This window comes from Cynocephalus volans, chromosome 15, assembly GCF_027409185.1.
Source record: "Cynocephalus volans isolate mCynVol1 chromosome 15, mCynVol1.pri, whole genome shotgun sequence".
Lineage (NCBI taxonomy): Eukaryota > Metazoa > Chordata > Mammalia > Dermoptera > Cynocephalidae > Cynocephalus > Cynocephalus volans.
The window spans coordinates 1445899-1517987 of record NC_084474.1 but is presented as its reverse complement, the minus strand read 5'-3'; the positions used below and the strand labels follow the sequence as shown (position 1 = coordinate 1517987).

Below are 72089 nucleotides of genomic sequence, written 5' to 3'. Positions count from 1 at the left end.
CTCCTCATTGCACTTACCACGATAAATACTTATGTATATGATTTATTTAAAAATTTAGTCTCATTCATTAAGGATTAGGTCTACTTTGTTCATTATTGTATATGTAGTGCCTAACATATATTAGGTTCTAATCAATTAGGTAATAATAAATACTGTGGCCAAATGAATGTCAAAATAAATTAATAAGTAGTAGCTGGCCAGTTAGCTCACTTGTTAGAGTGTGGTGCTGATAACACCAAGGTCAAGGGTTCTGATCCCTACACAGGCCTGCTGAAAAAAAAAGAAATTAGTAAATAAAGGGTAAGCTACTGATTGTCTACTGCTTCTTCCCCAGGAGTCTCGCTTTCTCTCCCACCATGGTTACTTCTGACTCCAGCAACTTGATCCTTACAGTCTAGAACATGTAAACCAGAAATAATCTTATTTTTGTTGTTCTCCTGTCGTGCTTTATCTTAGAGTCAGCATCAATGGAACTCTATAGCTAACAAGGTGTGAATTGCATCACAAAACTGAGAAGATCTACCTGCGGTAAGGTCAGGCTGCGCTATGCTGTAGAGCAGCAGCCCATGCAGGCAGTGCTGCCTCTGCTACGACTACTGCTAATAACAGTAACAATGTTGCCATGTGCTGAGCACTTGCTATATGTTAGTGATATCATATATAACTTTATTTACTTATTTCATTTCGTTCATTTATTTCAACTATGAGTTATTTCAACTATTACGGTTGGTGTTATTATTCTCAATGTCAATATCTAAAAAATGAGTAAAATAATATAGTATCTACCTCCAGATAAGAGAACATTAGAGCAGTGGGTTCCATGCTGGGATTTGAACCCAGAGTAATCTGACTCAAAAACTCACAGCTCTGGACCTTAGGGCCTTCTCCACTATTCTGTTTCCAGGTCCTGCTCCAGCAGCCACAGACCCACAAAATGCATACACACAATCTAAAGCATCTAAAAAATGCTGCAGCAGTAGAAGAAACACTATGCCCTCTGTGGCATGATGTGCCACCCCTGCTGCCATCTGGAATTATGGGGAGGGGAAGGATAACTTAGCAGCCTTCACTCTTCCTCGTCCCGCCCGTCCTCAGAGCCTGAAACTACGAATATCACCACACTGCAGCTACCCTCTTGAAGCAACATGCCATTCAGTGCTCACAAAGGGAATCTTGACAGAATGGGCGTTTGTCTGTTTGAGACTACTGAGGAATATAACTGTTGCATATTTTCTCTCTAACTGCCTGAGCTGATGTTTGGGAATAAAAATTACAAGCCTTCTCCAAACTAATGTCATACGATTGACCCTTCCTGAAATGAAAGGCATTTGAATGTGAGAAGCCACCCGGCTGAGTCACTGATTAGCACTTTCTAAAAGGAAGTGTTTGGTAGACAAGCATCTTTATATGCAGGAGTCATTGTGTTTGTTTTGGAGACCATTTGCTCCAGAAACTTTGAAGAAACTATGCCTGGGACTAAACAGTCTGTAACAACCTGTTACAGTTCCTGGTAGACTCACTTTTGGACTTGGGGCTGTGATTTTGATTTCCATTTTTAATTCTGAAATCTGAATGGAGTGGTTAGGTGTTTTTCTGCTGTGAAGTTATTTTTTGTGAATGGTACCACACCCCTCAATGTGGAGAGTTCAGTTCTCCTTGCCTTCGAGAGTGAGGTTTGACAGCCCTCCAAGAAATCTCATCATCCCTAGGTTGCACCTTTGCAGGATGCCCATCTCCAGTTAAACAACATAGTGTACATGTTGCCATCCAAGCAGGATGGTAAGTACCATCATCTGTGCTGTGCTCCATTCCAATTAATGTGAGAAAGCTTGCAAGATCGTAAGGGAAGGGCTTGATTGGAATATGAGATCGAGACTGTGGGAGAAGTTGGAACACAGACTCCTGGGCCATGGGATGGGGAACTTGTCCTGGCTGAGAAGGACTGAATAGAAGCAAGGCAGCAGCACCTGGGAGCTCTGCTGGGCTGCAGCAGGATGACGGGAGGCATCACCTCTCATGGCTTCCTCTCTGCCCCAGTTCTGAGTCCACAACTAATGAGGAACAGGCACCCCGGGATCCTGAGCCATCCAGACCTGGGGTGCGGCTGCAGCACAGTGCAGGGACCGTTGCATCTGGCAGTGCTTTCTCTGCCCCGGGTGTGGGGAGCACTGGAGTCACGGTGCCCCCCATGCCCCCACTGGCTCAGGCCAGGGGGTTTCCAGCAACTTCACTTATTCTCTTGCTGGCTCACACACTCCAAAATTCAAAATAGCTTACCAACTGCCTATAAGATTAACAACCATCATTTTTATTTTATTTCATTTTACTATTTGTTTGGTGGCTGGCCTGTATGAAGATTAAACCTTTGACGTTGGTGTTATAGCAGTATTATAACATTAGCTGAGCTAACTGGCCAAACTTTAAGACTTTTTTTTTTAAATGAATTTATTTATTCTTTTATTTATTTATTTATTTGTTTTGGTATCTGGCCAGTATGATGATCTGAACACTTGACCTTGGAATAATCACCATTTTTAAAAGATCACTTTTTATGTGCTGAGTTCCTAAAGTACTTGGATATACAACACACTATATAATTACTAATGTGTACAATCATCTGCAAGATTCGTTCTGCTCTCCCCGTTTTAGAGAAGAATGAGCTGAGCCTTAAAGAGATAAAATGATTTACTTAATTTTACACCACTAATAATAAATGGAAGCATTGGAACTGGAACCCAGGTTTTGTTACAGAGCCTGCACTCTTTCCAGTACTTCACTCTGCCTGCTAGGAAAACGGCACTGAAAGGGGCTTTGATGAACACCCACCTCAAAGCAGAGAACGGTATCTACTGCAAGGTTCTACTTATTTTCTAATAAAAAAGAAAATATGTGCATATGGGAAACTGGAAAAACAGCACTGGCAACAGATAAAAAGTTTCAGAATTGAAAGCAGGGACAAATAAGTATTTCTACACTCATGTGCATAGTAGCCTTATTCTCAACAGCCAAGGGACAGAAGCAACCCAAGTGTCCATGTGCAGATGAATGGATAAGCAGAATGTGGTACATGCAAATAATGGAATATTATTCAGCCTTACAAAGGAAGGAAATTCTGACACACGCTGAGCATGGATGAACCTTGAGGACATTATGCTAAGTAAAATAAGTCCATCGCAAAAGAACAAACACTGTATTATTCCACTTATGGAGGGTACCTAAAATGGTCGAATATCATAGAGACAGAAAGAAGACTGGTGGTTACCAAGGAACAGGAGGAGAGGGATGGGGAGTTAGTGTTTAATGGCTACAAAGTTTTACTTTTGTAAATGAAAAGAGTTCTGTGCATGGGCGGTGGTGATGGCTGCACACACAACACTGTGAATGCACTTAAGGCCACTCAACTGTGCACTTAGAAATGGTTAAGATGGGAAATTTTGTGTTATATGTATTTTATTTACCAAAAATTTTAAAAAGTGAGATCTTTCAGGACAACTCAGATATCTCTCCCTCCAGGAAGTTTTTCTTGAGCTCCCCACCTTCACCTCCAAGCCTTGATAATGTGCTTCTGTTTGTGTTGCTGTAGTAGCCAATCACCCTGTAATTCCTCCATCATGGCACTTATTACACTTTATTAAACTTGTCTCCATGTGTGTGTGTTTGTCTATATTCCCCAAAAGGTTTCAATCTCAGTGAGAACAAAAACTTTTCTGGTTTTATTTTCAGGGCCTGACATATAGTAGGTGGGCATCAAATAATATTAGTTGAATAAATAAATCAGTGTATAATAATTTTGAGTTTTATGCAAATATCTACATGACATTTTCTCATTTGTTCTTTTAAAAATTCTGTGAGAGAGATTGAGCAGATCTTAAGGCTTCCATTTCACAGATAGGGAAATTGAGGTCTAAAAAGGTTAAGGCAACAATGTAGGGCCACACAGGTAGAAAGTGGCAGAGTCGTCTCTTGTTATAGCTTTTGTTTTTATCATAATACCTCATATCTTCACTTCCTATTTCATACAAACAAGACTCTTTCTTTGCTATGGGTTAAATGTGCCCACTGAAAGTTCACCTATTAGAAACTTGACCCCCATTGTAACAGTGCTAAGAGTGTGGGAAATCCTATTATGGTATTTGAAGAGTGGGGTTTGTAAGCAGTGATTAGTTTGTGAGGACTGTACCCTTGCGAATAGTTTGATCCATTCATGGAGTAATAGACATTGTTCCAATGGCTTTATAAGGAGAGAGAGTGAGAAGGTTAGCTCTCCTGCTCATTCTGTTCTTGCCATGTGATACCCTGGTCACCATGGGACCTTGTAGAAAGTCACCACTAAAAAGAAGGCTCCCACCAGATGTGTTCCCTGGACTTTAGACTTCCCAACCTCCAACACTGTAAGAAATAAATTTTGTTTATACATTACCCAGTCTCAATTATTCTGTTGTATGCACAAGAAAACAGACTAATACACTCTCCCCAGGTGTCTTCTCACCTGTTTCTCAACATGAAAATGTTGTGAATGTGCTACAGTTTTCTTCTGCTGACTGCAGCAGATGCTACTAGTGCCCCCCTCCCATATTCCCACAGTGTACCTCTGAGTTCACCTGTGGCTGTGGAAGACTGTTCTCAGAATGTTGCAAACTTCCTCCTCCAAACATCTACATTTTTTCCCGCTCTGCCTGAGGTTTTCTTCAGTACTATAGCAGCTTGCTCTCTGCATACTGGTATACTGGTACAATCCAAAAGTGTGTATAGGTAGTTAATCCCCTTGGGGGCAACATCCAATTAATGCAGATGGGAGTCACTGGATAAATAATGCAGCTTCCACACCCTTTGGTGAGACAATTTAATGTATCCCCCATCATGGCTTCTTGGAAGGTCTCCATGGGGATTGAACCCCAGTTGCCTGGAGAAGTTAGCCTGTATAATAATACAATCTTTTATGGCTTTCTCTTTCCTTGAGTCATTGTCAGCACTCTCTCACTTGTGCTTCCAGGAATTACTTCATGAATAAATTACTTTCACCCAAGTCTTTATCTCAGGGTCTTCTTTTGGGGAAAACTAGCATAAGAGATTGAAAAATCTGTAACAAACATTGACCTAAAAGGAACTGAGACAGAACTTATAAAGCATAGGATTTACTGAGCCAATACAACAATTTCAACTGGTCAAATACATAAGTCCGGTGTCCCTGAGAAATGCACTCCGAAAGAGGCCAGTGTTTTATAGTTACAAGAAGAGGAGAAATCAAAGGAGAGAGAAAAAAGGACAGCCCCTTAATCATTACATCAAATTTTCTATTAGCTTGTACATATATATTATATATATATTATATTGTTGCTAGGTTACATCCTACATGTAGGAATCTAGGGTAAGGGTTATAAGAAGCATTCTAGGCTATTTTATCACTTTTTCTGGTTCCTGTTGTGGACGTGACTGCTGGCTTATTCCAGATTTCCCAAGGCACTACAATTTAGCCAACCTTGTCAGAGCAGACTTTTTTCATTATCATGAGCAAGTAAAACAGGGCTTTCCCCCCACTGCTGAGTAAGTGTCTTTGGAGGACACTCCTGGCCATGTTGCTCACCTGCCTCCTCACCAGGTGATCTCTCGAGGCCCCTTTCATCTCTGAGCTGTCACTCACCCCACTCTAAAGTGCTCTTTGCTTGTCAAATGCCAGGCTTGGAGAGGACCGTTCTTCTCAATGCAGTTTTCCTACAGCTGCTCCAGCACCCGCAGGCACTGCCCTGTGGCAGGATGGCAACTGGCACCGAGGGAGCAATTTCCAACCTCCATGCCAGTTCCCTCTGTCCTTTGTTTATCAGAACTGGCTGGAATGACTGACTAGAATCCCTAAGGGGACAACAGAAGTTGCAGACAGCTATGGCTGTCTACACTCCATTAGCCGAGGCGGACAGAGCCCTCAGCACAGTCAAGCATTAACTTCCAGACATGCACATTTAGCTTTAGACAGTCCATGAAAAAGGGTGGGGAGAGCAAGGAAGAAACATACCCACACAGCACAATGCAAACGAGTGGCACACCAAACCCCCTTTGTCTACTATTGCACAACGGGTTTCTGAAACCAGTTTTTCCACGTTGCTGAAACTTTTGTTTGTTCAAAGGGCATTTTTCTGAAATCCAAAGGTCAATCTCATTGATTCTTGTCAGTTCCACCTGCACCATAAACTGTGCCCTTCTGCCATGTGTCCTCCATTCACCTCTCCCCAGGCATAATGGCAGACACCTTGTTGGCACCACCTGGCACCAATGTACCACCTCCTTCCTCCCAGCTACGCCACTCGACCAGGAAGAAATCACAGGTGCAGAGGGGCAGACGTGTTTGTTGGCCATGGTTTATACCACACTTGATCAAACTTTGGGCACCTCAGTAACTTTTGTCTTTTATCTTCACATCCCGTTCCTAAGTAGAGTGTCTGGCATTGACAGATGCTCAGTATGTATTTGCTGAATCTTTGGATACACGAGTGAATTAAGGGGTATATGCGTAATTCTCCCAGCTTTAAGTTTGACGCTTATGCTGTAAATATATTTCCTGAGTAATTAGCTCTTTGCCTAATGAGTGCTCAATAAATGTGAATTAATTAATTAGTAATGTGCCTGAAAGGGTTTTACAAAGAGTAACTCCCTATCACGTACCCCACACTGCTGCTGGTGGAACTGAGCATTGTACCAGACAGATTATACGTAGCTACGTGTAAGTGACTCTCGTGATAATTAGCACTCTTGAGGTTGGTAAGACATCATTTTAGATGGGCTTTCCCTTTCAACATATGCCCTTTTCCCATATCCTGTTTTGTATCAGATTTTTTGAGGCCTTTAGGCAGGGCAAGATAGTGGGGAAGGACCCAGGTTGTAACGGGGTTCCAGAAAGAACCGTTAATTGAATAAGAGTCTGCCTGTGGTCTTGAATCAGGCAATTAGTCCCTGAGGGGAGGTGCCAGCTATGTCACCTGTGATACACTGTGGGCACACAACACATTTTGTTTAAAGCCATAATACGGTAACAAGTACAACTGGTCTAGGTTATCTTGATCCATTCAAGGCTGTTTCAGAGCGCTATATCAAATACAGTTTCTTTTTTTTTACCTTATAATGATAATGTAGAATTAAGACATTTTGTTTTTCTACTCTCATATACATTGAATAGTTCTGGAATGTTGTATAAATAGCATACCTTGAGTCATCATTTCTGATATTCAATAGCAATGATAGTGGGAGTAAGAACAGTAACAGCGGTGACCATTTCTGAGCCTTTACCATGTTCTAGGCTCTGCTAAATGCTTTACACTCAGAGTCTTATTTACTAACTAGATGAGATTTTTGAAGAATTTATTATTATTTTCAACTTACATATGAGAAAACAAAAATTTAGACAGATGAGTAACTTGATCAATATTAAGTAGCTGGTAGGTAGGAAGATTTCACAAATCTGCTTGATTCAAGATCCTTTGCTCTTAGTTGCTTTACTAGCATGCAGGCAGGAGCACTTTGCAGAAGGCTGGAATTAGAGCCATCATTTAAAAAAAGGAGACTTGGAATAACAACAGCTATCAGCAGATGCTGTTTTAAGTGTGTTATATAAATTATCTCATTAAAATACTTAGGCCATGTGCCTTATAAATTACATGCTATTTCCCCTTTATGCAGGTCAGAAAATTTGAGCACCTATAGATCATGCAATTGCTGCAAGTGACCGGCAACTAGGTAGTAGAGCTGGGACTCAAACCAGCTGTCTGACTCACCGCTCTACTGTTTCTATGAAAGTAGAAATTGCCAAAATATCTATAACAAACATTTGTCATTTTTTCTCATCCATCCTTCCTTGATTTTGCATTTTATTTTTTGTGGGGGAAAATTGTTTATAGAGTTGTTGGGATAGTGAATTCATATTTCTACCTTTTACTAAAGAAGCTGAAGGGACCAGATTTTGCCTTCTATCAACTCACGTGAACAAGATGTGAACAGGTCACCTAAACTTGACAACAGGGATACTTGGATCTTGATGGACCGATGCAGCTAGTGGAGACATGATGGGAATGTATCAGTCTCATTTCTTTTCCATCAAATTTTCCTGCTGTTAGATCATTCTATTAGTTCCCAAATCTGTACAGTTTCACTCAGGCATGGCCCCAAAGCATAACAGATAAAGTAAATCTTCCACGGATCAAATTCCAAAGAGCCAATCTCATCAACCTTTGTTTAGGAGGGATCTGAGATAAGATCCCTCTTGGTTGTGGACAGTGGCTCACAGTCTGGTCAATGATAAGGAACGAAGAAGAAGCCTGATTGGGGAATTGTTGACAAGGAAGCTTTGAGGTGAAGTACGTGGCCGGATCTCGAAGAATGGATCCTATATTATTTAGAAATAGTTTCAGCTTACTGCAACAGAAAACCCTCTGTACAGTAACAGTTTTGTTTTCTGTTCTCACATAAGAATCACAGGTAGACATCTGAGACTGATTTAACTGCTCCATGGTCATTGTGATTACTTCATGATCCAAATGTTTGGTCGAACTCCAGTCAATCATGTTCTATGACATCAGAAAGAAGGAAGGGGCAGATAGAAAAAAACAGGAGAACCACCCAGCTGAGTCCACTTCTTCTAAGCAATGTTCCTGAAAATTCCGTTCCATTTTTCCTTGTATGTCTCGTTTAGTTATGTGGCTACACTTAGGTTGAATGGTGGCTGGGAAGTGTGGATTTTTAGCTAGATAGTTTGATACCCTAATAAAATCAGCATTCTAGTCTGTATAAAATTCACCAGTAGTCAGCCACTGCAAAGGGGAACCTTAGTAATCAAGTGGACACGCTTACTCTTCTTGGATGTTAGCACATTCCTTTACTGGTCAACCTGAGTTTGCTCAATGCACTAATGAACAAAGTAGCCACGGGACAGGGATGGAAACAGCACATCAACTCAGTCACAAGGGCATCCCTCACCAGAGCTGATACGCAACTGATCACTGCTGAGCACCTAGCAGACCACCATTGCTGAGCACCCGGCACAGAAGAAACTTTCAGATCACCATCTGCTAGTGTGGGAATCCAGCATCAGCACTGTAAGTTGCTCATATCAGGCCCCTTGTATTATGAAGGGTGCAGAGACATGACTTTATTAGCAAAGACACTCTCTCTAGATTTGTATTTGCTTTCCCTGTCTGTCATGCCTTTGCCAGTGCTAACATCCATGAGCTTTTGGAGCTCTTATCCACCATCACAATTTCTTACCCTTTCACCATATCAAGGACATGACCTCACTGTCAAAGTAGCATAGGCCACTGGCATGAATTGGTCCTATTTTGTCCCATCACTCTGTTGGAACAATGTTGCCACAGCTAAGAGACAAACTCTTGCCAGGTTATGCTGCCATCCTGAAGAGCATAATAAATGCTACGAAGCAGTGACCCGAAATCTGGCGCATTTCACCCACAGGTGGAACACATGGCCCTTAGGACTGAAAGAAGAAGGTAGGTGTGGTGCTCCTTGAGGTTACAACCCGCCATCTATTGCCCTCACGGCTTTCTGTTCTCAGGGCTTGGGATACCTGAGAATTCTAATACTAATTCACTTGGGAATTTGTGCCCCTAGCTGAATAGGTAAAAAAAAAAAATTTTTTTTAAAGGTGTTAAAATTTTAGCTAGAGGGGGAAGTTGGGTTATTCATACACATTGGAGCAGGAAAGAATATGGATAAAACCCAAGTTATTCCCTTTGTGGTTTCTTTGTGCAACTATGCACAAATGTTAATGGAAGGACTGCCAAGGTCTTAGTTCCCTGAGGAAGGCAAAGGTTTTGTTCACCACATTAAGCAATACTCTGACAAACCAGTTGTTTGTAGATGGCAAAGGAACACAGCATGCGTATGGGAGGAGACAGAAATATTAGTTAGTCTTGTGACCAGTTGTAGAGATGTATGCTCCCTATCTTTATACATTTATTGTGTTGTGTCTATACACTCCTGCGTATATTTATAAATTTCCATTAAATTATCTTCTCACTTCTCTTCCTGTCATTTGCTATTAAATGACTATATGGTGTTGTGATTTTGTTACAGAACATAGAGATGAACTTAAGCAGAACTAGTGGAGGAATGGTCATCAGAGCTCTTTGATTCAGAAATGGAAACACAACTCACAAGACTTTGAGTTTTATGGTTTTCACTGTACATGAAATAATTGCATATTAGTGGAGGAAGGTGTCATTGAAAGTTCACCCACGGGGAAAAATGTATGAACGCTGGGCAGCAAAACAGACTGGCCACAGTTCCCGTTTGATAGACAATCTATATGATGAGATCTTCCCAGCATCCATTCCCTTTTTCCAAAAGCACTCTGTTTTCCTTTGTGGAAAATTTGCAATACTGGTAGGACAGGGAATCCAGAAGCCTGATTCAATAATGAAAGCTGTAAGGACTACGGTGACCCTATCACTCACTTCGGTTATGATGAGGTGCAAGGGATGTGCTTTTTTCTTTTGATTTTGGATTTTAATAGTTACAGATTCCTGATATCAATACTGGAATTCTGATTTCCCAGCTGAAATGCTTGGTTTCTTGCCTCTTTCATAGTCTCATTAAAGGGACTTTTGATTCCAGGAAGATAGAAAAGACATAATTTCCCTCTCTCTCCTGTTAAGCACAGCTAAAGAAAACCCTTGACATTATAGTAAAAGAATATAAGAAAACCATGAAAGGTGGAGATAAAAAAGCAGATCAGGGCTGGCTGGTTAGCTTAGTTGGTTACAGCGTGGTGCTGATAACACCAAGGTCCAGGGATTGATTCCTGTACTGGCCAAACACTGGGAAAAAAAAAAAAAAAAAAAAAAGGCAGACCAGCTATGGGCATCAGGACAATAACAAATGACCCTGACTGGGTATCGGAGAAGTTGGGAACCCAGAAGTACCAATAGGTACAGACAAAAACGCCCAACATAAGTTGCTGTCTCTAGCCACAGGAGGAGGAAAGGGGCAGCCTACAGCTCAGAAAACTTCTAGAAACTAACTTCTCTGTTTCAGACAAATGCCACAGAAAAAACTGCTGCCCTAACAGCCAAGGCCATTTGGGAAATTCATGCTCTGATGAGGCCCACTCATCCCTTCACCAGCGTGTTGTCAACAAAAGGCAGAGTGAAGACCCAGGACATGCGTCGCTGGCGGGCGGTAATGGGCCTCCAGGCCACGAGGTGCCGCTGGAGGCACCACTACCCACAGGAATGAACTGCCCTCCAGGTTTTTGCTGCGATCGTATCAGAACAGGAGGATCCCCCCCAAGTAGCGAGGAGGCCCCCCCTCCCCATGATCTCTGTGGGGAGCAATCAGAAGGCCCCACTGCTTCTCCGGACCAGGATAGCATCAGAGAGGTCGAACGCAGATGCTGACCGACCATCCCCGCAGTAACGAGGACCGCCACCGCCTGCAGGGCCGAAGCAGGCCCGGAGCGGAACTTGGGCTTCTTGCCCCACCTGGCGGTAGGAGGTGGTACTGCTTTTCTCTTGGCGAAGTAGCGTCAAAGGAGAAATCTAGAAATCTAAAGTGAAATGAAGTAGAACACCCAAGTGTCCAAGTTTTAATAGCAAACCACTTGTGTCATACAAAGACCAAGTAGATCTCAACTCCAGTGAAGAAAGACAGTCAAGAAACACAAAAAAGGCGATGACAGATGTGTGAGAATTTTATCTGAGCAAGATTTTGGAGTAGCCATCATAGAAGGAATGCTTCAGAAGCAGTTACAAACGTCCTAGAAACAAATGGAAGACAGGAGGTGTTACTCACACCTCCTGGAAATAAAACGTACGAAAAAGAGCCAGCTGGAAAGTTTAGAACCAAAAGATAGAATAACCAAATAAAAAGCTCAACGGGTACGCTCATGAGTAGAACAGAGGAAAACAAAAGAAAGGCTAAGTGAAATTGAAGACAGAATAATAGAAATTACTCAATCTTAAAAAAAAAATCAGACTGAAAAAATAAATAGAGCCTTGGGGATCTGTGGGATAAGAAGAAGAGATTTAATATTTGTATATTAGAGTCTTGGAGGGAAGGAGAAAGAGGTTAAGGCTGAAAAAATACTTAAAGAAATAATGGTTGGAACTTGCCAAATTTGTCGAAAGACACAAACTTACAGATTTACACTGTTCTCATGGATCAGAAGACCCAAATTAGTAAAAATGTCGTCTCTTTAAACTGATATATAGGTTTAACACAGTCCCTGCCAAAATTTCAGCAAGATATTTTGTAGGTACAGACAAGATTATTCTAAAATTTTATGAAAAGAAAAAGAAACTAAAAAAATAATTAGGAATTTGCCTAAAAAAAGGAAACTAGCTGAAACATTTTTGAAACAGAAGTATAAAGTGGTAGAAATAATTCTGCCACATTTCCAGAGTTATTACACACCCATAGCAACACCACATCAGCAGGACGAATGATTTTTGACAAAGGTATAAAAGCAATTTGATGGAGAAGAGAAAGTACTTTTTATAAACAGTGCTGGAATAATTAGATATCCAGAGGCAAAAAAGAAAAAAAGAAAAGAAAAAAGAAAAAGAGCTTCAACCTAAACTTCACACTGCACACAAAAATAACTCAAAATATATCATAATTTAAATGTAAAATACAGAAATATAAATCTTTTCTTAAAAAATACAAGAGAAAATTTGGGGGACCTAGGGCACGATGTAGAGTTCTTATACATGACACCAAAACATAATCCATAAAAGAAAAACATTTAATAAATTGGACTTTCTCAAAATTAAAAACTTTTGCTCTCTGAAAGACCATGATAATGGTAATAATACACAAGCTACAAACAGGGAGAAAATAGTTTCAAACCACATACCCGACAAAGGACTGATACGTAGAACATATAAAGAACTCTTAAAATTTAGCTGTAAAAAATTAAACAATTCAATCAGAAAATGGGCAAAGGCATGAAGAGACATTTCACTCACGAGGATACATGGATGACAAATAAGCATCACTAGCCAGTGGGGAAATTAAGCCACAATGAGCTATCACTACACACTTAACAGAATGACTCAAATTAAAAATTTTGGAAATACCAAATTCTGACGAGGATGCAGAGAAACTGTATCTCTCGTACATTGCTGATGGGAATGTAAAATGATATAGTCACTGCTCTGGGCTGAATTGTGTCCCTCAGAGTTTCATATATTAATCCCACTGTAACCATGTTGAGAATGGGTCATCCTGTTACAGCAATTGAAAGGTGGGGACTTTAGGAGGTGACTAGATTGTGAGGACCGTGCCCTAGTGAATGGATTGATGGTTTAATGGGTGGTAATAGGTGTGGTTCTGATGGCTTTATGAGGAGAGCAAGGGAGCAGGGGGGCTCTTTCCTGTTCAGCTCATTCTCACCATGTGACACCCTGCACCACTGTAGGGCCACCACCAAGAACAAGGCCCTTGCCAGATGCATTCCTTGGACTTTGAACTTCCCAGCCTCCAAAACTGTAAGAAATAAAATCTGTTTCTTTATAAATTAACCAGTTTCAGGTATTCTGTTGTAAGCAACAGAAAATGACCAATACAGTCACTCTGGAAAACAGTTTGACAGCTTCTTAAAAAAACCAAACATACATTTATCTTATGCATTTATCTTACCTAGCAAAACTATGTCCACACAAAAATCTGTACATCTATTTTTCCTAGCAGCTTTATTTTTAATAGCCCAAAACTGGGAACAACTAACATGCCTCACAAGAGGCAAATGGTTAAACAAACTGTGTTAGATCAATATCAGGGAATACTATTGAGCAATCAGAAGAAATGGACTAGGATACATCAGCATCCTTGATGGATCTCAAGGGCATCATCTGGAGTGAAAAAAGCCAATTTCAAAAGGTCACATACGGTGATTCCACTTTGTTGCATTTCAGGGGCAGAGAGTCACTTAGCTGGGACAAGCACCAGGAGAAAGGTTGGGGAATATTTTATTTCTTTCATATTAGCGTGGTTTAGGAAATGGGATTTCCATAGGTATTCCAAAATCAGGGTCTTCAAACTATTTTTCTGAGTCAAGGTGGTTATTCATGGACTTTGTTTGGAGTCTCATAGTGCTCTTCCTTTGGTGTGAGTCAAATATTTGACAGCGCAGATGCTTCTCTCTGTATTTTCTACTTTCACCTGCTTGACCTTGTTTCTCAAGGGGACTGAGTAATGCACTACAAAACATGGCCAGATATCCTTAGAAAGGAATGTGAGCAGAGCAAGAAATAATCAATACCGTAGACATGGCCTTCCTTTAAGGATGCCGGGAAGGCTTCCAATCCCCTTGAGCTGTCGCACTGCTTGAAATTGCATCTGTATTCCTTTTCAGTTAATGCATCCTTGGTTTCAAAATGCAGAAGTATAGCTGGAGTACTGATAAGAATGTACTCCTTCAATGAAGGTATTTTCTTTTCAAAGGCCACCTGATATTCCGAATGAGTGTTCAATGTCAGCTGTGTACATAGGGAGAGTTGCTGTGTGTTTGCAGGCCAAGTGGGAACAGCAAAGAAAACTGGGAATGGGGTGAGGTAGAATGAGAATTTGGTGGTGGGCTTGAATGGCTAGAAATGTGGGAGGATCAAGAGCAAGCCTCTGAAACTTATTTACAAAGCTCAAACAGAGCCAAGGGCATGCCTGGCAGGAGAAGCCTGCATAGCACCAGGGCGAATGTAAAACCTAATCCAGGAATCTATGAGTGTAAGAGTCTGTTAATAACTCTGAGGTCACGTCTGGCAGAGTTAAACAAGGAATCAAGGTAAGGATTCCAGGACAGGTACGCAGTGAGGACAACTAGCTGTGGATAGCAGCTTACTGTGTCTAGGCTACTTTTTCAATACAATTTATTGGCATAGGTAACTCTGCCCTCAGAGCTAGCTTCAGTCCTAGTGATTTGGAAATCTTCTGAGCTTTCTGTGGTCTCTCCCCCTTTTCCTTGCCCTCACCCTCTTGACTCCACTTCCCTGTAAGATGATTTTGTTCTCAGACATGTTCCTTCCACAATCAGCTTCAAGTCTGTCTTTTCATGAAACTGTCTCAGCACCCAGATATCCAGAATCAGGGAAGAGCATGGTAGGCCTGTTTGGGTCACGTGCCTGGCCCTGTGATGTTCACCTTGGCACAGGTGACAGGGAACCTTGTTCAAACATGATCAAGTCATGTGCCCACCTCTGAAGGCAGGAGTGTGAGAACTGGTTCCCCTGGCAGTACGTGAAATGGGGGAACGAACACACCAGCACGGATCCTAAAGTGCTGGTGGGTGTGGGAGGGCCCTGCAGGTTAGACAGAGTCAGGCATGGCGGGGAATTAGGAGTTGGGTATGAAGGCACTGTGGTGTGCAAGAGGGCTGCAGAGAAGGAAACACGGAGAGAGGGGGCACTGCAGACAAACCCCTTTACTTCTGCCAGAAAAGACGTGTGGGAGGAAACCACACCAGGAACAGCTTTGACATACAGACCCCAACTCAGGATATTAATGCAAAAGGCCAGAGAAGGTAAAATAGGAGGTCTGAATTTCCCTATGACCACACTGAGTGGTCTCTGGACTCAACATCGCCCCTGAGGTTACGATGCAGAGTAAAAAGTCTCACACCTCAAGAAATGAAAAACAGGTGCAAAAGACCAACTGCACGTCCTCCTCAAGATCGTGGTAAAGAGAATGAAAACCGTGGACCCTGGAATGGCCTTTAGCTACCCTTGAGACCATGAGTGAAACAGCAAATGAGTAGGTCGAAAAGACAGCTCTTGTAGCAAGTCCTGTTGGAATACTTAGCACTCGGCGTGACTGAATGTTTTGAAGCTTTTTATCTGGCAGCAACAGCAGATGCTAATGTGTCATTTTATGCCTGAGGCTTATGGTCTGTAGGTACTGTGCTAGTTTGTTTCTGTTGCTTATAACAAGTACTTGAAACTGGGTAATTTGTAAAGAATATTTATCGGTTACAGTTTCAGAGACTGGGAAGTCCGAAGTCCAGGGAACACATCTGGTGAGGGCCTTGTTTGGTAGTGACTTCAGTGATGCAGGGTGTCACATTGAGAGAAAGGCAGAAGCAACAGAGAGCTAACTGCCTCACTGACTCTCTTTTTAAAGCCCTCAGAACCATGCCCACGATCACCACTAAACCATCAATGGATTAATCCATTTACTAGAGCAGGGTCCTCACAATCTAATCACCTCTTCAAGGCCCCACCTTTCAATTACCGTGTTTGGACTTCGCACCCTCTTAACATGATCAGTGGAGATTAAGCCTCAATGAGTTTGGGGGGACATCCAGTCCACAGCAGGTACCAAATAAAGCAGTTAGTTCCAGTGTTTGGACATTTGCCCGATAACATCATAAGCCTCACTGTGCATCTGGCTTTCTGGATAGACTAACAGCTCTTTCAGGACATATGTTGAGACCATGTGTTGTCTATGTACAGAATACATATGTAGATGTGTATTATACACATATGTATATATGTGTGTATAATTATCTCGCACCTGGCATATAAAAGGGGCTCCAGAAGTGACCATTTGATGGTCTGGAGACCAACGCTCTGAGGACTAGGCATCTGAAGCATGTCCCTGATTGGGAAGCATGAAAAATGGTCTCTACTGTTTTTACCCCTTTGTAAAACCACTAAATTATTTTATTGTGCTATGTATAAAAGCTTCTACACTGGCATTGATTCAGACCCTTCACTGTAAGTAGCACCCACATTGGGCAGGCTCTTTCACAGTGCTGCTGAGAATTTCAGTCTATGCCTGGACAGTAAACCAAGTCCTCCCTTCTTCTTTGGACAGAAGAACAACCGAGGTGTGTAGTTTGGCAATGTCATTACAGCCTCAGAGATGAGCACTAGAAAAGCATTCAACCAAATCCTTTCCTGTTTTCTCCACCCGGGGAGGGGCTGTGGGAAGCTGGGGCAGACCCTTCCAAGTCCCCATCTGTGGCACTCCACCCGCCGCTGCTGCAGTAGCAGTTTCCAGTAATCCCTGCCTCTGGGTTAACTGAAGAGGGGAGAGGGCAGGCTGCCTGCGTGATGCCTCCTCTCACCGTTGAGGGGTCCTGGATGGGGTGGCGAGGGTGGGGATGCAGGAGACAGTGCTACACGGAGGGTGGTTTCCACTGCGGACAAAGCAAGACCTGTGCTTCCATTTTCCAATTCCTCACTCTCTGTGAGGAATTCCTGCAATTTCTGCTGCCACGGCCTGGCTTTATCTGAAGTAAGCGGAACTGTTGGAGAGAGCAGGACTGAAGCCGTGTTGGACCTGAAACTGCATGGGCTCTAAACCATTTTTAAAAGACACAGTTTTTTTTCATGGCAGGCATTTCTCCGAGTTCCCTCTTTTCCCATGGTTATTGGATAATTTGCCCCAGCTCAGATTCTCTAGCGACAGCAGACTCCTGATCCCCGGTAAGGTGCTCTTTTCCCCTACACCAGAAGTGTGAATGGTGCTTATGCTGCTGACTCTGCCTCACATGGGCTCTCTGCACACCCCTCTCAGCTTTATTCCTCCCTTCATTCCAAGAATTTTTATTAAGTGCTGCCTATGTGAGGCATGGGGGATACTGAGGCAACTTCAGGGTTCTTAAAGGAGCAAGCAACTGTATAAACACAGCAATAGAGGCAAGGCCGAGATGTCTGCTGTGCATAGGCTGGGGTGGCAGGATGGTGATGGCAGGAGGGACCCCCCAGAGCTGATGCCTGAATTAAGTCTTTAGGGATTTAGAGTAGCTTATCAGAAGGTGGCCAAGGGCATTCCAGGCTCCTATGCATGCAACTGATGGACTTAGTTAATAATCATAAATTACAAGGAATTATGATAACACAATTAAAAATAGCAGTAGCTATCCAAATATTCTGAGATATTGCTTGGAAAGGGCAGAAGGCCCTGGTACAGTGAGTGCTTGTTTAGTGGATGGAGCAGGTGGTCATGGGATGGGGCTTTTAGGTAAGGGAGAAAATGTGTTTCTTGGATTTCTTTGTTAAAATGTAATTACATTTTATCTTTATCATTCTACTTGTCATGAATGTTGCTTGTGTTCAGTGCAAACAGGCAGATTCGGTTTGAATGGCAGCGAACTGACCAGGGCTTAGAAGAACTGCCAGCTGATATCATAAATAAAACCAACCCCCTGTGCACTCAGCACGAGAATGCCCCTCGCACACTCGCAGGTGGAGCAGTAACTACTAGAGAAGAGACAGTCCTTAGGGATCACTCAGGCCAGCACGCTTGTCTCACAGATGAGGAAACTGAGGCTCAGGGAGGTGAGGTAGCATGTCTGAGATGAGCAGACAGAGAGGAGGAATACATTTTCCACTAATTTCAGAATCATTTCATAAACACACCAAATGAGTTTCAATTTAAGTCCCAGAACAGTCTTCCTCTGATAAAATGAGTTGGTCAGCACTTGATCTGGGATGTTGCCGTTTTGAGGAATCCACGCATCTCTTCTCCTGCGTCTTTTTGCCCAAGCTTCTTGAATTTGCTCTATGCCATTTATTTAATAATAGTATTGCTTTATCCTGAAATTTGAATTTGTTCTCTGTTTCTGAAATATAGTGTTGAAACTTAATGACATAAGAGAATAATCAAAATAAAATATTTCTCTTTATAATGTATGCAAACATTTCTCTGTGTTTTTTGTTTGTTTGTTTTGGCAGCTGGCAGTAAATTTATGCACATTTTGGACAGAGACAGGTATGTGGACCTTCAGAACAACCCAGGCACTTCATGCTTCGCTTTCAGAAGATCATAAAGAACTTGAGCTTTCCCCTGGAGAAAGCAAAACTCTCATTAAATGTGAGGTGGTGCTCTTGCTAACAAGAAATGGAGGGAAACACCCTATGCCAGTGGTTCTCAAACTTTGGCTTGTAGTGACATCACCTGGGAAATTGTTAGCAGAGCATACTCTCAGGATGACTCAAAACCTGCTGGCTCAGGACCCTTGAGCCTGGCCACAGCAGCTGTATTTGGTCATGCTCTCCAGGCGGTTCTGACACAGGGCGGAAGTTTGAGAACAGCTGCCATAAATGGAGGGACTGCAACCCACTTAGAGAATCTACTCTTGAGTCTGTAAAAACAGTTAGAATTTCTTCCTATCTGAGAGCGGCTGTTACACAGGCAGGATGTTTTCCACGTGAGCGTGCTGCAGGGTGAAGGTCATGTTACCTGTAGCACGATGTGCCTCAGGTGCAGTGTGAGTCGTGCGTGTGCCACGCTGTCACACCCTGTTTCTGTCCAGCACTGCTCCCTTCTTCCCCTGCTCTCTCCCTCGAAATTTCACTAGCAAAGTGTCATAACCTTACCAAGCTTGAGTCCTATTAAAATGCAGATTCTTTAGGTAATGTTCATACTTTTATCCTTTATCAGTCTCTCACACAATGGAGTGATTTTTAGATCCCTTTCAAGGAAAAGTGTTAAGAACATGAAGGCACTGAAGAAAATGGTCTATTGAAGAAAAATGTAATATAAATGGGAAAAAATGTAATATAAAATTGTTTTTTTTTTGCCTGCCTCAGCAGAACCCTATTTTTTGTTGCGTGTGTGGCTGTCCTGTTAAAGGACTGCATTTGCTGGCCTCTAGAAGAGCTAGGCAGACTTGCGAGACCCAGATGCAGTCAGCAGAAAGCAAAAGATATGTACGGGATTTCTCAGAAGTCTCTTCCAAAAGGAGAAGGTCGCTTTCTTTTCCCTGTTCTTCCCATGACCTGCAAGCAGAGACCTTGCACTGAGGCTGATGGCTGTCTTAAGCCATGAGTTGGAAGGAACCTCCTGAGTTTGTCAGCGCAGGAAGAGAGCAACGGGAGCCACCAGCAACGCATGGAGCCTGAGGTCCATCCCTGGATGTGTTAAGACAGGACAGAGAAAGAAACTTCTATCCCTGGGATTATTTTTGATTATATAAAATACAAGTATGACATTGTGTTAACTGAGAAAAGAGATGTCACCAAGTTCAGGGGTTGGCAGCACAAAAAGAGGGGGTTGGAAGTGTGACAGCTAAGCTTCCCATACTTTACAGTTCCACCAGTCCTGCAAGGCAGCGTCACAGGCACACTCGGCACCTGGCTGAGGCTCCCCAAAATTGATACCAAACTCCCAGGTCCAGCTGCCTGTGCCCAGACAAAGCAAACCACTCAAAGTCAAATGCTGGTGAAAACGAGAGTCAGCTTTTGTTCAGGAATACTGGGGACCCGAGGAGGGATGTTAGGCTAGCCCACCTCTCTGGCCAACCTGAAGGAGCACGGTCAGAATAAAGCCATCTCAGAGACTCACGTTTACGGAGGGGTTTTAAAAGAGGGGATTGAGGGCATGGAACGTGGGCAATGAACAGCAGGAGAGAGGGAGACATGAGCTCTGGGCCTTGCATGTAAGAAAGCAAGCTTTCCTTCCACACTGTTCAACAGTGTGTCTAGTAATCCCCAGCAATTAATAGTAGCAATGACTTGTAATAGCAGCAACAAGTTATGTAACATTTGCTCTACACAGACCCTGACCTAAATGCTGTATGTGTATTAACTCATATAATCATTATACCCTGCTTTGTTAGTATATTTATTACCCTAAAATTGACACACAGATATGTTACAAATGTGTCGAATGGAAGAACTGGAATTTGTCCCAAGGGAAATGACATAGGAAGGAAGGCTGTTGTAAGTAGAAGCTTTGTGTGGGCCTCATACTCTGCATTGCGATCACTAATACCAAATTTATGTTTATTATGTGGATTAGGTGATTGAGCAGGGTATAGTCTAGATTTATTGTTTCCACTAGCATCATATGAGAATTTTTAATTCTCTGGTCAGCATCCTTATTAATCACTGGGTATGAATGGACAAGAGAGATAATAAATAAGGACTCTTTAAGTTTGATGTCTTTTATGCTTGTTTTGTATTGTAAAAGAAGATTGGACCTGGTGACAGCAAGCAAAACAGGTAGATATATCCCATTGTCTTAGTCTCTCTAGAGCCTCATCCCATCCATCCCTTCCCTTTCAGAATGTGAATTTAAGTTCAACGATTGCCATAATAGGAAACTTTTAAGTGCACTGTCTATTTGCAGGTGCTGCATATGTCACTGGCCTCTGACAGCAGGTATTCCACAGAGCCACACAGCTCTCCATGCAGCACAGCCAGGGTGGGCTGCAGGCAATGAGCAAGAGATTTATCGTCAATGATGTATTTGTCTTCTCTTGTAGACAAAAACCTAACTAATCTCTTCAAAGCCCAAGGCTGCAATTCGGCTTTTCCTGTTTGACTATTTACTAATCTTCTTTTCAAAATCTGGCTCCATTTAAGCTTCTCTGACAGTAAAGATCCTCAAATAATACTGGTTACTGAGGTAGGATAAAGAATTCCTCTCCAACTTAAGAAAAAAAATTAGCATTTTTCTTTTTAATAAAGAAAAATATAAACAGAAGAGTTCAAATTATCCATAGCTCTTCCACTCAGAATACTCCTATCAACTTTTACCAATTAAGTAAACTATCATTTGTTTTTGGGCCCAGAGAGACCTATCTGTAGAGTTTAATTTAATGTGTTTCTGTCTGGAGGCAGATCACTGGGTGAGGCAATTTCTCAAGGTCCTCCCAGCTCTAATTCACCCACTTATAGTGTAAAATCCAATAATTCTTAGTATCTTCACAGACTTGTTCAACCATCACCACCATCAGTTTTAGAACATTTTCATCACATAAAGAAATTCTGTACCATTTTTCTAAGAACTAGGAAAAGCCTTTGGCTTGTGGTATCAGTCAGCAATCCATATCTTGCTTGTAGCTTGGTGCTAAGTACTGCAGGTTGCTATTGCCGTCTGGTGGTAATTGGCCAGACCTACAAGCAGAGATTAAAGTTTTCAAGAAAAAGACTCAGCTATTACCTGCCCCCTCATGTTTACCAGGGCCTGGGGTAAGAATAACTTCTATGCATATTTAAAGGCTATTAATCAATCTAGCAAACTACCGTCAAAAGAAAAAATTACAACAAATTGAAAGATCTCAATTGCCTTTGTTGTGATCTAGAATCAGGCAACACATCATTCAGTAAAATAGAATAAGTGTTCCAACGAAACGAGCAGAGGAGGTTGGTTTTACAGGAAAAAGCTAAAGAAAGCAGAAACAAAGAACAAAAAGCGGTCATTTCAAAGTTTCTTTACTTGAAAGGTGGGGACAGGGAGAGAGAACAACAGAAAAATAGCTGACCAGTTAACATCGGGCTACTTCAGGCTGTCCTTTTTGTGTAAGGATCAAATCAGAGAAAACTTTATTATCTATTGAAGATTTAAACTGGCCTATTTGGGAAATTGGCTGTTATCTCTCTCACCTGATTTCTTGGAAGATCAGACCACAACCTAGGTGACTTGGAACTTAGCAGGGGTGACTCCATTTTGGTCTGGTCTTTTGGAAGATCAGACCACAACCTAGGTGACTTGGAACTTAGCAGGGGTGACTCCATTTTGGTCTGGTCTTTTGGAAGATCAGACCACAACCTAGGTGACTTGGAACTTAGCAGGGGTGACTCCATTTTGGTCTGGTCTTTTGGGGCCTAGTGCAGGAAATTAGTCCAAAACAATAGCCTCTGATAATTTTATTTAACACTGTTAAAGATGATCTATCATCTTACCTTCACGATGACCTGGAAGCCCATATTCAAATTAAAATTCTCAGTCTCTGTAGAATTCCATGTCAAACAGGGAGACATGGAAACAATTGGCCTCAGGTCTAGCTTCACTCTTCCCAACCGTGCTCCACTGCACACCTCCAAAGCTCCATCATTCATGCAGACACCTCAGTCCACCTGGCTAAGCTCCATTCACACACCTGCAAAGAATCCCCTCCTCCCTACATACTTGCAGGTGAAAAAAGACCAACAGTACAGTCAAGAGCAAACCCCGGGGGGGAGAACTGTGCAGGCTCCAGAAGCAGTCCTGGGACTATTTGTCCTAAGAATTCTGGGGTTCCAAGTATCCAGAGCATGATCTAGAAGGTTAGTGGTGGTGGAGGTGATGTGGCTCTCGGAAGGCAATTAGGGTGACCAACTTGCTTTGCTGAGATCTGTCCTAGTTTTAGCACTGAAAGCCCCATGTCCTGGAAAACCCTTCATCAGGATGCTAAAAGCCCCACTTGTTGATCTGGCATCAAAAGATTAAAGGAGTTGGGCAAAATCTATATGGCAACCAGTAAATAGGGGCTGACAGTAAACACTGTTTTTATATGGTGTGGATTATTCATCCTTCATAGTCATCGTCACCACTTTTCTTCCCTGACTGCTGATGCTGGCAGTTGTGACTTGTGGCTCCCACTGTTGTCTGCAGAGTGACGTGGCTGGAGTGTTCGACTCAAGGGCGCTGCAGCTGTCTTTGACTTCACCTGCGGATGTACCGTTAAGCTGTGCTGAGACAATATGAACTGAATTTCTTAGATTATGAACACTGTGATCTTGTTTTCTGAACTTTTTCAACACGTTTAGATAATTAAAATGAGAACAATTACATGTAATTTAATTAGTCCCACTATCAATTACTACTAATTGTCATTGTTAACTGGCCAATTGTTCTGTTTAAATAAAACATTTATGTAACAGGACTTCTTGCCTTATGGGGAAGAATGTGACCTGCAAAGTCCTCAGGGAAGGTTTCAGGGCTTACTGCAAATGGTTTCCAACACAGAACGCAGGTAAAAATCTCTGAGTGGTACCTTTGGGAAGGAAGAAAATTGTTTACGGACAGTTAAAGGCATATGCATTATAGAGTTTGGTTTGATATCTATGCAGCTGCCACAGAAGCATGTGGTCCAAAAGATTTGTGAGTTTACAGAGGAAATTACTTTGCAAAAAAATTCATTTATTTTTGATGATGCTTACTCCCAAGAACTCAATTTTTTAATGTTAGTGGGAAGCAGATGCTAAACTGCAAAAATTAACCAGCGATTGCATTTCAGAAAGCAATGATACCCGACTTCTTTATTAAGTTTACTGTTAAGTGAACAAAGAAAAAGAAGACTATTTCTTCCATTAGCAAAGCAAATAAGACATCTGTGCACAAAAAAATGCAAGACAAAATTTGGTGGGTGAAATTATTTGTTGTGGAAGGAATGATTGCCTTGTAGGTACAGAAAATTTTATATTCTATGTCTTAAATTGAATAAGTTATCACAGTGTTTACGAATTTCCTTTCCTCCTTCAGCCTTTCTCTCTTTCTCTCTTTCTTCTTTCCCTCTTTTTCTTTTCTTTCTTTGTTTTTGTTAGTTTTATTTTGATTATAACTCTGAATTTCAGACCAACAATGACAGAAAGGAAGCAGTCTAGGAGCCTCACTGTCTTAACGTCACTCTCGTAAACTGAGAGACCTTTGTGTCCCAGTTCGAGGGGTCCTGCCCACCCAGATGTAGCCCATGAATCAGGAGACTATGGTGATATTTCAAAATGTTTGAGGAAAAATATAATTAAAAGATAGCATGAATCTTTCCACGAACTTTTTGAAGACCCCTCCTATGGGGCCTGTGAGCACTACTCAGCAAGCATTACATGTTGGCCAGGTTATCTGGCTGTTATTTCTTTACTGTTCTTTGTTTGGCACGATTAAATTTTTCTGGTTTTCTACCATCAGGTACAATGAGATCTTGAGATAGAAACTAAGTTAATAAAAAGTTACATTTACTTGCACACTAAATATGTGGATTTGCTATTTATTCCCATTGTACTCTTTACTTCCAAAGGGTCAATTAATTCATCTTAGAAACACAGAATTTCAGTATAAGGAGAGAGGATCATTCTTCTAAAAACAAAGAAGGGAATTGAAATAGAATTTGCAAATCTGTGTGCCACGTGGAAAAGCCTCATCCGTTCCCATATCATTAACTCTTCAATTTCACAATGGTGACTTCCAAGTCTTTATTGTCAGCGTCCTCTTCCTCCCACATCTCCACTGCTGCGTTCCCGACCTCCTGCCAGCAAATTCAAAACATTCAGGGAGAAAAGGGCTGATCTGGGCCCGCAGAAATCCCTGTTCTAATCCCTGAGCCAGTACTCAGTAGGAACGTAATGAATATTTAAGCGAATTTGTTTATTAAAGAGATCAACAAGGTAATCTGTCCACAGGCAATTTTATTCAGTTTTCAAAATTTAGATTTTCTCTGACGTGGCAAAGAGAATGTGATATCCTCGCACCTCTGGGGTTCTGAATGGGATGTGTTCACAGCTGCTTGCTACTAGGGCGACGTGGTGGGGAAGGCATGCTTTTGGCCATGCGAACTCTCCTCTGTGAAGACGTACACTCTCCACAAAGGTGAACGTGGTGTTCTGTGGAGCAGAAACAGGAAGGGGGCGGCAGTCCCTCGGGTCATCGCAGGTGGAACCTGCGCCCTCACTCTACAGGCCCACCTGTCCCGGAGGGAGGCTCTGCACGGCTGGGCGGCTGGGCGAGGGCAGTCTCCTAACCACGTGGGTGTAGGATTGCCTCTAAGGTCTTGTCCCTCACACTCTTTAGGAAGCTTAAAGCTGCAGTCCCGCCTGTGCCTGTGAATTCTAAAGCCTGAGGTGGCCCTGGGAGACGGTTTGGCCTCCTGCCTTTTGCCTTGGCTGCCGCTGTGATGAGATATTTGGTCACCACAGTGACGTGATAGCTGCGCAGTGCTGCCAGGGCCTCCAGACATTGGTTATAGGCTGTCAGAAGGTAGCCGTGTCCGCAGGACAGGACGTAATCCCTCAGAGAGGGAGCTGCGTGGATTTCTTCTATGAAGGCCTTATGGCAGGGAGGCATGTAGTCCCTCATTCTGTACAGAAAGTCGGCTGAAAGAAACAATCCAGAGCAATGTCATAGCTCCAAAGGGACACAGAGGGGAGGGAGCCTGCCTGCTTCTCCAGACACGAGCGCACCAGCAACTATTGCAGGTATCCTAGCTCAAGCACCTTTGTGGGCTCCTCAGCTTGTAGACTTCCAATGCTCAAATGCACATTTCTGACTGTTGACAGGAGAGGGGGAGAGAAACAGAAGAGCACACAGCTCTGATAACTGAGCTGAACTAGAGCTACCAGCCAGTGTGCAAATGTTTACCGTTTCCCACAAGTGAGCAAAGTGTCTCGTTGTGAGATACCACAAGGGACATCCACTTGTAAGAAACAAACCCCCCTTTTTATTGAAATGTGTTGATTATACATATCTGTGGGGCACAGAGTCATATTTCAATAAATGTACACAATATGTGCTGATCAAGTCAGGGTAATTAGCATGTCCATCATTACAAAATGTAATCAATTCTTTGTGATGAAGACATTCGCTCTCTTCTAGCTGTGATAACATGCAGTAAATTATTGTTAATTATACATGCCTAGCTCAACTGCACACCAACAGAACTTATTTTGCCTGTCAAGACACAAACCCTTAAACTGATTAGCTAAATACTCTGGTGAATTTTGTTTCCTCGGTGCCTGGTTTTGGAAGGAGTGCTAGCAAAGATGAAAGTTATAGAGGGTACAAGGGCAAAAGGATAAACAATGAGCAACTGTTTCAGTGATAGCCTTTGAAGCCGAGTTGTTTAAAAAGCAAATCAATAGCTATTTATAGGAAATTCATTATGATCTTAATATTATGCATGGTAAGTCAACTATTGACATCACCAAGTGCAAAAATCAATGAAAAATTATCACATTTCTAGAAAACGGACTTTTGTGGATGAGTCTGGACTCCACGATGCTAAGTTCTACTCAATTTTTTTTCTAATCCAAGCTGAAAATATGAAGTGCCTTTCTGAAGTTGTTAAACACTTAGCTGGATGTTGGCAGGAGAGGAAATGAGCAATTTCAAGCCTCCCAAGTGATAGGCCCTGCTCCTGGTCCAGATAGATTTGGCTGGAGGTTGTACCATTGTCTGTGGAAGGGCTTTAGTGGAAGAGCTCAGACCTTTCTTGACTCATCAACCTAATGGCACAGCCTTCAACTTCAGATCTCACCTGAGTTTTAGAAAAAGGAAGTTACTGCCTGCGGATCCAAATCCAAATTACAGTGAATAGCTGAATATACAGCAATGTTTTAAGATTTGGAAATGACACCCAAGATCCTGCTGAGATCTGCTTGGCACAGTAACATACGGCAGGCATGCAGTTTCCTGGTTGATTTAGAGAAGTATAAATTTAATGCCATTTTAATTTATTTGTAGTTTTATCGCTTGGTAGAAACACCTCCGTTCTTCCTTCCTCTTCTCTTAAAGAAAAGAAAGAAGAAAAATGTCTCACTCACCACTCCCCTTGCTGTGACGAACGCCTAAGAGCGCGTCAAAGGCGTGAAGCACCGTGCTCTGAGCTGCGCTGCCCCCGGAGTATTTCAGGGGCTCTGTGCAGACTCCCTCGTATATCAGCCCCACAGGCATTGCCGGGTTATCCTTCCATCTGAGCAAGAGTAAAGTCAGAGGGAAGAAGGGGTGCAGGAGTTAACAGTGTATTTTCTGCTATGGAAAGCGAGAGCCAGCAAGAAGGTGAACTCGGTCTTCACTTTCAGTGGTACCCTTAGGACAAGAGATCGGGTGTCTTTGTGGGATAAGTACTGAAGCATCTTGACCTGCCCCAGCTTAATAACAGGCCATAAAATCACAGCCCTTCTCTTCCTCATTTAAAGGACTCTTCCAGAGAAGTAGACGCTCTTCAAGGAGGAATCTTTGGCCTTGGTCTCTTGACATAGTCACTGAAAAAATTCGGTTATAAAGATGCCACCAGTGCTGATCAACAAGAAAACCTTCCTCACTTCCTCACTAACCTCAGCCTTGATGACCTGGTACTGCAACTCCACGGGCAGAGCTGCTCACACACGCGTGCAAACACGCGTGTGCACACACCTGTGCCCTTCTCTGAAACAACGGTAACCACACAGTGTCACATTAAACTGTCAGCTCTAGATGTTACCTGACCCTGAGGATGCCTTCACCGGATACTTTGTTGACGGCAGGTGTTACCACGATGAGGGCAGAAACGAGGAGAGCACAGTGCAGCCCTGCGGCTACCAGAGGCTGAAGTCGGGGGCATGCAGGAGGCCGGGCCGGGGCTCTCAGCCGTGCTCTGGTGAAGGGGGCTTTCCTCTGCTCCCGCCTGCCCTCCCCTCTTCTCTGCTCTCCATCTCACTGACCCCCTTTCTTCACAGTTTTCTCCGAGCCCCTTTCTGCCTCCACCTATGTCACTCATTTCCTGTGTCCGATTTTTCCTAGGCTTGAACAATCACATCGTGTATGTGGTGACGTCCCAGTGAGAGCACATGTAACAACAGGAGCACACTCCATGTGCAGCTGCAGGCTTTACAGTTCGTGAAGCATCTCCATGGTCATTTCCCACGTGACCTCCTGTGAGTAGATCAGGGCTGGTATTTTTTATGTCTTTTACAGATAAGGAAACAAAGGCTCAGAGCAGTGACGTTTCCAGTGTCACATAGTTTAGGAATGATGGAGCCAGAACTTGAATCAGAAACCTGTAATTCTCTGTTTTGATTTTCCCAACAACCCCATACATGGATTTCTATTTCTACTAAGGAAAGTAGTCATTTCCTTCTATGGCCAGGAACAAGCTGCCTTCCCCGTTACGACAGTTTAAATAAGAGATTCGCACTGATGTCCCAGCTTCTTCCTATAATTCCAAAAGTCATTTTGCTCAGACACACACACCACAAACACATGCACAAGCCACAGGCACACCATCCTGCTTGATCTTTGTGACCTCTTTCAAATATTGCCCCGAGGCTGGAAATGCCACAAGGAGTGAGGCTGTTTTCTTCGGGGGCTGTTTGTGTTGGCTGGTCTCTGGTTTTCACTGGGTGAACAGCAGATGGGTCCCGGAGAGAGACGAAGCACAGACAGCAGGGCAGGGGTGCGTGGGAAGAGCCATGAAAAGGTCCTGGTGTAAGACTGCACGGCTGCAGCTGTTGGAAGCAAGGGCTCTTATTGCAGCAGACATGGAATTTAATCTTAGCTTTGCTATTAATCGTGACCTTGGCGTAGTTAACTAACCTCAGTGAGCCTCAGTTTTCTCATCTGCGTAATACCAGTATCTACCTTATTGGGTTACTGTGAGAACTAACTGAAATAATACCTACCCAGTGCCCAGAACATATTAAGCATTCAATAAATATTAGCCATTTGGTCACATTATTTACAGTGAGTTGGAATCCCTGCTCCCCTTTCATCATTTTGAAACTTTGTATAAACCATTCTGAGCCTTGGTTTCCCCAAATTGTAGCTGCTTACTACTGCTGTTGGAAGAATTAGATGGGCTCCAGAGAGGTTTTGTGACCTGTCAGATATCAGGACAACGGTGCAATAATGTTGCTGAACAACATTTTATAGGAAGATATACTGAAGATGTGGCTGCTACTGGTGACAAATGAGCCCAGCACACACAGGCACTTTTGTCCAGGTTCTTCTTGGCACTATGTATTCTGAAATCTTCATGATTAGATGGGCAACAAAGGGTCAGTGAAACATTTTATCTGTGATCTACGTAAGAACCTCCCCCATGTAGTTAAGGGACAGCACTAAATCCTAAATTCATTGGAATTACGTATGGATGGCCCAAACATCTGGATTACTGAGAATTTCCAATAGAGTAGCCTTGAAAAATGTAAATTTGCTCTTTTGTTCTTGATCTGCTCCATGTTGGTTTATTTTTATTTTTTTTACTTTTCAGAAAATGTTTTTCTTTGGGAGAGCTGAGGGAGTTTATCTGTAGAAGAAACATATTCCCTCTAGCTCCCACTAACATTACACTTCTCAGGAAACAGCCCCTGTGAAAAAAAGTCATTCCAATTTTTTTCTATTTAAACTTCCCCTTTTCTTGGGGTTGCTAGAAATACACTACAAGAAAGGCTAAAAATAAACTTGCCTACAGAGATCTGAAACAGAAATAGCTTCTTTCCTTCACAAACAGCAGCTTGGACTTGAGAGCTCATGGGAGCAATCCTCGGCTGCTCAGAGAAAACCAATTTCCCTTCCTCAGCCTAATCTCATCACAGCTGGAGAACATGGGTTTTGAAAGTAGATGCGCTTCTTTTATTTTTGTGGACTTTCATGCTGACTTTTCTTCATCACCTTCAGTGTGGCTTCAACATATCCTCTACAGGCTGTGGCACTAAAAGGAGATGGATTGACATCTGTCTCTTGGCCGTTTGAGACATCCGATGGCTCTTTAAGCTGGCCAGGTCCTTTCAAGAAATACATTGGGCCTACACATATTCTGGACATATAATCCATACTTACAGAATTCTATTTTTTAATTTACTCATTTATTACATATTTAGTGAGTGCTCACCACCTGCTAGGCCCAGTTCCAGGTGCTAGGAAGAGTAAAAAAAAACAACTTCATCTTTGTGGAGCTTACGTTTTAGCAATGCAGGACTGTATTAGTCTCTTGCATTGCTTATACCAGAATACCTGAAACTGGGTAATTCATAAGAAAATGAAATTTATTTCTTACAGTTTTGGAGGCTCGGAAGTCCAAAGTCCAGAGAACACATCTGGTGAGGAACTTCTTCCGGGTTGGAACTCTCTACAGTGTCCCAGTCTGTTTCTGTATCTAGCATCAGCTTGCAATGTGGTAGCATGAACTTTAAAAAACTGGCTCTTTTTTCTCTTGCCTAATTCTAACAACGGTATACAGGGAAAGCCTAAATTCTGAGACACACTCTCAACTCCATTTCCACACCCTTCCTCCACACCCTTCCGTATTTTATTATTATTATTTTTTTTTTTTTGCATAAACCTTGTGCTCATTATTCCCAAGTTACTCTCTGGAAACTCTTTTCCTACTGTCGATCTCCTGCAATGAGGATTCTCCACCCAGGCTGGATTCCTCTTAAAGTGTGTCACACTCCAGAACTACCCAATCTGGAGAAAATGCTTAGCACGTGCTGCCACTCCATTCTTGCAGCATTGGAGTAATCGGTAATGTGTTTTAGCATTTGGAGTGTCTCTTGCTATATCCAGGCACAGCTTACAATTCTTTCTATTGATAGCACTTCAGATGTCTCCTAGTTAATGAGATGGCACACTAGAAAATATCTATTTCACATTTTTTACCTCATCCATCTACTGCCTCCACCTTTCACTTTTCATCATTTAAAAACTACAAAACAAAACAAAACAAAAGCCTTAACTTCCCTCAGTTAATGTGATTAAAACATGTCGAGGTAGAAATGACTAATGTGTTTAAGGGAATAAGTGTATCTAAGGGTAGAATTCTCTGCCTGGGGAAATTCTAAGCATGTGACAGAAGAAGAGCACCCAGGAGCATGAAAAACATGGTTTGGGGCAGTGCTTCAGTCTGTTCCTGCTGCTATAACAAAATATATTAGACAAGGTAATTTATAAATGACAGAGCTGTGTCTATCCTACTTCTGGAGGCTGGGAAGTCAAAGATCAAAGTACTGGCAGGTTCAGTTTCTGGTGAGGGTCCTGTCTCTGCTTCTAAAACAGCACCTTGAATGCTCTCTCCTCAATGACAGGAGGGACAGAGGGCAACAGGGGGAAAAGGGCCTGGATACTTCCCTCCAACCCTTTCATAAGGGCATCAATCCCATCTAAGAGGGTGAGGCCTCAACTACTAATACCATTGTGTTGGTGATTAGGTTTCCTCATAAGAATTCTGGAGGGCCACATACATTCAAACCACAGCAGGCAGCTCTTCCAGGAATGTTAGAAGAAGTCTTTTATGCTATAGTCTACCCCTGCACCTGCCTTGATAACAAGGGGAAAGAATGAATGTAAGAGATAGAGCTGTATGGGTAGCATCCTGGGCTTTTTCATTTTCTTTTTTTCTGTCATCAAGGTGGGATTCTAAGAAAAGTGAGTACAAAGGGATCTCAATGGCCTAAGGACAATCACTGTGAACTTAATATGCAGCCCTCAATGTCATTTGTCATGCAGATGGTGTCCTACTTCTTTGACCCAACAGTGGATCCAGGTGGTTACTTTGCTAGCGAGGGTCACCTGGTCTGTTTCTTACTCTAGGAAGCTTCTCCCCTCATAAATCTGGAAAACGCTACAGAGACCTCATGCAGAAAACAATTGAACCATACTTACCCTGACAGAAAGATACGGATGACTGCATAAAATATGTCTGGATCTACATAATCTGGAGAAGCAATCAAAATGTGAACTTTACTACAGGCAAAAAAAGCAATTGGTTTCACGTGCATGGGCCCCACCGCCCTCCTGGGGCTGCCTCTTCCATCTGATCTGCACAGAGACATGGAATGAAAGGAGCAGCAGAGGAGCTGGAATGTTCTCTTCTGTGGCCCCCTCACAGCGCCTGCAGAGCTTGTAAACTATTCCATATGCCTCCCTTTCTATCTGTGTACTTCCATTTCCTGTACTTAGTACAGAAAACAGCAACAAAAAAGACAAGGCCTTCTTTAAAAATTTAATATTTTAAACCGACGATATTTGAACAAATGTGGGAAGTGAAGAAAAGAAAAGCAGAGAAAACCACCTCTCTCAAGTCTTCCACAAGAGAAAAAGAGTAAATTCGTCAATTCACAAGTGAGGGTCTGAGTAGGTAACACAGAACACAGGAGTGGAGCCCTCTTGCCCAGAAACTGCCCAACCAAATTGACAGCTCCACATTCCGCTGCCCTCATTAACACGGGCAGCTGCTTTTGAATCTATGCCCATGCTCGGGGATAATTGATTCTACCCATTTATTAACTTACATATAAGGAAGCATTTTCTCTTATTTGTACTAAATTTCTGTTTATTAACTTTTGGAGGTTATTCTCTCTCCTTCATGTAATGGGGTCCCTCTAAATTCTGTGACCTGGTGTATGTTCATCCTTCCCAGATCCCTGTCTGTGTCTCTTTGCTTCTGAGAGAAAACAAAATATCCCTTTGATGAGGACTGTGCGTTAACATCCCCATCCCACCCACTTCCCTTTTCCACACCACATGTGGTCTCTGCGGCCCGTGGGCCCAGGTGACTCCTGTCTTCCTTCAGCCTCCTGCTGTCCAGTGCTCCTTGGGAGCATCATGTACTCTCTGCTCATATGTGACAATGCTCCATGTAATGGACTTTTCTCTGGGCCCTACTTCTTGGACTTTCCCATTTGGTCCTTGGCTCCTGCTGAAACTGCTGAGTACTTTAATATGTTAAAAGTATGCTAAAAGTATGTTAGAAGTATGTTAAAAGTATGCTGAACTGCTCAGTACTTTAATATGTTAAGTTAGGTAAAATATTAAATATTTTATTAAATATTAAAGTATTGCCAGTCATTACCACTTCAGCCAAAAATAAGCTTTTGTATGTAGCTTTTGGCTGAAGTGGTAATGACTGGCAATACTTTAGTATTTTACCCAACTTAACATATTAAAGTACAAAAAGTCAAATGCTCATTTTAATGGATGTAAAATATTTTTGATGTAAAATAACTTCAATAGATGTAAAAAAAAATCCACTTTGATTAAAACAAACAAACAAAAAAAAACTTCACTTAATTAGAAATAAGAGGGAACATACTTGAACTGACACAAAGAATCCACAGAAAGCCCATAGTACATATTATACTTAATGGCAAAATATTAAAAACCATTCTTTTAAAATGTGGAACTAAACAAGGATCAGCTCTTCTACTCAATACCGTGTTAGAGGTCCTATCCAGAAGAATAAGAGATAAATAATAAAACTAAATAAAAGTTATGAGTATTATAAATGAGGGAAGAAAACACTCTTCTCGAATAATACTATTTATACATAGAAAACCCAGATAATCTACAGAGAATTATTCGAATCAATAATAGTATTTACCAAGGGGCTAGACTCAAGGCTAATATTCAAATATCAGTTTTATTCTACAAACCAACAATGAATAGTTAGGAGGTAATTCAATTAAAAAATACCATATTCAATAGAAACAAAATACCAAGTAATTATAAATAAATCAGAAGAGGGGCAAGCTGCTTACCTTAAAAGAAATTAAATAAAAAGTAGTAAATGAAAAGATATACACTTATATACCATGTTCATGGACAAGAAAATTCAGTATCAATATCTAAAAGAAGAAATGTGTCAAAGAGAAGAGCTCTCTGTCTGGGTATATTTCAGACCGTGGAACAAGAAGAATGTCCAGCAGTAGGAACATGTGCTTTGGGATAGTTCATTTAAGAACCTTATTTAATATTTTATGCTATTCTCTGCCTCTCTATCCACCTTGTTCACAAGACAGAAAGACTGACTATAACATCAAAAGTATGTCATTTCCTCCAAATTAATATACGTATTCAGTGAAATTTGAGCAAAATTCCCAACAGAGATTTTTAAAAATGGAACTTGAACAGCTGGGTCTAACAGTCTGTGGGAAGGCAAAGGGTCAGGAAAGCACAGGGCTCCTGCAGAAGAGAGGCAATGTGAGGGGCTCGTACTGCTTGAAAGTGCGGAGGACTACAATGCTATAGGCCCAGGGAAAAGACAAACAGTGAGAAAGAATAGAGAGTTTGGGACAGATCCACTAATTCAAGAAAAAGAAAGAAGAGAGTCTAGGGCCCAGGTTAGTATGGTTATGTGGCCATTCATGGAGTCAGAGCTAGAACCCAGTCTTCTGATTCGATCACCAGCTGATTCATCTGGGACAATTTCAAGCAAACAAGTAGGGAATATATTCTGGGGGCTGACTCTCAACACTGTTCTGAGAAAACCAAGTAGAGAACTTCCTCTTTTACAGACATGGAACTGGTACCAGAATTATGAGGTACAGATTACTAAACAACCATACTTACTATGCTTAAGAAAACTAATAGCAAGCTTGAAAATATCTATAGAAAACAGAAAATTACAAAATAATAAAATGACCTAAAAAACTAGAAAATAATCAAATAAAATTTTGGCAATGAAAAATAAAATAATCTACTCAATGTATGTATTCAGCAGCAGATTGGAAGCAGATGAAGAGAAAATTAATGAATTAGATCAGAAGAATTAATCTAGAATGCAGCACAGAGAGACAAAGAGACAGAAAATACAGCAAGACTAAGAGAATGGCAGATAGGGCAGGAAGGTCTGACTTTCTCAAAGTTCCAGTGGCAGAGGAGAAAAGAATGAGAAATAGGCAATTCGTGAAGACTTGGGCATCACGAAGCCTAAGTATAATAAACGGAACAACACACAAGGTTGACAGATACAGAGAAACTCCTACAAGCAGTCAGGGGTAAAAGATAAACTGACAACCAATGTGTCAACAGTGACAATGGAAACCAGAAGACATTGTACTGATTCATTCAACATCTAAAAGAATATAGGTGCCAGAAAAACACCCTTCAGGGCCGGCCCCGTAGCTCACTTGGGAGAGTGCAGCGCTGGTAGCACCAAGGCCGCAGGTTTGGATCCTATATAGGGATGGCTGGTGAGCTCACTGGCTGAGCATGGTGCGGACCACACCAAGCCAAGGGTTGTGATCCCCTTACTGGTCAAAAAAAAAGAAAAACACCCTTCAGGAATTGGAGTGAAATAGGGCAATCCTTAGTTAGGAGAGTTTGCCACCAGCAGACACTCACTAGAAGGAATCTAAAAGGATGCACTCCAGGCAAAAGAAATGTGTATAAAAGAGTGAAGAGCAAAGTTTATGAACATGTGTGTAAGTCAAAGTGAACTGTAGCCATGTGAAACCATAATAAATTTTAGAGTTTATCATTGATGAATGATAAATAGTTGAAGTTCTTATATCCCTAAGAAATATTCTGTAAAGATTTACAAAAATCTTCAATGTTTTGAGCTGGTTTTTGTGGGCATGTGTGTATATGATTCCATATTTGACATATAGACACGATAAAATTTCATTTAAGTTAAGCAATAGTAGCTCAAATGGCTTGAATATATTCAGATTGCTATGTATAACTAATCCACGACTGAAGATAAACTTTAGAAATATTGTCATGATTTTATTATCATGTGGAATTTCACAGAGAAGAATTCCAGTGTTAATTATTTTCCAATTGAGTTTAGACAAAATAAGTTCACAAGTTAAGATGAAAAATTCCTTTAACAAAACTAAGTGAAATAATCAGAAAAGAACAGCAGCAGAAACTCGGACTGCAGTTTAGCCCCAACTTGCTCATTAAGAAACCTGATTCAAACACATGTACCAATCATTAGAAGAAGACATTGTGACTCCTCTTTACAATTAAAAGAAAAATTCTTATAGCTGCCATTCAGTCAAGCAGAAGCTGGAAACTCTGTGGATTCAGAAGGAAGTAAAGGCAAAAATTTCCATGGCTTTTTGGAGAGAAAATATCCTCCAGCTTTTCCAAAAAGAAAATTAATTATTAGAGAACAGGAGCCACCAAGAAACTTGCCAGGGCTGGCTAGTGAGCTCAGCTGGTTAGAACACAGTGTTGTAACATCAAGGTCAAGGTTTGGATTCCTGTAGCAATCAACTGCCAAAAAAAAAAAAAAAAGAAACCTGGAAAAAACATGTCTGTCAATAATCCAAATGCCTGAAAATCTGAAAATGGTTTAGCCTTCTATTGGATCACAAAGCTCAGACCTGGTTGAGCTCTGTGTAAACCACCAGTTTAAGAGGAGAGTTGGATCATACTACCCAACGTGATCTGCAGGTTCGATGCAATCCCTGTCTACAACACCAATGACATTCTTCACACAAACAGAAAAAACAATCCTAACATTTATATGGAAAAACGAAAGACCTTGAATAGCCAAAGCAATCCTGAGCAAAAAAACCCAAAAAACAAAAAACAAAAAAGGAAATAAAGCTGGAGGCACAAAATTACCTGACTTCAAACTATAGTACAAAGCTATAATAACCAAAAACAGGATGGTTCTTTTATAAAAACAGACACTCAGACCAATGGAACACAATAGAGAACCCAGAAATCAATCCACAGACTTACAGCCAACTGATCTTTGATGAAGGCGACAAGAACATACATTGAGAAAAGACGGCCTCTTCAATAAATGGTGCTGGGAAAACTGGGCATCCATACGTAGAAGAGTGAAACTAGATCCATACTTCTCACTGCCTATCAAAATCAACTCAAAATGGATCAAAGACTGGATATAAGACTGGAAACTATAAATCTCCTAAAAGAAAACATTAGGGAAACACTTCAGGATGTAGAACTGGGCAAATACTTTATGAATAAGGCCCAAAAGCACAGGCAACAAAGGAAAAAATAAACAAAAGTATTCTGTACAGCATAGGAAACAATCAACAGAGCAAAAAGACAACGTACAGCATGGAAGAAAATATTTGCAAACTATGCATCCAACAAGGGATTCATATCCAGAATACACAAAGAACTCAAACAACTCAGCAGTAAAATAAAGTAACACCACTGAAAAATGGGCAAAAGAGCCAGTAGACATTTCTCAAAGGAAGATACACAAATGGCCAACAGATACATGAAAAAATGCTCAACTCAGAACTCATGACTAGTAGTACAACTCTCAAAACAAATATGTCAGTGTGGGAAAATCTGCCCTTTGGGAATGAAGGGAGGTGGTGCTAGGACCTCCCCAGACCATCAGCTCCTGAAGAGGATGCTCAGGGCAGCAGAGGGGCCATGCTGGGCTTCAGAGGTGACCCTGAAGATCAGCCCTGGGAAACCTGGTGAGCCATCTCACTGCAACACGCACTGCGACACGGTGCAGCATCTCACAACCTTCCAAACTGCCCCCTCGTGCTCCTCTGTGTGATCTGAAGACACTCGTGCTGTTTCTCCAGTCGTCTTGATATCCTTAGTCATGAACTCAGGTGTCTTGGCAAAGCTAAAATACATCTCATCTCACTTTAGCTTGGCAAAGCCAAAATACTCAAAATACTCCTGTTTGGCAAGAGACCTATTGATGCGATCACAAGGGCCTCAAAGGCAAAATTCCAGAAAACGGAAACAGTGCAAATATAAAATGTAACCCAGGAAAGTTATAGAATGAAAATTACCCATAATCCTGTGATTGCAGGTGGATTTCTACTAGTGCAGAGAGTCTGGAATGACAAGTGATTTTACTCTTTTGATACAAGGCATTGAAGTTCGACACCGCCTAGTTTCCTTTTCCCTCCCTCCTGTCCAGTTTCCTGTAAACACTCTTTTTCCAGAATCTCTCTTTCTTTCAGTGAAGCAGGATTCCGAGAAACAGATACTTAAACTCTGCTTTCCTCTTGTTAGTGGGTCACGTCCCTCTCCCACCCTTTCTTTAAACACATGTCATCACATTTTTTAGATTCCTCTGATAAAGGAAGTTGAAGAGCCTCCCAGACATGGTAGACTGAATGTAGTAACCATAAAAGTGTGTCACTGATCCAGGAAGTGTGGGCCCCGTAACTGGACACACCTATGATGGTTTGTGCCTGCACTAGCCCCAGCAAAGGAGCAAGGTCAGTCATCTCAGGAACCAACCGAGAGAACAGAATAAGTCGGCATCTGAGAGCGAGAAGAGGAACTCCACCTCACAGTTCCACCATGGGGTAGCCTACATCGCTGCATGGAGCCCACATGAACCCATCCCCTCCTTCCAAACTTCAGGCAAGACCTCAACACGCCATAAGAAATACCTGGCTACTGAAGACAGAAAACTATCCTAATCACAAGACAATATAAAGAAGGACAAAACTGCAAAACTATCTCTACAAACTGAGAAATTAATCTCTGACAGTATAAACAGAAGATTTTCCCCCTAAAAACAAAGGTAATACACCAGCACCATCTGGTGGAAAAATATATCATCAGCCATTTAGGATGTGCCCGACTTTGTGGGCCCTTTCCCCAAGCAGAGCCCTGGACCTCCGCGGGTCCTTTGGGAGCATCCGGAGCCTCTTACCGTGCATTTGTCCTAAGGTCCTGGTGATGTCCTCAATGGAGAGTCTCAGCTGCTGCAGGGCCTGCAGCAGGGTGTCCTGGCTGGTCTGCAAGATGGCATTCACTGCCTGAGCAAGTGCCTGGGGATGAGAGTTCTTTCTCAGTTCAGGAGCATTCCCTTCATGTCCACTGAGGGGAGCAAGCCTCACAGCTGTGGGAACCCAGTCGGGGCACCCCTCTGAGTGCTGGACTGTTTCAAAGCTCCCTGGGAACGCTCCTAAGCTAGACCTACGGTGGGGTCTGCTGAGGGCCAGAGACCCTCTGAGCGCCTCCCAGACAGAACCCTGGTTAGGCTTCTCGGGATCTTTCCACTTGCTGCTACCTCTTGGACCTCTCAAGGGCCTGACCTCTATTATTTTGTTTCTTTTTTTCTGGATTTATTGGACATCATGATCATTTCTACTTCTGCACCCCCAGCTAAGTCATCCTCAGTCCGAAGCTCTGTCTTACCGAACATCAGACAGGTTCTACAGAGGGCCCAGCTCTGCTGTGAGGCCGTCCTTGTCTTGCAGTGTCTCCACCTTATTCAAACTGTATTTGGAAGGCCAACACTTTATTCTGTACCTTCCAGGAGACTAGAAGCATGAATGAGAACTAAAGTAACCATATACTTTCACTTTCGAGAGGAAAGAAGGTGCTGTAATAATTTGCCGGCACTGGTCACACTCCTGAGGACACGGTAGGCACTCAGCATGTGCTTGCCAGGGGAGGTGGTGAGGGAAGGCACGAATGCTCTAGCTGATCACAGCACCCTTCACTGCCTTTGTGTTATATCCGGCCTTTCTGGTGCCTGTCCGACCCCTAAAAAATTCAAATTTGCCACTCCCAGGGCTAGATCATCTCAGGGATGCCTTCCAGCTCCTAGTACTTTCCATTCTCCTCCGTCAGCAGAGCAGTTTTCTCTGCCAAAAATATGTTTCTCCTCTCTCTCTCTCTCTCTCTCTCTCTCTCTCTCTGTCTGTCTCTCTCTTACACATCATTCAGCGTTTAATGTAGCTGTAATTTCCCTGGGGAAGCTTTGCCTGAACCTTCAAATCTGGATTAGGTTCTAGCTGTCTTTTCATGAAACGTGGCATTTTTTCCTTGTCACTCTATATTCATCCAGCGTCTCCCACTGTCAGGGCTGGGTCAATGCCTGTCTTGTTTGCCTTCATTTCCCATTGCCTAGAACAATGCCTGTTTGTTGAACAGACAAACCATCAATTCCAAGTTTCACCGGAGTTGATAAAATGCACTGACCACTGTGGGCTAGAACCGAGATCTCTCCTCTGGGCCTGTGTTCACCTCCATTGAGTGGAAAGTAAAGCTCAGACTGATTTCTCATTTAAAAGAAAAAAGTTCTGTGAAGTGAGCAGGTACCTTAATCCCAGGAACTGCTGCTGCCTCTACCAAAGCAGTCACCAGTATGAAGCCACGCAGGCTCTCTCCCCCAGGAAATGAGATGATGGTCTCCAGGTTCCTTGAGGAGGAGATGATCACACAGTTAGCGGTTTGGAGATGGTACTGCCCACAGGTCCCCACTGAGTTAGATAACTGCTACGTGGAACCAGTGAGCAACCTTTTCCTCTCCATGGAACAGCCCTGAGGGTAAGCTTCCACCTTCAGCAACACCGAGGGAGAAAAGAGAACACATCCATTCAAGACCAAGTTCACCTGACCTGAGGACTCTCAAAGTCCAGAATGTCCCTGGTGGTCCTAGACCATCCCCCAGTGAAAAAGCCAGCTGGAAGGTGGTGGGCAGTTCTCAGCAAAGGTGTATGTGGTTTTTCACCTGGCTGACTCTGTGGCCTGTCATTTCATTCCTGCCAAAGCCATAGCGTCTCAGAGCTGGAGTGGCCATGTGGAACAGCTGATTCCATGTTCCCTTCTTACAGATATGAAACAATGGCCCAGAGAGCAAAAGAGCTTGCTCAAGGTCGCAGTCACAGGACCAAGTCAGGAATAGTTTTATAACTCAGGCCAGTGTTCCTCCTAATCCGTGGCTTTTTTTTTTTCTTTTTTAAACAAAATGTTGACTAATAGAGTGGGAGCTGAAAGACTGTTACAGAGGTATTAAATGACTTGTCATTTAAATGCATTCACATATTCCAGATGTAGGTCTGGTCTTCAAAACCTAAAAATGTAACTGTATATATCACTTCTACTCCTAACATTTGAAGCATGAAAAAAGACAAAAAACAAACTCTCCCGAAAACAAAAACCAAAAATAAGGCAGGACTAATAGTGTTCCAGCAATTACATCCCCCCATCTCTTGATCAACAGCATTTACACTGGACACTGTCACTGAGCTAAGGTTTAGTGGTGTGAGAGGCAGCACTGGCCTGGAGGCTACCTGTGCTCTGCAGGGACAGTGGAGCCTCAGGATGTCTGGGCCAGACCCCCACGAGCTCCAGTCCATGTATAACAGGATATTTCAAACATATTCTTCTGTTGCTGTAGCAACCACTGCCTGCAGTTTGGCTTTTTATAGAAGTTATAGTAAGATGAGAAATCTTTTTCAGCCCAATAGACTATAGACAGAGATTAGGTGAAGTCTTATTTGTTTTTCCTTGCATGGCTCTTTTTTATTAGGTATAGATCAAAAAATACAATAAAGAAAATTAATCCCCAAATTGCTACAAGGCAGAGGCAACCACTGTTAACTTTTGGACTGTTAATTTTTGGCACATTTCCTTATAGTTTTTTCCATGCGTTTTTCTATAGTTGGTATACTATACATAAAATTTGGTTTGCTTTCCTCGTCTTATTGTAAGCTTTTAAAGTTAGCATGGGTTCTAAAGTGAGAAAAGGATTTCTGAGACTCACCCAATTTCCAGGGGTCTAGTCGAATTTCAGTTATTGGCAGTCACAGAGAGAAAAAGAAAATAAAAGAACAATTAAGTTTGTAAACCAGATGTACCTTCTTGGGTCACAGGTGCACAGCACGCATGCTCACGTGTCACAGACATGCAGACACATGCGCATCCACGTGCTTAGGATGTCACGGGTTGTGACTAGCCTACCGGCCGCTGCACGAAAGGGAGTGAGCCCATCTCAGCGCACATATGAACCTGAGTGTTTGGCCTGTGGCCATCCTGATAAATTATTTTACTTCTCATATTTTAGTGATTATCACAAGCTCACATTTTACTACAGCTGTCCTGCTTATCTTTTAGGACCTGCCTTAGATTACGTTCTGCCTCCTCACCAAGCTTTTTCCTGAATTTTAGACAGATTGAAGTCTGGCTTGAGGAAGTAACCGCTTGAGCTAAAGCAGACCTGTTTCCTGAATTTTAAAGCCAGTGTTGACGTGGTTTCTCTGAAACCCCGAAGGACATGTTGTCTGCAGCATTCCTGGACAGTCGTCATGTGCTGCTGTCTTGTTACGCACCCACTTCACTTGCATTCCTTCATTTCTCCACAGCACTCAGCTCTGTGCTGCGCATCTTCAAAGAACGCAGAAGCTCATTACCAAGAAGAGTAGCTGGCAAGACCCAGCACCGGGTCTGCATCTCGGGGATGAGCCCGCACCCCACTTAGGAGGAAACTAGCTTCTTGCTGTTGTATTTTTTACTTTACCGTCCCAGCGTTTTCCCTTCAAGTTTCCCTTCTCCTCTCCCTCGCTCTGAATCGTAAACCCAGCTTTTCAGTAGTCAGTGCCTTGACAAGCATAACTTATGCACATATATTTAGTGTTTTTTCCCACCCAAATTCTGAGCTAGATTTAGCAGCTTTCAACGGGCACTCATTTCATTACTGAAGCAGAATTGGTCAAAGATCCTAATTAATAATTACAGAAAACGTAAAATCACAGGGCTCAGGGGTCCTCAGAGAGATGAGATGGTCCAATCTCACTTCTTCCAAGGGGCCCATAACTTAGTCCCAAAGGCTAAGCTATATATTAAATGTTTCATCCTTTACAGTCCCATCACCTTCTCTGGCAATCCCGTGGCTGCTCACAACCCTTGCGCTGAAAAAGTCCTTCCTCACATCCACCCTCTATTCCCTTCAGCTGTTTTAATCAATCACAAAAGCAAGTGCTCTCTCTCCCATCTGCAGCCTGAAATAAATTTGGCCGTGAAAACGAGTTCAAAAGGAAACTGACACTTTACCTCTTCCACACCATTCTATTTATTGGACTCCTCGTTTGTTAAAATCTCATGCTATTTTTTCTATAGGCAAATGCCCCATTCCCAGCCCAACTGTCAGAAGAATGACGTAAGCGAGGTGGAATAGACGACATTGTTAATCAAGCTCGCAATCCAACACATCTAGAGCATCTGCTCTTAATTTATCCATAAGCATTCATTTATGATCACTGTGTAATGACTGTTCACTGAAGCCCCTGGTCCTAACTTGACTCGAATGAAGGGAATATTAGGGAATAAACAATTTGGTGAGAAAGAATGAGTGACGTCTGATTATGCAGGAGCTTGAAGTTCAGGCTGAGAAATTCAGAAGTGATGGGAAAGCAAAAAAAAAAAAAAAAAAAAAAAAAGTAATCTGGGTGGATGTATCCAGTGTGTATTGAAAAGGAACTTCTGGGGCCTGTGATTTTTGATCTTGTGTTCAAGTTCACCCTATATTTGCAACAATAAAGCAGACGACAACAAATGTGCACATCCCCAGTCACTGAGTAGCTGAAAAGCCTGGGTCTTTCCCGCAGGAGGAGTTAAAGCCATAAGACTGCTCCTTTCTCTGTTGAAACTCAAAGCATTCTCTCCCTCTCTTACCCTTCTGCATTCTTTTTCGTCCAGTTTGTCAGCACCAGGTCTGAGTGGACCAGGATAGGAGGAAGCCCCAAGTTCCTGGAGACTTCCACAAAAGGAAGGGCAAGATTTCTCGGCAGAACCTTTCAAATATAAATCCGGACAATTAGCATATTCTAGAAAGAAGGCGGCCGAGGAAATAACCGTGATTGTCTTTTATTCCAGCAATCCTGTGGAAGAGAATGACATGGGTCTAAACGCGACTTACCAGAGTGATCCTCTTTCACTCACCTCACACACATGTCCTTTCTGTTAACGACCCAGTGGTGATATCCTTTATGAGGACACACTGCTGCATTCGAGGGCACTTCACAAAGTTCGTGGAAAAATAGACTTCAAAGAGAATATGAGTCTTTCCATGAACTTTTTGAAGTACCGTCGTAAATAAATATAGATATTTGGATAGGTGAAGATATATAGATATAGATATCTGTATAAGTATAGATATTGGTAGAGATATGCGTATAGGTGTAGGTATAGATGTAGATACAGGTACAGGTGTAGATACGATAGAGGTACTAGTAGATAAAGACACAGTGCACATAGAGGTACAGGTGTACATGTAGGTGATAGAGGTACTAGTAGATATAGACACAGTGCACACAGAGGTACAGGTGTACATGTAGGTGATAGAGGTATTAGTAGATATAGACACAGTGCACACAGAGGTACAGGTGTACATGTAGATGATAGAGGTACTAGTAGATATAGACACAGTGCACACAGAGGTACAGGTGTACATGTAGATGATAGAGGTACTAGTAGATATAGACACAGTGCACACAGAGGTACAGGTGTACATGTAGATGATAGAGGTACGGGTACAGGTATAGGTATAGATGTAGATACAGGTACAGGTGTAGATATGATAGAAGTACTAGTAGATATAGACACAGTGCACACAGAGGTACAGGTGTACATGTAGGTGATAGAGGTACTAGTAGATATAGACACAGTGCACACAGAGGTACAGGTGTACTTGTAGGTGATAGAGGTACTAGTAGATATAGACACAGTGCACACAGAGGTACAGGTGTACGTGTAGGTGACAGAGGTACTAGCAGATATAGACAGTGCACACAGAGGTACAGGTGTACGTGTAGGTGATAGAGGTACTAGTAGATATAGACACAGTGCACACAGAGGTACAGGTGTACGTGTAGGTGATAGAGGTACTAGTAGATATAGACACAGTGCACACAGAGGTACAGGTGTACGTGTAGGTGATAGAGGTACTAGTAGATATAGACACAGTGCACACAGAGGTACAGGTGTACGTGTAGGTGATAGAGGTACTAGTAGATATAGACACAGTGCACACAGAGGTACAGGTGTACGTGTAGGTGATAGAGGTACTAGTAGATATAGACACAGTGCACACAGAGGTACAGGTGTACATGTAGGTGATAGAGGTACTAGTAGATAAAGACACAGTGCACACAGAGGTACAGGTGTACATGTAGATGATAGAGGTATGGGTACAGGTATAGGTATAGATGTAGATACAGGTACAGGTGTAGATATGATAGAAGTACTAGTAGATATAGACACAGTGCACACAGAGGTACAGGTGTACGTGTAGGTGATAGAGGTACTAGTAGATATAGACACAGTGCACACAGAGGTACAGGTGTACGTGTAGGTGATAGAGGTACTAGTAGATATAGACACAGTGCACGCAGAGGTACAGGTGTACGTGTAGGTGATAGAGGTACTAGTAGATATAGACACAGTGCACGCAGAGGTACAGGTGTACGTGTAGGTGACAGAGGTACTAGTAGATATAGACACAGTGCACGCAGAGGTACAGGTGTACATGTAGGTGACAGAGGTACTAGTAGATATAGACACAGTGCACGCAGAGGTACAGGTGTACATGTAGGTGACAGAGGTACTAGTAGATATAGACACAGTGCACACAGAGGTACAGGTGTACATGTAGATGATAGAGGTATGGGTACAGGTATAGGTATGGAAGTAGATACATACGTGTATGTGTTTATGTGCCAGTCAGGGAGACCACAGCACCTTACAGAGGAATGAGGAGGATAGAAGGCCTCAGCCTGTGTGGAAGCTGACTCTGCTGGTCCCTTTACAAGTCAAACCCCCAAACAAGCACAAGACAGCCACCGCGAGACAGACCCATTCATCTCCTTTAATCTGAGGAGCACTCTCTTGACCCTTATCAGCCCACAAGTCCAGGAAAGCTCCTCAGAGCCACGGGGGTCTCTATCTGTGGAAAAGTCTAGATTAGTCCAGATTCAGAAAGCATTCTTATGCTCTCCACGCCTTCCTCCATTTCCATGTCCCCTTGAGATAGAAATACCTACTAAAGAAGCCCTGCTTCTGCCTTCATTTTCTCCTAGATTTTTAGACATATTTGGGACAGAATTGTTTCTTAGGTAGAAAACAGTAAAGAGCTTTAAAGACTTTTGAATTCGAACCTCAGGTAAAATGTCCTCAGAAGGCAGGGGATGGGGAGGATGCTGGGGAAGGGATGTGCTCACTCAGCTGAACATCAAGAAAGGAGTGCAGTCAAAGGCAGAGACGATCTGAGGCTGGGGGCCCTTGTGCTCGCCTGGAGCTACCTGGGCACTGCTGGGAGCTGGAGACTTCCTCTCCCATCACCCAGTTTATGATGGCATAGGGGGACTCACTGGGTTGTTCTGTTGTGTTCCTGGGTTTAAAACGTTTCAACATCAAACATAGGATTATTTGCTTACTTATTTCCTTATTTAGTCAGTTTTTGTTTTTGGCAGCTGGCCAGTAAGGGGATCCCAACCCTTGACATTGGTGTTATCAGCACCGCATTTTAATGGAGTGACCTAGCCCTTAAAATGAGACATACTAACACACAAAATATCTGAAGCAGCTCTGCACCTGCCTTCTTGTTCAGTTGCACGTGTCCACCTGAGAGAGAAGAGGTGGGATAAAACAGGCAAAAGAAACGGGTAGGAGCTGCACACTCAACTGTGCGGTTCTACAACAAGGCTACTCCCCGATTTCCGGGAAAGATTCACTTATGAAAAAATGAAAAGAAATAATAATTACACTATGTCCTGAAGTTCAGGTTGAAACTACAAAGAGTTACACAAAGATTCAGAAGAGATTTAGAAGAATTATCAAGAGATGGACTAATAATTGGCTAGACAGAAAGCAGTATTAAAAAAAAAAAATAAAGATTGGTGTAAGTGTCAGTGTGTCCCCCCAGGGAAAGAAGCCTTCTTGACATCAGAAGATCTGGGTTCTGGCTCTGGTCTTCCCACTAATTTGCTGTTTGACCTCGAGCAAGGAATTTAACTTCTAAGCCCCTCGGTTGTCTGTAAAATGGGCATAGTGTGGTCCTATTTACTTTATGTGACTGTGAAAAGCAACCAAAATAACTGATATATACAAGTATAAAATGCTGTACTTCTTGTTTTTTAATGAGTTCTCAGAATCCGTGTTCCAATGCAGCTCTTCAAACATTCTTGGAAGTGAGTGCCAGAGAAAATAGATTCAAAAGCTAATAAAAGGGAGGAATGGCCATCAGTTTTTCAAAAAAATATATCTTCCTAGTCAGGATTTTAAAAATCCTTCGTTTAAAAGGGCCCTTCATCCTTCACTCAACCGATACCCAACAAAAAGAACAAGAAAGAACCCATTTTCCAGGAAAACAGTGTAGTAGCAGGCAGAGAGCATTATGCCAAGCGCAGAAGGCCTGCCGGGTCACAGGACGGGTGACAGGATGGCCCCTTACCTCTTCAGGCTGGGTGTCCCCCTCCTGCCAGACATACCCCATGGTGATGAAGCTCAGGACCAAGTGGGCCAGGCGCTGCTCGCGGTAACTCTTGAGGAACCGGCAGCTCAGGAGGGGCATCTGTTCAGAAGAAGTTCCAAGACCGTCAGTGGAGGGGCTGGGGCGGGGGTAAGGGCTCTGCGACTTGAGGAGCCCCTCGAGGGTGAGGAAACCGGTTCCGTTTCAGGGAAGGGACTCAGAGCCCTGCCGCGTATCTGCGCGTCCCCTGGTCCTCGGACCCCGCGGGGCAGGAGGGGTCCACGTGGCACTGCTCGGGAACTGCCTAACCGCGCCACCGGGGCCCCCAACTTGTCCCCATGGTTGGGCCAGACGCTCCTCTCCATCATGGTTAGAGTAACTCCAGATTCGAGATAATTAATTTATTTCATATGCGTCTCCCATGGCAGCTTTTTTTTTCTTTTTGGCGTCCGGTAGGTGAGGGGACCCGAACCCCTGGCCTCGGTGCTGGAGCACGCGCTCAGGCCCTTCCTTCCCACTGACCGGCCAGCCCCGCACGGACGGCGACGCTTACAGTCCTGGCTCGTCGAGGCGCGTCTCCTAACCCGGTACCACCTGGCCCTGCGACAGCGCTGCGGAGGGGGCGTCACTCTGTCCACTGAACACTTGAGTCAAGTGACGGATGTGGCCAAATCCCCGCAAGAAGGGGTCGGAGCCGGGCCGGGTCGTCGCTGTGTCCGGACACCGCCGGCGACTCCGCCGGGTCCCCCGCCCCATGTGCCACCCGCACGCCCCACGCCCGTTTCCTCCCCGTCGCATGAGTGACTGCAGCGTCATCGGAGGCGTGAAGGCGGTGTCGTTGGAAGCAGCGCCCGCCTCGCTTGTTCTCAGTGACAGCCCCCCAAGCTCTCAGTTCTGCCGCGCGGCCACACCAGCCCCTGGAGCTCCGGCTTCCAGGCACCCCCGGCTCCCCTGCCCCCCGTCCCCGACTCTAGACCGACACCGGTCTGGAGCTCCCCGGCCCGCACGGGGGACGGCGGCGGGGCGCGTTCTCGGTGGCCTCGCGGACCCTGGCGCCCAGGACAGGCCGGCAGGGCTCGAGCGCCGCCCGGCAGCTGCTGGGCCGGGCTCTCCCTCCTGTCCCCCTGGGCTGGGCTCTGTCCCCGCTGTCCCCCTGGGCCGGGCTCTCCCTCCTGTCCCCCTGGGCCGGGCTCCCCTCTGCGCCACCGCGCGGATCCGTCGCCCAAGTCACAGCCGGCGGCGCCCACAGCCACAGACGTTTATGAAGCACTCATTGCAGGGCTGTTACTAACGAGTGTCCAAGCGCAATGCTACAAGCCTCCGGCGCAAGACTGTATTGTATTCCGTCAGAGGACAGAACCGAGACTCACGCAGGTTAGCGTGTTTGTCCCGGGCCGCAGAGCCGGGGGCTGAGCCCGGTCTCCCAGTCACGGTCCTGACCTCCCCTCGCGTCAGCACTGCCCACGGAAACGTGCGAGCCACGTGCTTCGTTTTAAATTCTCCAGCAGCCACACACACACACACACACACACACACACACACAGACACACACAGACACACACACACACACACACACACACACACACACACACACACACACACACACACACACACACACACCCGTAAGAAAGAAACATGTGAGATTAGTTCCAACAATATAACTTTCCTAAGCCAATATATAAATACTATTATCGACATGTAATCAATGTAAAAATATTGAAATATTTTTCAGTTGATCTTTTTTTTTTTTCGAAGCCTTCAAAATCCCGTGTCTGTCTTCTTAATTTGTCCCAGCCACATTTCAAGTGCTCAGTTGCCACAGCTACCTCAGGGCAGCCGCAGGTAAAGGAATAAGGTCCAAGCTGAAAAATGTTTTTCTGGAAGCTTTCTGCACATTCCGGAGGCCCCAGCCTGGCCCCTCCAAGCAGACATACAAATAATAAACAAAGGGATTAAAAGGAAAAAACAGAAACAAAAAAACAGACACACCTCTGCGGTGGGACCTTTTTCCTCCTACAAGCAAAGGTGAAAAGGTTAGGGACAGAGTGAGTCATGCACTTAATATCTCCTCTGATTAAGGTGACGAACTTGATTCCACATTTCTGTTTTATTATAAGATGGAAAGTAAGTACTTAGCAGAAAGAGTTTAGCTTCATTTCTTCTTAAAACATTTTAAATAAATATTTATAGATATAATATGTACATTTTATATAATTATGCACATAATATAGATTTATATACATTAAAGATATAGGTACTGTTATACACCTTTTTCCAGTAAACTATATAGCAAAGATATACATTGAGAGAGGGCACAGAGAGACATACACATACATTGTCATTTAATAGCTGCATAATTTTCATTTATTTAATAAATCTACTTATTAATGAAAATTCAGGTGATTTTTTATATTTTTTCTTTTTTATTTAGCTATTATTATGCTGAAATAAATACTATTCTTTTTCATCTTTGCCCTGTTAAACAAGTATTTCTGTAAAATAAATGCATAAAAATGGAATGGATGGATCAAAATTTATTGGATGTTGTGAAATTGCTTGCCAGAAAGATTGCACCTGTTTGCTCTCCTGCTTTCAACATGCTTTTGTCCCTCCACATCTGGACTAGCACTATGCTAACTTTTTAAAAAATTGTTGTCAGTATAATAGCCCAAAACAGATATTTTGTTGTTTTCACTTGAATTTTTGGTTTATTCTTGGGATTGAACATTTTTGCATGTTTATTATCAATTTGAAAGCTTCTTTCTATAACTTAATTATTTATATTCTTTGCTATTTTTTCCTATTGATCATTCACCTCATTGATTTGGTGGAACACATTTTGTGTTATGGATCTTAATCTATCTCTGGCAGAAATGTTCTAAATGTTTCTGTATTTTATCATTTGCTTTTTGACATTTATTTTGAACATCATCTAAACATTATTTATATTATAGTGAGACGCATTGAAAAGATATATTATTAAAGAATTACTATTAATACTTTTTCCACAGGTGATTAAAAATATTAATTATATTTTATTTCTAAACCAATTTGTTCTGAATCATAAATGACTTTGGGGACATGAGCAGGTAATTACTCATCTCTTGTGACAAGGCGTTTGACAGGTGTGGGTACTCACTGACTGAACCTTGTCTTTCTTGATGATTACTCCACTAACATTTTGACAGCTCTGTGTATGGTTTTAGAAACTATCACATTTGTTCCTCCCTAGTGATTTCTAACTGACTCAGTCTCAGCCTTTGGTGGTGAAACCTGAACGTGGTTTTATCTAGTTAGATGTTTTATAAGTAATTACAAGTAGGAAGAGAGGCCAACAGTGTTGTATTAGTTCCCTGTGGCTGCCATCATAAATTACCACAAACTGGGTGACTTAAAACAGAAATTTACTTTCTCACAGTTACGGAAGATAGAAGTTCAAAAATAAGGTTACAGCAGGGCTGATTTCTTCTGGAGGCTCTGAGAGAGAATCTTTACATGTTTCTCATTAAGCATCTGGTGGTTGTGCCAACAGCCCTTGCTGTAGCTTGGCTTGCAGATACATCACTCCAATCTCTGCCCCCACCTTCACGTGGGGTTCCCCCCTGTGTGTCTATGTCTCTGTGTCCACATTTTCCTCTTTTTGTAAGGGCAACAGTCATACTGGATCTAGGGTGTACCTGAATATAGTATGACCTCTTCTTAACTTGTTTACATCTGCAAAGACCCTATTTCCAAATAAGGCCGCTTCCACAAGTTCTGCATGGACAGAAATTCTGCAGTGGCACTATTGAACCAGTACAAATGTTAAGGGATTGATTTCAATGCTGTGCTATGAGGAGTCCCAAATTAAGAATTCTTTTTCTTCATTTAAAGTAGTTCAGTCAAATACAGCCTGAGGAGACGCTAGTGCGAGGGCCCCAGAGTTCCCTAATGGGCTTCTATTTTGTCCTTCTGCCAACTGTCCCAGATGCCCCCTTGCTTTGATTTTGTGCTATTGTGAGGGGGCGAAGAGGGACTCGAGGGGTGTCGTCTTTCACTTTGGTTGAATGCTTTGCATGGTATATAAACTCATTCGTTTATCTGACCCACAACTTTCTTAATATGGTCTAAAAATCCTTAAAGTTTTTATTCTGTTATTGGCACTTTCCCCTGTTTTCCTGGACTTAGAGATATTTTCTTTTTCTTTCTTTTTTCTATATTTCTTTGGTCATGTCAATGAAACTTTTTATACATCAAGCAAAGAAATTACTAGTTTGCTGTCTTCAAAGACATTGTAGACAGTTTCTCATTCATCTTTCACAGGGTTCTTAATCTGGTGCCTTGCACACAGTGGGCATGCAATAAGTATTTTTAAATGAATTTGTAATTATGCATATTAAATATGAATATATCATCAAAGGAGAATTTTGGAGGGGGAAAAAAACCTTTCTTGTACTTCTGAAATTATGTGGCACTCCACATTACTGTTATATAGCAAGAACTATGAAAGGGACACCCAAAGTCATTTAGTCCTCACGGCAGTACTATGAGAGCAGAATTTCTCCCGTTTTATAAATAAAGAAGTGGGATCACAGAGTTAAATAACTTTCTGAAGGTTACATGGCTACTAAACCAAGATTCAAACCCAGGTCTTCCTAAATCAGAATCCATGTTCTGTTCTTCCTATGACACTTTCTTATCATTCTATGTGGGGTGATGTCAGTTTTTATGAAACCAAGAGGTTTCATTGTTTCTCACCTACTCTTACAAAAAGTTGCTCATTTTACCATGTGTTGCTCATCAGGTACATAAGTATATGCAAATGCTTCTATGGTATTTACAGATTGATCAGTGATTTCTGCAGAACCCGTGGCCAGCCCTGATTTGTAAGTCAGAAATTCAACCATTCTGTGATTCCACCACAACAAAATCAGGGTAGACCCAGGATTGAGGACCCCGAGAATTTCCAGGTTTGTCTTTCCCAGGCTGCCTCTTCTCGAGTGGCTTGTTTACAATTCCCAGCCAGCTTCTTTAAGCAGACATTTGGTGAGTGCTTAATACACACCCGGCATTATTTTATGCAGGCTCTGGAAGCTTTACAGAAACTTCCGTGTTGTGTCAAGAACGTGTTCTTCTGTCATTCAGGAAGGACGAGGCAGCTTTGGTGACAACCGCAATGGCAGTGAACGGTTGCCCAGGTCAATTGGCTCATTTTCACAAGGCCGAGAAAAGAAACTTCGTACGAGGATCAAAACAAGATGGTGAAGAGAAGGGGATGAAGAGAAGAGTATAAAGAGGCTACCTTGGTCACATGAGCGCGAAGCTGGTGACTCTCAATCAGGTGAGGAAGGTCGTTGGCAATTTCCATCCAAGGCCTGTAAGGATCTGGAAGTTCTTTCTGCATTGAAAACAGAAGCATGTCAATAATTTAGACCTCTCTGGAAAGCACCTTCTGGGAGTAGCTGCTTTTGGATTTCAGTCTTCAGGAGAATTCAAGTCAGTTCAGTTCCATGAACACTGGGAGTTCACTATATGCTAGGCCCAGAGCAGATACACAGGTGACTAAAATACAGTTCTTGTCATTAAGGAGCATATGGTCTAGTAAGGGAGAAGAAATGTAGTTAGATAATACTGATGCAGGCGTAAGCCTAAGAACCTGCAAAGAAGAAGAGGTTAATTCTGTCAGCTCTTGTGTGGAACCAAAGGAAATTATGCAGAGAAATATGACAGCTGAGCCTAGTTTTGACTGAGAAAAGGAAGTGACTTTTCTCAGTGGAAATTCGAAGGAACGGTAAGAGAAGCAGAGAGACAGAAATGTGTGCTTTTTGGAACTACAAATGACTTGGTGCTGCTAGAATGCTCAAGAGAAAGGATGAGAGATAAGTCTAAAAAGTTAGGTCAGATGTGCTTTGTGTAGAATATATGGGAGTTTTTTCTTTATGTAAGTTGGTGATGTTGGTTTGATTTGAATTTTAGGAAGATAATTTTGTCAGTAGTCTTTTGAGACTCACAGTCAGATTAGGAAGCCTTTGAAATACTGTTCAAGGGCTAAACTTAGGCAATGACAGTGAAGTTAGAAAGGAGAAGGTATATATTCAAGATATATTTGAAAAATAAAATTGAAACAATGTGAGGATTAAATTTGGGGGAGGGAGCTTAAGGCAAGAGATCCTTAGCCCACATAGCACCATTTGCGTGTCCATTCTGGACCTGTGTTTTAGCCAAGTAGGACATAGTCTGGGTTTCAGTTCCCCCAGCTCTAACCCAGGGGATGGCATATTATGTTTATTTTTGTGAATTTTTATTGGAACCCAGCCACTCTCATCTGTTTGCACATTGTCTATGGCTGCTTTCTCATTACAGCAGTACAGTTGGCAGGTTGCAAAGCTTAAATGACTTACTATTTGGCCTTTTAGAAAAAGTTTGCCAACCCTGATTTATCCCCACGATCTAGGCCTTTTGTGTGTATGTGTATGTGTGTCTGTGTTTAACCTGCACAACTGAATGTTGTGTCTCTGGGTTAAGAAGAAGAGGAACTGAGGGTGACTTCCATGTTTGTGAATTAGGTGATCTAATTAGTGGACAGGAACACAGACTGAAACAGAGATGATGGTCAAAGTTAAAGAGTGAGCATAAAAACAGTGAATTTATTTTCAAATATATTGAGCTTAAAATACCTGTGGAATCTAAAAATATGACTGTGCACTGAGCAGTTAGATATATTGTTCGAAGTTCAGGAGAAAAGTCATATTAGAAATATCAGGAAGCATAACTTCAGTAAAAACTCCACCTTGTGGTTAAAACTACGGGAGCATGTAACTCATTCAGGAGAATGTGTGAAGCAAACTTTAAAGGAAGCCTGGATTAGCACCCTGGGGAACGCTCACAGGTGGGTAGGGGAACCAAATTCAGCAGTGCGGTAAGAGAGTCTTAGAACTCTCTTAGAGCTAAATGCATGAGAGACGGATACATTAACTACCCTGACCGATTACTATACAACATGCATATGTACCAGAATATCAGATTATACTCCACAAGTATGTACCATTACAACGTGTAAGTTGAAATTTATATATTTTTAAATTATAGGACTTTTGAGCCAGAATAGAATGGCCCTATAGCTGTCAAGACATTGGAGGATTTCATGGAAGTGGGAAATCATCAGAAGTTCAAACGCTTCATTAGAAAGTTGAAGTAAAATTTCTCCCTTTAAAAAACAAAACGAAACTAGGAAGTCACAAATATATTCTCTCTATATTCATGGCACAGATATTTAGGTCAGGGTCATAGAAGCAGAGTTCAAATTTTAGTGCTTTGAGGAAATAACAAAATAGAAAAATATATAGGTTACTTTTTAAAGACAGTGCTAAGGCATTAGCAAAGGGGACGCTTGTGTTGGAGAGTGATCTGTTAAGAGCGAGAAACTCGGGCAGTTGATAATCCGCTATTGCAAGGGGGAGAGATTGAAGGTAAAGGAGAGGGAGGAATCACAGGCAGAAGATGGTGAGGGGGGCAAGGAGAGCAGGAGCTCGACAGAGTGTCTGGCCTTGAAGGAGCAGAGGAAGGTGTGAGGAGGTGGAGAGAGCCGGAGTTTGAAGCAGCTCAGTCTTAATGAATTTAACTTCTCAGCAAATGGGAGTGAAGATCAGGTTGTAGGTAGGACAGGCGTAGGTGTTAAATTAATTACAAAGGGGAAAGGAACGGCCAACTAAACCTAAACAAATACAAATGATATTGAAGCTACTGTGGTCACCAAAGCAGGGAAGGGGATGGGGAGGGGGGTGGGGAGAGGCTGGTTAGTGGACACAAAGCAGATGCACAGGGACAAAGTTCTGCTGGTGAACAGTCAAGCCAGGGGTCTGTAACTGATAACAATTTGCTGCATGCTATCAAATCGCTAGGAGAGATCAAATGATCACACAGAAATGATTAAGTTTCGTAATGATGAATATGCTGATTACTCTGATTTGATCATCACATATTGTATACATGTATTAAAATATAACTCTGTACCCAGAAAATATCTATTATCAATACATTTTAATAAAAACAAAAGAAAAAAATCAAAAAAAGAAGCTACACTGAGAACCCACAGAAGTGTGAAAACTATAAATTTGGAAAGGTATAGATCTATCAGTTACCCATAGTCTCTTGTTGGAGGACCTCTAGCCCTCAGTATCTAAGATAAACCCGGATTCAGAATCCTAGTTAATTCATAACCTTGGCAAATCCAACATGCCATTCACAATCTCTGAAAATTAGACTTACCTTAATTGTCATCTTTCTATCTTTGACCCCGAATCAGTTCAGGACAAACTGGGCACATTTTATTAGCTTTAACAACAAATAAGACTACACCAAATATAATTTTTGTACAGTGCTACAGATTTGGGTGTTCATAGAAAGTATTGGGATGCATAAAGCTGTTACCCCAAAATATGGTGCTTTGACATGCTGGAATAAAGACACAGCCTCAAGGTCTGACTCCCCCATACCCCCTCCTGTCCCTCAATCCTCTGTCACACTCCATAGCACAGGATGAAGCTGGTCCCTCACCTGCCTAAAGTCCAGACCCACCAAGGAAGATGACAGTGACCTAAGGTCCTTTCCCTGAGTTCTCACTAACCTAACTCACATCACAGGAAGGAAGACGAGTCCATGCACACACCTGGACTAACTTTTTACCCAGACCACTGCCTTCTATTTCTGCCCATTCAGTATTTTGAAGAGAATCATTTATCAGTCACTATCTGCTCTGTGGCCAGATAGACTTTGTCCAGGCCATTGTATGTGCTCCAGGCCCATTGCATCCCCTAAGAATCATTGAATCCTACACCCCTATCTCCCCTTCCCTATGGAGATGGTGATGGAGTTTGGATATATTGTCCTCCCAGAACTCGTGGAAATCGGATCCCCAATGTGGCAGTGTTGGAAACTCATTGAGTCATGGGGGCGGATCCCTCATGAATGGATTAATGCTCTCCCTGGGGGAGGGGGGATTAATGAGTGAGATCTCGCTCTATTAGTTCCCACGCGAGCTGGTTGTTTAAAAGACCCTGGCACCTTCCCTCTCTCTCTCTCTCTCTTTCTTTCTTCTCCTCTCACCATGTTATCTGTTGTACCTGCCAGCTGCCTGCCACTTTCCACCATGAGTAGAAGCAGCCTGAGGCCTGTGCCAGATGCAGCTGTCCCAGAATCGTAAGCCAAATAAACCTCTTTTCCTTATAAATTACTCTGTCTCAGAGTAGTTTCTATTATAAATTTCTATTATAGCAACACAAAACGGACTAACACAGATGGGTAAAATATCTGTACCTCAGTGGAAAATTGGGACATTACTTGTGATTCCCCCATACATTCTCCCCCCCCCCAGCAAGTTACATAATAAAACTTGTTATGCCTTTTCTTCATATTGATCTAAATTTGTCAGTGATCTTTATTAACGAAACTTCAGGGGTGAAGAGGAGCTTTTCCCTTGGCCCCACTAGGACAAACTGGCACCTTTACTAGCTCTCGCAACAAATACAATTACACCAAAGTTTTGTATCTTTACTGGACCGGGCTATCCATACGGAGGAAACTGCATTGTGCTCTCTCCTCGTGTGATCCTCACACAGTGTCTCGGCTTCTGGCACGTAGAGTCCACTCTGCTCCCCGGGCTTCTTCCCCAGGCAGGAAAATGTTTATAAGCCTGATGGTGTAATTTTCTCCAGCAAAACTCAGTGTAGGTGCAGAGTCGAAGAAAGCTAATGAGAGAATTGCTACAAGTTTGGGAATCTACAGAGGGGAGGCAGGGAGAGAAGGCCGGCAGGAGTGAAGGCAGAGGGATTCGTGGTGAACAGACCAAGACCAGTGGCCTGCTTTTCATCTCGTCTGTACCATGCACATGCTGCATGAGCAAAAACTGAATGCAGTTACAGAAATGATAGAGTAGAATATTTGAAATTAATTCTGTAACAGAAAATCAAAGATGCAGAGTCACTGTAGTATTAAGGGGGCCCCTTTAAAGTGGGTTTTAAGAAAAAGAGCTATAACTAAATTATCACTTGTCTTTCCTTCTCTCATGCCTAGATAAGGAATCACATTCTGAGAGCTAGAGCATCCTGGACTTTTGCTTCCTGGCTTGCATGGAAATTCCTACATGCTTTGTTTTGTCTCAATCTAAGCTGCACTCTATTTTTAAATATTTACAATATCTACTTTTTCTTTTCCTTTAGATCCTAGAGGAAAGCCCCCCTCCCCCCCTTTTTTTCATCCAATCCTTTTCAAAGATGTTCTAGTGCTTGGACTTCTGAATCACCCCACAAACACAGGAAAACCATGAGCTTGCCAGCATCACTTGGGAACTTTTTAGAAATGCAAAGTCTTGGCCCACCCTCCCCCTAAAGATCTACTGAATCAGAAACTGCAGGTAGGGCCTAGCTGGGTGTTTTAACAAGCCCTCCAGATGATTCAGGCGCACGCTGAAGCTGAAAGTCCGTGACAGGAAGACAAACCTTGCAAGTAATCAAGAAGGGAAGAAAGGATTGTAAAGATATTTTATAATCTACTGAAAATGTGCTCTGCTTTTTGGCTTTTCCTCTACAAATTGAAGAGAGTATTAATTTATCTTAAATACTTTTATTTACTTATTTTATTCAAAATATTTTAACATTTACTTGTACATATTTGTGGGGTACAGTATATTGTTTCAATTCATGCATATACTGCACAATGATTCACTTAGGGTAGACAGCAGGGTTCTGTACCCGTTAGTCCACCCCTTCTCCTACCCACCCCCATCCCATCCCGGCCTCTGGTAACCTTTATTCTACTCCCTTCTTCTAATGAGAACCACTTTTTTTTTTTTTTTTTTTTTTTAGATTCCGTATATGAGTTATATCATGCAGTATTTGTCTTTTTGTGTGCCTGACTTACCTCACTTAACATGATGGTCTCCAGTTTTTGTTGTCAGAATTTTCATTAAGTTGCAGTGCTGGAGGCAGGATTAGCTGATAAGTTTCTCACTAAACAACATCCCTTTTGGTGTCAGTTCATACAGATCTATCATATCTGTTTTCAACCTTACCTAGTATTCCAATAGTCTATTGATGGATATTACTAATTGCTTATAATTTTGTACAATTATTAACAAATCTGTAACAGTCATCCTGACACATGTATTTTAAACATTTTCTGATTATTTCTGGTTTGGAGATTACGCACATTTAAAGGTTGAAAACTACTTCTTGAATTCCCTACAGAAAAATTTTATAATGACGCAATCCATGCATAGGGCAAAAGCATGAAGTTTATAAAATAGAAAATACGAGTATCTGAATTCTCATCCCCCATCTAGCAGTGATGACTTTTCAAAGTTTCTTGTGCGGTTTTTAAGACATTTTATATTGTGTCTATACCACCTGCATCATTTTTAATTTGCCACCATTCTATTCTTCACATTTATATTTCTGTGATAGAGCTTGGAAATCTTTTCATGTGCTTAGATCATTGTTTCTCTGTGTGTGTGTGTGTTTTTGAAACAGCCATTCCTAACAGAGTAGTGAAATGGACCAAATTTTATTCCAGCTTCTGGGTTTCAAATCATGCTTAGAAAACTCTTCTCATCCCAGCATTATTTTTTAAAAGTATTTCTAGTTTTATTGTTGATGCTTAAATCCTTGTCATATCTGCATTTGTGTTGTGTATGTTATGAGTTAGGACGTATTGCGTCATTATTTCCATCTTGAAATAGAGAAGGTTAGAGCCCAGAGAGGTCATGTGACTGTCCTGCAGTTACACATTTGGTCCGCAGCCAGGCCAAACCGCCTGTGACTCAAAGGTCAGTGCACTGTCCAACACCTCCTCAGAGCAAGCACACGGAGACTGAGGCTGGCGTGCACGGGGGGACGGGGGCTTGGGCAAGACGACAGAAAACTGAAAACACTTTAGAAGTTTTCTTTCCCTCATTCCCAAAATGAAAAGACCCAGAAAGGGGATGGACAGAAATAATAAAATCTTCAGTTTTCCTTTCTTTATAAAAACAAATGACCTGTTTTATGTTTATTCTTTTTTCTAGACTTTCATCTCAAAGTATACTTTTCAAAAAGTTAAAGAAAATGACTCTTACAAGCATAGAATGTGTCAAAAATATATTTTGCTCACTTATGACAAAATCGTCAGGATGGTAAAGTTGGTTCAAAGGGGACTTGATAACTGAGTGTTCACAGAGTTTTGAGAAAAGAATGTTGAAATAAAATTTCTAGAATTTAGTTATAGATGCGAACCACAGATTGTAAGAATCATAAGGGGCTTTACCAATAGCAATATCTAATCTTTATCGACTCCTTACCTTCATAATCCTATCCAATCCTCGTAGCATGCCTATGAAGTATTATCTTCACATAAGGGAAGTAAGGTTCAAAGAGATTAAATATAACTTGTTAGTTTTAAAACTGATGAGAAGCTTAGCTAGAAATCAAACTCAAATCCGTATGACTATCATAGAATCTGACTATGCCATTAATTAATCTGGTCATATCTACGATCTACAGCTTCTTGACTAATGCAATATACAGAATCATCTTAAAGGAAAATTTCTCACGAATCCCATAGAATAGTGTCCCAAGGATTCACAGACCTCAGTTGGAAAAACAGAAAAAAAAAAAGAAAAACCTAAAGTTTTATTTTATAAAAATGTCTTTCAATTGCAAGCTACTACTGCGTCATAAAATTTTTGTTTTTATATATTGTCAAAGAATAAAAAGGCAGAATTAAGTTTCTTAGTTTTACGTACTCTCAAGAATATGTCTTTGCTCCTCTTTTTTCTCCCCACTTCACGGGCCTCAGTTTCAGAAACATGATTCTAGTCTATCCTTTTAAATGTATGCAGGGCAGAAAACCACTTTCTCATGTAACTATGGTCACATTATTACTTACAAGTGAAGCTGGAGCTGGGGCTCAAGTGGGCCTGATCTTTGGCATATGATATTTTCTCCTGTTTTGGCTTTCCTCTGATCTTAGAGCTACAATTTCTTGCACACGGGTGATTTTTCTGCAGGATATCCAGGTCATGCTGCTATACACGAGTGAGCATCAGACTAACAAAGGTGATCACTGACAATTGGCTGTGCCCATGTCTCCCTGTGCATTTTTCATTTTGCATTCTCACTTCGCATTGTCTTTTTCCTTCTCACGCCTTTAGGGTCACATTGGGGAATCTCAGGTCAAGACAATTCTTTCAGCCGCTGTCGCTGAGGTTCCTCCACTCCTCAGTCTGTGGCTTTTCTCCTCACTTCCTGTAGTGGGGTGAGTAGTGCCCCAGCGTGTCCACTTGGACACTGCAAATGTGGCCTTATTTGGAGGAAGCATCTTTGCTGATGTGATCATCCTGGATTGGAGCGGGCTCTAAATCTAGTGCTAAGAGAAGACACAGAAGGGAAGGCAACAGACCCAGACCCAGAGGAGACCGTGTAAAGACGGGGGGCTCGTGCTGGGGTTAATGCTACCACAAGCCAAGGAGCTCCTGGAGCCCCGGGAGATGGACAAAGCAAGGAAGATCCTCCCCAGAGCCCCAGGGGGAAGGGGGGGGGAAGGTGGCCCTGAGGACATCTTGATTCCAGACTTCTGAGAGAATAAATTTCTGTTTGTTTTAGCCACCAAGTTTGTGGTCATCGTTATGGCTGCTCCAGGAAGCCAGGGCACTCCCTGAACCTCACTGACTAAAGCATCAGATATGTGTTTTCCAATGTCCCACTTTTGCACCCTTTCTTAGGATCTAGCAGTTCCCCTCTGCCTGTGTTTCTTTACAGCTCAGATGTCCTACATGAGAAAGCTTTTAAGTGGCTTCTTTGTTTAAAATTCCAGTTTGCAGAGGACTGTCTCAGCTGTCCCTGCTCCAACTTCCGTGTCTCGGTGTGTTTTCTCTAAATTTTCTCCTTTTCTTTGTTCTTGCATTTAAACTACTTTCAAGCCCTTCTCAGTGTTTCTTCGAGCCCTGGCACCTTTATCTCCACCGCCGGCCTCTCAAGCGTGGCCCTCGTCCGGCGCCTGTACTGGGCGGTAGCCTCCGCCCTGTGCTCCAGTGAACCTGGCTTTCAAGTGCACGGGCCACCCAGCTTAGAGATTCTGAATGAACTGTTCTGGGTGGGCTCTGGCATCAGTATTTTTTAAAACTCCCCAACTAATTTTGGTGTGAGGACCCTATTCAAATGTCAGTTGCATCAGGTCCTGTAACAGACGTGTCAAATCAAATTCCAGAGCCCAGCATTTCAGGTTTCTCAGCTGTGCTCCACTCTCATCTCTGCTCTACTCTACCTTGGCCCCTCCTTCCCTGCCCAGCTAATTTCCTTGTGTTCTTTATGTCTAAAGAGCAATTATGCCCCCTCCCCAACACACACACATAATCTGGCAAAGAACTTTGTGATATCTTTACGGATATGAGTTTGTGAGGCATAAATTTTCCAGACTGAAATGGTGGAAATGTTTGATATTTTTCAGAAACAATGGGATAGAATATTTGAAAATGAGTCATTTTCCTCCCCCAAAGCCAGAGTGTTTTCTTATTCATTAGCTTGACCATGTTTTCTTCAGAGAGACTTTCATGTAACCATTTACAGTAAGAAAACAAGAGTATCTGAAAGAGGTGCCGAAAGGACATCTTTGAGACTGGTGGACATGAAAGAATGTAGAAAGGAGGCTGGCTCCTCTTCCAACACCTGCACTGAACTACAGGAAAGCCAGCCTGGCTGTGCCTTGGAGAAGAGCAGCTGACAATGACTTCCCAGGACATGATCAGCTGCTGCACTGAGGCTGAGTCAGTCACATGATGACCAGGTCTCTCCCCATCTGTGGAGTAACCTGGGCAGATTCTGATGAAAACTTTCTTCCCCTACCTCTTCCCAGAAAGGGAGATGTTTAAAACTTTCACACAGATGAGGGAAAATCAAAACTGAAACAAGGAAGTCCATTTCCAGAGGTTAGTAACTGTGACTGTAACAGAGCAGGGCCAGTTTGCCAGGAAAGTTTTTAGGTGAGCTCAGGGACGGGAATTTCTTCTAAGGGTGTCCGTCACCCAGACCACAGCACAGATGCTCAGAATGTCACAAGAACTTGCTGCTGTTATTGTCTCTCATCTGGTTGTTGTATTTACAGAAAAGGAAGCAACAAAGACAAGAACCCTGCAGTTGTGACGCCACCTGACGCCGACCCGCCGACCCACTCTGCTCTCTGCAAGGTTTCTGCTCCTGCTCGGTGTGGCCTCCACTCCCGGTCACGGCGCGTCTGCCTGGGAGGCTTCCTTCTTCGTGCTCCAGGCAGGATGGCACTATTCCTACATCAAGTTATACACACAGAATGGACTTTCCTAAAACATTATTTTACCTATTTGTTTTTAATTTCTGTGGGATTTTATTCTTCTACAGAATGGCGTTTTTAACAAGCACTGGACTGTGGGTGTGGAAGAATAGCTTCCAGTACCTATACTGGATTTATCAAAGTGCTTTCACTTTCGTGCCCTATTGAAATTACATGGGGATAGCACTAGATTTCCAGGCAACAGATGTGAAATCTGAGAGTCAGGGATGTTTGAGATTCACTCAAGGTCACATGTGCTAGTAAGTGCAAATCAGTGACTCACTCTGGTTTGCCCAAGACTTTCTCGGGTTAGCACCAGAAGTCCCGCACCTCAGGAATCTGTTCAGTACCCAGTAAATGGGGGTGGTTGGTCATCCTAGCATCAGTGTCCGGTAATCCACGTTACAGCCCTACTTTACATAACACACTGTCGTCATCACTTCCAATGCCCAAGTTACTTGCAGATCTGTGACTTGGTCTCACCAATGACAGCTCTTCACAGAGAACTTTTGAGAGCAGTGAATCGTTGTTATTTGGTTTATATCTCTCCAATACCTCTCAGAAGTTAACAAGCATCAAAATAGGTGTTCAATAAAAGCTCATTGAATTCCAGACCCTTCTCTAATCATACTGGAGTGGCAAGTTAGGCTGCTGTGGGAAAGTTTGTTCTAATACATTTTTGCAATGACTACAACATTGAATCCCTAAATTTTTAATTTTTTTAAACAAATAAAACAAGAATTTATGCAGCCAAATGAGCATTGTGCCTTTGTTAATCCCTAGATTTTAACTAAATGTTCTTAGCTCTTATTTATGATGTAATAGAAAAAAGATGGAAAGAGTCCTGAGTATTAATTCTGCTTTTGCCACTAATAGGACTTCGGGCGAGTCACTTCCTCAGAATTCAGCTAGTCCAAATGTGAAAACAAGTGGTTGGGACCAGATGGTTTGTAAGGACTCTTACAGTTTTAGTATTGTAAGCTTCAGACCACATTCACTGAGAAAAACAGTGTTGATAAGGGCTAGCTGACAAAACAGGCTGAGACCTAAGCAGAATTAAGAAATAGGTACTGTTTGTTCTCAGGGGTCCTTTCCTCCTTGGAAATTCCCGCCACCATCTGAAAAAGCACCCAAGTTCCCTCATGTTCTCTTTTTTCTCCCATTAACAGGTCAACATAAATTAATTCACATCAAGACAGTAGTTGTGATTACTCAGAGAAGTTTACATAAACCCTCCTGGGGGAATCCATGTTATAAATATGTGTCCAGTGCAAATGATTGAATCTGCAGTTGAGAAATTCCACTAATTCTCTTTTGGAGGAGCTTACACCTTGCTAGTACCTTACACCATGTGGTGGGATATACCTGGGAAATGCTGTGCCACTGCTGCTGAGGCTCTGGTCTGTCCATATAGTTAATGTCTAAATTCTGTCTTTTTCTTGATAGCTACAAATTTGCTTATGATTTTCCTGGCCTAACTGACAATCTATTAAAATAAACCATGACAAACAAGAGCTGTCCTCTGAGGAAGATGCCACTTTTATTGTGTTGGTAATTACACTTAGGTTAGTGGTTTTCGTATCTATATTGCATTTCTCTTAATAACCACTTACATTATTTCTTTTAAAAATGTGCGAGTAAACTAGCATCCAAGGAAACCTATTCTGACCTGGCCCAAGGCTCTATTCTTACCAGAGGACTTGGAAGAAGAAAGCCGTACTCTTCAGAAATGTGGAATCTTCCCAGAGACAATGGTAGCATTGCCTTCACAGTCTGTCTTTGAGGCTCCATGGTTTAGTTGTAAGTATCTGCACCAAAGCAGCAACTGCTCCAAACACATCAAAGACCCCAGTTAAGCAAGCTTCAAACTCCAGATTGACTGTGGCTCATCATGCGGTTTCTCAACCACAGGGAGAACCTTGCCCTGAGGTTGGATTCCAGACTGTCCTGGACTTTCTCTGAGACAAACCTGAGTAAGCAATGGGAGATTGCTGATCAAACAGACAGGCAGACAAAACCAGCTCAAACACAAGCTTTGCTTTCCTCACACACACGTGCAACATGAGAAGGTAGGTTTCAACCCAGAGATGAATCTGTTCCACTACAGAAAAAAGGAAATGAACCACACATTTGGTCATGGCTGATCACACCTGTACCCGGACAGGAATCTGGTCCATGATGGACTTTGACAACTGGGTTAAAGTTTCTCCAAAAGGGGTAAACTATTAAAATGAGAGGTTACATTCAGACCATTATTTTGTGATTGGTGGTGAGCAGGGTGGGGCAGGAGGCTTCTAAGGACATATCAGAACTTCAGAAAGGCTTTGTATGTAGTTTGAACAACATAGTCTAAGACTGTGGTTGTTTTATTTTAAGAAATAATATTTAATAAGTTTTTGAAACCTTTGATCACTTTGAAGGAGGATATGTATTTGTAAATTTAACAAATGAGGTAATGAATACTAACAAATTTGAAAATAGCCTGAACAGATCATTTGTTTCAATCCTCTACTTTTCTCAAACAACTTTACCACCAAGAAGTTACCCCTAAGATAGGTGATTTCATTTATGAAGTAAGTCCTATGAGTTTTCACAATCAGTAAACTGAGGCACACATAGTGTCACTCCACTAATTATTAACAGAGCAAGAACTGGAGCTAAGGTATCTTGGTTTCAGAGCCATTGCCCTGGTCACTAGGTCAGGCATCCAGGCTGTCTGTTGAAGGTGCCGTCACATTCTGAACTCACTTTCACATGGAGCCCAGCATAATCATTTTCTTTCTTTTTTTTTCTTCCTGGTTCAGATTGAGTTTAATTCATTGAAATGCAGGAGCCTAAATTGCACCTTTCATCTACCTTGCTGACATTCTTGTTTTAAATGTATGTGATAAAGCCCTTGAAAGCCAGAATTGGAAACTGGTAGAGAAGTATCAGCATAAAACTTAAACATAAGGTAATGACACATCATTTCTAGTTCATAATTTAGTTTGTCATAGAAATGAAGAGGCTGAAAGTGCATCTAATTTTCAGCTCACAGTTCTGTACTGTGGAAATTCTGAAAGTTCTGCCTTTTGCTCAATGGACCCTGAACTTAGGTCATAAGGTTGTAAACAATGTTATTTGGAAGCTAATTTATCCGTACGCATCTCCCCTTCCTCCCTTTCTCCAAGGTAAGTATAAAAGCCATGAGCAGAAAGCACTTTGGTAATGTTTGACACTTCCCACGTAGGTTTCGCTTTTAAAGGCTGTGTGCCAAAAGTGCCCCACTGACCTATGGCTCATTGTGAGACACCCAAGAGCCAGTTTCAATGATCCTCTTCCCCTCAACTCAACATCCAGCCAGTTTTTAAAATTTTTTAAAAAATTTTATTTATTTATTTATTTATTTATTTATTTATTATTTTTTAAATTTTATTTTGTCAATATACATTGTGGCTGATTATTGTTGCCCCTCACCAAAACCTCCCTCCCTCCTCCCGCACCCCCTCCCCACACCGATGTCCCCTCTGTTTGCTTGTCGTATCAACTTCAAGGAATTGTAATTGTTATATCTTCTTCCCCCCCCCCGTTTTTTTTTTTTTTTTTGTGTGTGTGTGTGTGAATTTATATATTAATTTTTAGCTCCCACCAATAAGTGAGAACATGTGGTATTTCTCTTTCTGTGCCTGACTCGTTTCACTTAATATAATTCTCTCAAGGTCCATCCATGTTGATGCAAATGGCAGTATTTCATTCTTTTTTATAGCTGAGTAGTATTCCATTGTGTAGATATACCACATTTTCCGTATCCACTCATCTGATGATGGACATTTGGGCTGGTTCCCACTCTTAGTTATTGTAAAGAGTGCTGCGATGAACATTGGGGAACAGGTATACCTTTGACTTGATGATTTCCATTCCTCTGGGTATATTCCCAACAGTGGGATAGCTGGGTCATATGGTAGATCTATCTGCAATTGTTTGAGGAACCTCCATACCATTTTCCATAGAGGCTGCACCATTTTGCAGTCCCACCAACAATGTATGAGAGTTCTTTTTTCTCCGCAACCTCACCAGCATTTATCGTTCAGAATCTTTTGGATTTTAGCCATCCTAACTGGGGTGATATGGTATCTCAGTGTGGCTTTGATTTGCATTTCCCGGATGCTGAGTGATGTTGAGCATTTTTTCTGTTGGCCATTTGTATATCTTCCTTAGAGAAATGCCTACTTAGCTCTTTTGCCCATTTTTTAATTGGGTTGCTTGTTTTTTTCTTGTAAAGTTGTTTGAGTTCCTTATATATTCTGGATATTAATCCTTTGTCAGATGTATATTTTGCAAATATTTTCTCCCACTCTGTTGGTTGTCTTTTAACTCTGTTAATTGTTTCTTTTGCTGTGCAGAAGCTTTTTAGTTTGATATAATCCCATTTGTTTATTTTTCCTTTGGTTGCCCGTACTTTTGGGGTCGTATTCGTGAAGTCTGTGTCCAGTCCTATTCCCTGAAGTGTTTCTCCTATGTTTTCTTTAAGAAGTTTTATTGTTTCAAGGTGTATATTTAAATCCTTAATCCATTTTGAGTTGATTTTAGTATGTGGTGAGAGATATGGATCTAGTTTCATTCTCCTGCATATGGATATCCAGTTATCCCAGCACCATTTGCTGAAGAGGCAGTCCCTTCCCCAGTGAATAGGCTTGGTGCCTTTGTCAAAGATCAGATGGCAGTAAGTGTGTGGGTTGATTTCTGGATTCTCTATTCATTTGCTGAAGAGGCGGTCCCTTCACCAGTGAATAGGCTTGGTGCCTTTGTCAAAGATCAGATGGCAGTAAGTGTGTGGGTTGATTTCTGGATTCTCTATTCTATTCCATTGATCAGTGTGTCTGTTTTTATGCCAGTACCATACTGTTTTGGTTATTATAGCTTTGTAGTATAGCTTAAAGTCAGGTAGTGTTATGCCTCCAGCTTTATTTTTTTTGCTCAGCATTGCTTTGGCTATGTGTGGTCTTATCCAGCCAGTTTTGACGCTCAGTGTCTCATGCCCCCAAATGCAATGTCTCAGGCTTTGTATGTTTCATCTTCCTCTTGTTCTCTCCTTTGCTCTCTGATGAAAGGATGGCCCATTTTTTTTATGCCAGTCATGCTATTTTTCATCCATTCCCTCTGCACCATCTCAAGAATTTACTGTAACATTATAAAAGCATAAAATCATAAAGTATTACAACTGAAGGGACACAACAGAATAAATGATACAGTTCAGAACCCTCATTTAACATGTGATAATCCAAGATTTAAGGGGAGGAAATGACTTATCAAACATCATCTGGGCGTTGGCCTCAGAATTGGACTAGAATTCTGATGTGCTGCTTCTCAGTCCAAGACCTTCCCACTGTTTACCCCGTCAGGAACCCCTGCACATGGATCTCTGTTCTGTCAGCCATTAGGTATGTGGCCTTTCCACAGTGGTTTAAAATTCTCAGCCTCAGTTTCCACATCTGCAGGAAACAATACTTATCCCAGAAATATCATGTGCTGAATAAATGAGAAATTGTAAGTGGAGCAGCTAGCATATAACTGTAGATGTTATTTTTCTCGTGTTCTTTTCCCATCATACTGGAAATCCTTTCTTTGTCTGTGTATTTCTCCTTTTCTTTCCTATTGTTTTTACCATATCTTGTCTGTTTTAGTCTCTGACTCCTTTTTCTATATCAGTCCTGAACATACACATATAACAATTTCTCTACTTTTGTGTTCTTATCTATCCCATCTGATCTTAAACATCAAGTCTATCCCGAGGCTTCCATGTCTCCATGTTCAGTGTTGACCTTTATTATTCCCAAGGTCCAGACCCATGTTAATTGCTAGTCTATGAATATCTCAGGTCCTGCTACAAAAACTTTCAAGAGGATCTCTGTTAATGAAGTAAAGTTCAGATTTCCTTGGCCTGGCATTTAAGGATGTCTGTTCTGACCCCTAATACCTTCCTAGTGGTTCACAAGACCTATGCTCAAGCCCTCAGAAATGAGTTGCTGCTCCTGAAACAACTAGCACCTGATTACCTCTGTCTTTTTATTCATAAAATCTCCTCTTTCCAAAATACTTTCTTGATTGTCTCCATGTCTAAACACCACTTACCTTTTAAGATACATCTCCAATGTTAATCCTTCCATCAATCTTTTTTCAGAATTGCTCTTTCTTGTTGCAAAATTCCACACTCAATTTGTGCCTCTTTTACATCACATTCCAAGTTCTACCTGGTTTGACTGTTGCTAATGCACTCACCCCCTTAAAGACAGAACCCATATCTAACCCAACTTTGTATTTTCCTTAAGCAGCAAGGCCAGTGGTTGGTAATCAGTAGTAACTTGTTTGTTGAATGAATGATCTCTCAGAGTTTCATTACAGACCCCCTATTTTTAGAATGGGGATCCTGATGTCAGGTAGAATTTTGCACTGGTCCGTGTTGTATCACTTTAGTCCCAGTGACAGAAACTTACCCTGTAGTGAGGAACACAGAGTCATAGCTGAATGAAGCATTGCCTGGCATCTTTCTTACTTAACCAAAGGGAGTTGTTTATACATAACTGTTCCCAGCTTCCTTGCCTAACAATAGGGCTGGGAGTTTTAGAGTCCTGGATTCTATAATCAGCTTTCCCGTAAATCACAGTAGTATCAGTATGCAGAGAGGGTTCTGTTTCTTTTAGGCTGGGTATTATATACTTTTGGAAATAGACCAAGAAGTACTTAGCAGAGGAAGCAAACATGTTCACAACTGAAAATTTCAGGATCCTTACATGTTTAGCAATTTCAGATATGCTGAGTTTCAGTATCAGATTGGTAGAGTTCTAAATCTGAAGGGTCAGAAGCAATCAACCCAGTATGTACTGGTATGCTGAGAGAGTTCTTGTCCAGTTCATTAACCACCTCTTTGTTTCCGAATTCAATGGGAGCTTTCAGTCCTTTTCTTGATTAACTGTTCGGGCATGTGGCACATTGCTGCTCTATTTTTTTTTCCCCCAAATCTCTTAACATCTTTCATGACATCTATTTCTTGTTTTATTGCACTTAATAATAATAATAATAGTAGTAGTAGTAGTAGTAGCAGTAGTAGTAGCTAACAACCACTGACTTTTCTTCTGTGCCAAGTCCCGTGGCACACGTCTTCTGTGCAGTGCCTCCCTGAGCTCTCACAGCAGCCCTGTGAGTCAGGTGCTGTTGTCGTCCTCACAATTCAGTTGAGGACACTGCAGCTCAGAACAGTGAAGCTGGAGCCTAATGTCACACTTTTTCTAAGTGAAAAGGCCAGGACTGGAGTGCAGATAATCTGACTTTAAAGCCATTGCTCCTAGCCACTAGAGGTGTGGCTTCCTTCCTGTGCTTACTCGCTCCTCCTTTTCTGATTATGGTGTATTACTGGTTATCTCCATTTTTCAGGCCTTGACTAACCTACCTTTCATGTTCTTCCCGTTCCCTGGGTGATCCTATCCCTTCAAGGACTTCGGTCTTCTTCTCCAAGCTGACGACTCCCAATGTTGTGTTTCCAGGTGGATCTCTCCTGATCTCCAGACTCGTATATCCTCCCATCAGCTGACACCTTCACTTGAGTGCTCCAGAAAGGCTTCACATGAAATATCCTAGCTCATCAGACATTTACTAGGTGTCTTCCATTAAGGGGAAGGCTTATAACATCCCTAGCCACTACCCGAAGGCCTTGAGCAGAAGGCCCACTCGGTAGCCTCAGTGACAGGTCGAAGCTGTACATATCCCTTGTTCTCTAATAACAAGAACAAAACTCATCTTCCTCTTCTATTCCGTGTCTTAGTGAATTGAATCTCTTAGAACCGGCAAGGTAATTTGAGGGACCTGGTGATGAATGAAAATGTAACTTCCCTTGTTCAAAATTATTAAGAGTTTTAAGACACTGACAGCAGAGGATTAAGGCAAATGTGGGGTTGTTCTGCATGCAGGACTTTGCATGACTGCCCATGGAGCTGGCCCTAGGACCTCTGCTCCACAGCTGACTGGTTAGAAACCTGGAAGTCATCCCTCCATCACATCCACATCCACATCCAACAGAACATCAATCTTGCTAGTCACACTGGCAATACTTCTCACGTTTCTCTTTGTTTCCAATATATAGTCACTGTTTTAAGTCCCTTGCCATTTACTACTGGAGTATTATAACAACCACCTAACTGATCTCTGCCTCAGTCTACTCCAGTGATGTGTGCCTAGTATCCAGGCTTGATTACTACACAGCCTCCGAGCTTGTCTCCTGCCTTTGCTATCACTCTCCACGTGATCACACCCTGCAAGTTTTCTTTCCAGTTACTTGTGGAGTCATTTAAATATCCATTATTTGAAAATGTCAGCCATTCATGTAGATATTATTCAAATACTCAAATATAATAAAGTCATTTCTCTGCATAAACTCTTTCTCTCTGTTTTCAGGATAAATCAAAACCACCTCATTGCATGGCCAATCATGATTTATTTTCACAAACCTATTCAGTCTTATCTGTTACCACTCCAATCACCCTTTTTATTCTTTTATGTCTCAGTCACATTGAACTACGTGTACTTTTTCAAACAGACCATACCTGTACACTGTGCTTTGCATATTCTTTTCCTTCTGGAATTTTCTAACTTTTTTCTTTTCATTTGCATGTATACCAATCACCCTTTAAAACTCAGCTCATCTATTACCTCCTCTAGGAAGGTCTATTCTTGCCACGTGCCCTTTTAGCACTATCCTCCCTCTGTGTTTGTCCATGGAAAGCTCCATTCCTCTTTTCTCTGGTTAGGGGCTATTGCTCTATGCTACTGTACCCTCTGTTTATGTTCATGCAGCCCTACTCCATTGTGTTCAAAGAATCCATTTGTGGAATTCGCCACTAGTGAGCTCCTTGAGGGCACGGTTGGTTCCCTTAATCCTTCTTTCCCTGGTAGCTACTCAGGACTAGCCCACTATGTTTGCCTGTTACACAGCTATTGAGCACATGAGATCAGGGCAGAAATTCTGATGCTCATAGGATCAAGTCTAACCTCATTCATGAAGCAATCTTCTGAATCAAGATAGTATTCATATATTCTTCTTTTAACAGTGTATATTTTAAATACGTTGCTAAGTACTATGATGTAAAGTGAAAAAGCCACGGATCTATCCATAGAGAACTGACAAATTAGCAAGTGAAATACACCCACATGCACACACCCAGAGCTGAAATTGCTATATAAGGGCAAAAGTAACATATGCTGAAAGAGAATTAAAAAAAAAAATCTACGGAAACAGAGTTGAGAGAGAATTCCCCACAAGTTAATTCTTCAGTTTGAGTTGGGTAATGGCCTAAAACAGAGGTTCTCAAATAGAAATGGATTGGCAGGAGGTGCTTTTAAAACATATAAAAATAGTTATCACATCCTTGTCCTGATCACTTGGAAGAAATCTAAGTACTAACACATG

General features: G+C 42.2%; 1 protein-coding gene and 1 long non-coding RNA gene across 2 annotated transcripts; one reads left to right on the top strand and one right to left on the bottom strand.

Annotated features, from left to right (window-relative positions):
- Nucleotides 1–25437: 25437 nt before the first annotated feature.
- On the bottom strand, nucleotides 25438–64441 carry IDO2 (indoleamine 2,3-dioxygenase 2). Its single transcript, XM_063080158.1, has 10 exons — nucleotides 64343–64441; nucleotides 52620–52715; nucleotides 47321–47440; nucleotides 43546–43664; nucleotides 41639–41653; nucleotides 40192–40291; nucleotides 38795–38912; nucleotides 32056–32107; nucleotides 27240–27388; nucleotides 25438–25793 (listed from the first exon to the last, which is right to left on the bottom strand). Exons 1-10 carry the CDS (start codon nucleotides 64439–64441, stop codon nucleotides 25438–25440), a joined length of 1224 nt encoding a protein of 407 aa, XP_062936228.1.
- Nucleotides 62135–63405, top strand: LOC134364120 (uncharacterized). The gene is made up of 2 exons (XR_010021805.1): nucleotides 62135–62273; nucleotides 62450–63405. It is a non-coding gene; the product is annotated as an uncharacterized LOC134364120 (long non-coding RNA).
- Nucleotides 64442–72089: the final 7648 nt, after the last annotated feature.

Bases quoted from the DNA above. Each gene is read 5' to 3' on its own strand.
- IDO2 (XM_063080158.1), bottom strand. From the start codon at position 64,441: ATGGAGCCTCAAAGACAGACTGTGAAGGCAATGCTACCATTGTCTCTG. The intron at 38,913-40,191 runs GTACCTGCTCAC...TCTCATCCCCAG, and splicing joins CAGCAGTTCCTGGGATTAAG to GCACTTGCTCAGGCAGTGAA. The intron at 27,389-32,055 runs GTAAGTATGGTT...ACTCTTGCTCAG, and splicing joins ATCCGTATCTTTCTGTCAGG to ATGGAAGGATAACCCGGCAA.